The sequence below is a fragment of the Dermacentor andersoni genome, chromosome 10, assembly GCF_023375885.2.
Source record: "Dermacentor andersoni chromosome 10, qqDerAnde1_hic_scaffold, whole genome shotgun sequence".
NCBI lineage: Eukaryota > Metazoa > Arthropoda > Arachnida > Ixodida > Ixodidae > Dermacentor > Dermacentor andersoni.
This window is the reverse complement of record NC_092823.1, coordinates 47444491-47516579: the sequence shown is the minus strand read 5'-3', so window position 1 is coordinate 47516579 and position 72089 is coordinate 47444491. Positions and strand designations below refer to the sequence as shown.

At 44.9% G+C, this 72089-nt stretch overlaps 1 protein-coding gene and 1 long non-coding RNA gene across 2 annotated transcripts; both read left to right on the top strand.

Annotated features, from left to right (window-relative positions):
- Positions 1–17824: 17824 nt before the first annotated feature.
- On the top strand, positions 17825–41815 carry LOC129388008 (A disintegrin and metalloproteinase with thrombospondin motifs 1-like). The gene is made up of 7 exons (XM_072284674.1): positions 17825–17917; positions 20821–21061; positions 26661–26769; positions 31085–31222; positions 32996–33110; positions 39365–39466; positions 41515–41815. The coding sequence occupies exons 1-7, from the start codon at positions 17825–17827 to the stop codon at positions 41539–41541; spliced, it is 825 nt and encodes a 274-aa protein (XP_072140775.1). The 3' UTR covers positions 41542–41815.
- A 1591-nt stretch (positions 41816–43406) lies between these two features.
- LOC126543154 (uncharacterized) lies at positions 43407–45359 on the top strand. The gene is made up of 2 exons (XR_011890762.1): positions 43407–44365; positions 44745–45359. It is a non-coding gene; the product is annotated as an uncharacterized lncRNA (long non-coding RNA).
- The last annotated feature ends 26730 nt before the right edge of the window (positions 45360–72089 follow it).

The following is a 72089-nucleotide window of genomic DNA, read 5'->3' as shown; positions in this document are numbered from 1 at the left end:
GGCACGTAATCAGCAAGAGAAAGCTGTATCGGTAGTTCCCATTGTTGCTCTACAATTTTCTCATTGACCCTTTTCATATAGCAATAATACTTGATGAGCTAATTCTTTAATTAGGAAAACTGCAAAAAACTATCTGAGTATCTACACGCAAGGGAAACAACATTGCCTTTGTTTGGTCCAGCTGCGCATAATTTGTATATATTTAAACTTCTGCTCAATGAAGTGTAAGATCATGTATATTGCAGTCACAGAAATAAAGTAGCAAGAGGTTGGGGCAAAGAAACGAAAACTAAAAAAGAAGCTGACATTGGCCTACAGTTCGGCAGAAGGAAGCGCAGATGCAGCAGAGCAAATAAAAATCAAATGAAGAAAAGCGAGCGTTGGTTCGCGTATAGTTCTGATACCTCGCCACCACATACAATGTTTCGCCCATCCTGTAAAACAGTGATATTTTTGATAGGATAATCATGATATTATGCTTTTAAACTTATGATTCTTGTCCTTTATTTGTCTTAAATAGTTTTGCCGTTCACTTATTCTTCCTGCACTTGCTTGCAATGCGTTTTAGCCAGTTCAACTCGTACTGTACGCCATTCTGGCCTAACCTATATGGGGTATAAAGAACTAGGACATCTACTTAGCACTCGGTATATTAGCTTAAAAAAACCAAGGCTTTTTTTACAGAGAAAATGTTGTCTAAGCAGCTCAGGTTATTAGAAATAGAAGAGAAGAATAGTGGACTAGCGAAAGATACGAACATTTAGGTCAAGGCACAAAATGTAATAATATAGTTGTCAAAATTGAGGTTTCAACGCAGTATCCTCAGAAGAGCATTTATCTTATGGACAGCTGTTGAAAACAAGAGATTTACTTCGTACATGCAATGACGCAGTTTTCCCTATTAGGCGGCGATGCGTGTGTGACGAAAGAAGACAAAGCAATAACTGCAGCATCTCACACAGGAATAACAGTAAAGATTAGTGTGGCCAAAATGATCTTGTGTAGTCACGTGTATTTCTCTTTGTGAGAGCGCAACGTGGTGTACGTGGTCGAAGAGACTTCAAGACTGCAAGGCGTCGCCGACATGGAAAGCATTAGCCACATCTGATGTACTAGTCCGTGGAAGCGTGTTTATTTCTAGAATTTCTTGTAAGTAGGTGCCATCGTGCTCACTTTCGGTTCTTTCCTGCTCCGAGACCGTGCTGCCGCTGACATTGCCAGTGCCTGTTCACCCTCGATAAAAAGCACAATATATTGTGTGCAGCAAAGGCTGATGCACTGAAAAGTTTTCTTTGTGATATTTATTAGGGGAGGTGTACCCGCTCATATCACCGCCGCTTTCAATAAAAATTTTCCCTCGGCAACGTCAACCTGAACTTTATTTAAACGCTCAATGACCTCCGCAGTACCGCGGCATTTCACTAAGCGGACTATGCGGACCCGCGACGTGCACTCTGTCCATGAAAGTCACTTGCTGGTGAGCATGTGTGGCTAGAAGTTTGAAGGAAGCGCTAAACTAAGTGCAGCCCGATAACGTTTCGCTAACCGTGTCAATTATTTATGGCTGAAATATCGTATTAAGCTTTTCTCTTTCGATTATGTGCCTTCATTCGAAATGAGATATTTTACGAGCACTTTTCAAATGTAAATATTTTTTCATTCACTTCGATAGGCTAATGAATGGATTTGAACGCATGCTGAAAATTGTTATTAAAAGCGGCAACCTCACTACCGGCGACAGCTGCTCCAGTGAATATCATGTAGAATTATTTTGTACATACATTTATTGTGTGCATCATGCTTTGCCATGCAAAACCAATTATGTTTTTTTTACCTATAATATACACTTGCGTGTAATGCGAGTTGCAACAGGTTGTTCATGACCGAAGGAAAGACCAGACCACTCGGTGCCGAGGACATGCGAATAATTTAGCAACTAAAGATAGGTCTTATTACTCGTAGTTAGTAATTAATGATTTTTCCTTTGTTGGCCCTGCTATAGAGTCAAATGTCCCTAGACCGAAGGAATCGTGTTTGAGCTCAGATCGCACGAGACTGTCCTAATACGAACGCATCGTATGCCCCATTACGCGAAAATCCGTGCTGGTCGGCGACTTGGCCGAATGATGTCACCAGCACCGGCCGACGGCGTAAGTAGTAAAAAACATGTCGGAAATGCTCGGATTGACATCACATTTCTCAGGTTCCTCGAAGCAAAGTAAAGTACTAGATTTGAAAAAAAATTGGCACATTTCGGTCGGGGTGGGAATTGAACCCGGGCCTACGGGGTGAGAGAGAAGCCAGCGCCTCCTAGATAGGGCGCCTATGCATTCTCCTTGATAACATCATGCTGGTCTCCATTGCTAAGCCTGGCGTGATGAAAACGGTGGCTTACTCAGGTGCGCCTTACTCGGGTGCATCCCCACTAGATTTATTGGTAGGTGGGCAACGCAGCATAACGTCACGTGTTGAACTGCATTGGCGTTGTCCTATCTAGGAAGGCGTTGGATGAGCACACTTCCGCAATGCCGTGGCAGCTCTACGGTTCTGGTTGACTAAGGGTATGCCTTGGGCGTGCGTCAATGCACTCGTCACACCGCAGCCACAAGCGTACAAAATAAAAAGCATTATAGTCAAATTGAAAGCCACTTAACATTTCTTCTAGGTATGAACTCCTCGCCGGCAAGGGACTGCGTTGAGACGCATTGAGCGTTCTGATATGACCTTACGGAAGCGCACATAGAACGCAGACCTACACTAACATTTAGTTATCTCTGAATTACACACCGCATTCATTTCGTTTTCTTCACGCACGCATGCCAACTAAAAGTCAGAACGACGTCATCGTTGAGACGAAGCACATCTCTTGTGTTCAAGAAGCTCCGAAGATGATAAATGCGCTTCTGAGGATACTTCGCTGGTACATCATTATTGGTGAATATGTTAGCCCCTATTTTGTGGCTTCACTCAGCAATTTGCAGCTTTTCTCTATATGGTTTTGCTTTTATCCTGTATTCCTAATTAGCTGGACTTCATAAACAACGCTTTCTGTGGAAAGGTGTTTTATTTGCTAATTGGTATACCGAGTACAAATTAGACAACCTAAGACTACTTTCTTACGCAAGTTTTATGCCAGCACACCGGCAGTACAGTTATACTGGTGAACTAGCATCGAAAACAGGTGCAGGACGAATGAATAAAGCGAAATTATTAAAAATTCAAATTAGTACCGAGAACGAGTGGACAAAAATCTATATATGGCAAATATTCTATACCAAGGATCGCAGTTTTCCACGATGTGGGATACATTTAGTGTGATTACAAAGTATTTGAACAATAAAGAAAGCTGCCCTAGTGCTTCATCGTTTTTTGGAGTCACTGCAGCAGCATCTGGGGACTACGTGCGTGCGCTAGAAGCCCCCAAACTGCGGAACCATGTCAGCTTTTCTTTTTGTTTTCTGTTTCCTTTGACCTCGCCGTACCGGATTGTTGGGACTGCAACACATAACAATGGTGCACAAAGCAAGGCATGTTTAATGACGATTCCCATTTCTTTGAGAGCTTTGCCGCTTGGTTGAATGTTTGCGTCTAACATCATTGATGCCTCAAATTGGAACACTTTGTAAGTCGAAGGTATGTGTGACTGCGCATGTGCCCATTTTTTTCAACCCCATGGTGATTTGGTGTTCGCTCTTCAAAAAAATATTTTCTCGCTCTTTCGGAGCAATTGGTCATAGCACGAAAGTGAGATGTGTGTACTAAGAAGCAGACGCAGCGTCGTTGACTAATCACATATGCAAGTTCATAAATGTACAGGGTCCATTGTTGACCACAGTTTTGCTCAAAGGGCGAAACAATGGTAATGATAGCAAGTGCGCGAGGGCAGTGCTCCTACGCTTTTACATAGTTTTCCGGAGGCTACTAAGCACTAGAGGTATATCAGACTCGACAGAAAGTTTCTATGTAGCCAAACGGCGTCTTTGTCGAGTTGTGGTTTTAGCACGCGAAGTTGTGACGGCCAAAAAGCACCCGCATAACCGCGTGCGCGAGCGAACTAGGACGAAGGAAGCAAAATCGACGGGGAACTTGCCGCCTTTGATATACAAACGGGATGCTCGATCACCTTTATCGCTGCTCACGTTTTTAATGCGAAAGCATTATATGCCCCAGTACGCGAAAATCCGGCGTTGTCATCCGCAGCGAGAACGGAAAGTGCTACCAAAAATGGCCGACGGCACGAAGAGTAAATACACGTCAAAAGGCTCGAATAGACGTCGAATTCGTCAGGCTGATTTCTGTATACAGAGTAAATAATTGCCTTCGAAAAGAACCTTAACCAAATTACGATCTGAGTTGGAATCGATCCCGGGCCTCCAGAATGCCAGACGAGCACGCTTCGCCGACGCCAGGGTGCTAAGTGCACGTAAACTCACGGCCAGACAGGCCGGACTGCGGCCGCGATACGGCCACCTGTGGTTACCTGTGGTTACCTCGCCTGTGGTTAGCTCGCCTGTGGTTACCGGAATACGAGACAGATTCGGCGCGGCGACAAGATGCTCGCAACGCACGCTGCTTCGATAGCTCTCACTTGGGGTCGAAGGCCAAGCGGTTAGCGGAGAGTTTGGATAGGTTTCACGTGCTCGCTCCTCGAGAACCGGAAGTCGACGACACGACATGCCATCATGACGCTGAGCCAGTGAAGGTGGAGCTTAGCCCCGATCACTCGGCGAACGAGGTGAGGAGAAAAGGCATGGCTATGGAGGAGGGTAACTTGTAATCGTCTGTAGCTCTCTTAATATGAGACGGTTTACACAAATAGTGGTGCGAATGATTAACTTTAGCTGTGCCCTACGCGTCTACAAAATTTGTCCGAACCGTTTCATGGGCCCTTTAAAGGCAGGAAGAGACACGCATTTATTTTGTCGAACTGCTCTATTTTTAGAATGTTTTCGCGGCCCCTAGGGAGTAGTGAAAATCGTACGTTCACTGTACAACTCACCAAGAGGATGGTTCAAATGGTTCGTGAAGCGAACGTGCGCCGGAAGGCGGAAGAGAATAGAAAGGACGGACGCACTGAGGAATTAACAGGAAAGACGGCGTAGCCGCCGCATCTTTTAAGAAGCATGACATCAAAAAACAAAGTATATTGGCTGTCGCCAAGATCCAGATGTCCCTCAATCAAATTAAAAAAGAACTGTTTCAAGCAACGAAACGCAAGACTGAGGCGGCGTGCGCGGGCTGAGAGTATGTCTGGACAGCTCAATGTGCCTTAACAGCTGCTGAGAGAGAATCTCACTTGTGAGAAAGTTCGAACATCATACCATTGAGCTGGTAATCAATACATATAAATAGCTCATATTCGAAAATGTTTGCTTCTATATGCATCTTCTTTTTATTCGTATTTCATAACGGTCGACTCGATTTGCTATTGGTTTTACCATTTATTTTTCGAAGGTATTTTATTTGATTAGCATTTCACTGGCCACCCCCCTTTCCGTTTTTTTATTGAATAATATAAGCGCTACTGCGTATTAAAAAGCTGGAAGTCGCTTTCTTATTTTTGAACATGCTCACTAGAGAGTGACAGCATCGGGCTCATGGTGTCCAGCCCGCCTTTACATAAAACAAAATTCTTTGTCACTCAGGCAATATTACAAAGCCACTCAGGGAAAACCTGAAAAACTGAGGGAATTTGGAAATGTCAACTTGGTAGGCACCCTGGTGTTTTGTTAAAAAAGTACGTGGAACAACAGTGCATTTTAAGGGCAGTTTGATGGTATGTGTCTTGTCATTGGGGTCATTCTGGAAATTCATTCTAAGTGCATGCATATTATTAACTTACCAGCTACAATTCGTAATAAATTATTTATGCTGTCAGTTTTTTGCTAATTAGCTATATATGTGTCTTGATTTCTCGTGAAAGTAAGGCCTGGCACTCCGTATCTAGAATTATGTTAGTTGCAACAGCCAGTCTCTAATAAATTTTATAGAAGGTAAACATAACTACCTGGCATATCAGCGTCTCAGTTACTGTTGTGGGCTCAAGCGAATCGTGCGATCGTTATAGTACCACTGGCTACCTAACAAAGAAAGCAAGTACCTTTTTTGAGTGTTCTTATTTATTGTCATATCAATCTGCTTGTGCATTTACATATATCGGTACTCATTTTTTCAGATTTATTTATTTCCAAAAATGTGTTTACTTGAGGGCCGTACAAACTACATCTGTCAGTGTTCAATCTCCTTAGGGTGTCAAGCTGCAGGAAGTTTGTACTTTGCAATAGTTTTTAAGTTTCTGATTTTCCCAAACTACACATGGTTGTACATTCACACTGATGTTTGGTTACAAATAAGCGCTAAACCCTAGAAGAATGGTTATTCTCTGCATCAGTTCTGCACTCTTGATTTAGCGAAGGACCATTTATTGTGAAAATTGAAACATTTTCATTTGCAATTGACAATTTAAAAAGTGGCATAACAGTACTGCTAGCAGCTTCACCATATGGTTTATTACAGGCAATCTAGAAGCATGCTTTTGAGCCCAAGGTGACGGAGACCTGCAATATAGAAATGTCTGTATTTATATTTGCCCCTGTCCACTCACAGCAAACGTATCAAGGTGATATCAAAGATAATTATGTGCAACATAGCTCAGAAGTGCTTTAAGAAAAGTGGAGTTTTAAACACTGCTAATTACGCGCTGGAGGCACAAAGGGCTTTTAACCTAATTTGAGTTCTGACGTTCAACACAGCTGCAACAATATTTCAATGAACTTTCAGTATTGAGGCTCAACAGATGAGCAACAATGCTTCGTTAGGTTTTCAATGTTGACTCAACCCATCTGAAACAGTGCTTCAATCGGCTTTCAATATTCACAAACAAGATATTTCAATAATACTTCAATGGTCCTTCAATTTTGAGACTCAACACATGTTCAACAATGGTTCAGTGGGATTTCAACATAGAAACACATCTTAGTTTCAACAATGTACCATCGTTTTTTTTCACAATGAAAGGCAATGATGATGATGATGTTTTTCACAATGATGTTTCGACTAAGTCAACAGTGGTGAACAATCAATAATCAACAGTTGTGAACAACTTCCTCAATGATGTTTCAACAATTCACGAATGCGGTTTCAATGTCATTTGTTGACGTTGAACAATGACACTTCAATAACCTTTCAACATTTTTTTGTAAGGGCCACTACTAAAACACACTAGGAAGACGCCAATACCGAGAAATGCGAATGCCTGCCTAGGCGCAACATGGCGGTAATGAGAGATCAGCAGTTGCACAGTTTTCAATATTTGACATATTCGCATCGCTACCGCTCTGCCGCCAGCTGCATGAGTCGTCTGTATAGGCGCTGTTTCATAGCCATTTATAAAAAAAACATTGAAAACGACCAGCCCTGCGGCTTGGCCAATATTACTTTGAAGGTATGCCCTAGGCATCAATGGCCAATTTAGTGCAAGTGAAATTTTGTTGCAGTCGTTTTTAAAATAGCAGCAGCGTCCTTACCTGCAACCTATCTCTTCGTTATATAGAATAGCATTCGAAAATTCACAAACAGTATAAACAGCCATCCAACGCTGAAACCTACAAAATATTGTACTTGTCAACAGCATACCTGTAGGTGATCTTGACGTGCTTTTTTCATAATGGTTAGGCGTACAGCGTCTCCGCTGTGTTTTTTAGCAAAGAGTGGTTCTTTCTGGGTACATACTGAGCGATTCTAGCTGATACCAGGGCGGTTGACTTTATTGTGTATATCTATAACTTCAAATAAACTAGAATATTTGCGTCGTCAGGAGCGCGTACAAATGTTGAACAACGCCTGCACCCCGAACCCATGGGAATGGGTGGTAGAATTTACCGGTGTTTCCATATGTTACAAACTATAGAAAGAAGCATATCTGTAATTATGGTTAACGTATTAGGTTATTTAAGCTAACGTGTTTCTGTGACAAGTGAGTGCTACCCGTTGAATGGACATGTAAACTACCTATTGTACAGGGAGGTGGGAGGAGTGTTTCGTACTTGATATCCTCAGCAATAGGAAATGCACGAGGACTGTCAAGAGCAGGGATTACAATACGTATATTATCTTGGAAATATCTAAAATGTGACGTCACACATACTTCAAGCAATGGTGACTGTATGTACCAAAAGACGGTGAGATTAGAGGCCGTAATGTGAAAATTTGCTTTACTGGGATCTGCGAACTCTTGTCCGATAAAATATTTTATTAATTGACCACATTAACATCATACTGAGATTCACATCGAGTAAAACCTTTAAAAGGTGCCTTCGAAACGACACCTTTAGAGACAATGGCGCCATAAAAAAGGACCGACATATGCAAACCCATGTTCAGGTAATCGGTTTTATGGCAGAATTATCAACATCCTCAGGACTAGTAAGCCATTATACGACAAAAAAGTGCATCGTAGACAGTAACCAGTTGTGAAATCAACAGGATAGTTTAAGCTTCTATTTTATCGAAATCTCTGTAGTGAGATCCTTATAATGTCTTAACTGGTCACCTAGAGAATACCTTTAGATTTGGAAGAATCCCTGAATTGAATTTTTCAACTCTTTTTTTTCTAGTCAGGTTCATTTTCTTCACAAGATATAAATTTTATTAAAGCTTCAATAGGCACCACTCTTCTGTGACCTCACTATTGTATATCAGTGTCTTTGATAAAGGCAACCTATGTTTGTTTTGCTGGATTATCACACTTCTTGGAAACGTTCCCTTAAAGCTACGAGTGTTCTTGTATAGCTTTTCGGTCACTCTCACTGTCTTGGGACAGCAGTCACTTGTAGCGTTATTGGATCACTGCCAAATTGATGAGCGACTCATCGCTGGTGGCGCTTTGCGTGTATTCGCAGGGCTTATCGCACGCTTAGAAAAACACTTTTATGTATCACGTAGTAAAACACGTTGTGGGGCTAGTTGGTGCATAGCTTTCAAAAGGTGAAGCGCCAATATAGTGACGGCACACAAGAAGAAATACAGACAGGACAAGGCGCCTTGTCCTGTCTGTATTTCTTCTTGTGTGCCGTCGCTATCGGCGCTTCAGCTTTTGAAATGTATCACGTATTGAGCACCAGCAAGTCACTTCGTGGATGTTTCATGTTGCTGTACAATTTTCTCATTCACCCTTTAATCCTGATAATATTTGGGAAAGTAAATAATTATTCAATATTTCCCAATTGAAAAACACAACAGGAAATTTCAGCCGGTCGTATATTTTGGGACATTCTCTTGTCGGAGGATCTGTTGTCGGCAGTCTGACGTTCGGTACTTCTTGATCAGTATGGAATTATTATTCACAGCGACATCTTTAGGACTATGTAAATTTGTTAGTGCAAAAAACTAAGTGAAAAATAAAAAAAAAAGTATATAGCCGGGGATGGAATCTAGCGACCTGATTATTCTAAACCCAGTATCTCTGAACTCCATCACGGCGAATTTATTCTTGGTTAGGGCGATTACTACAACAACCATTTACAAAGGGGTGACATAATGAGCAATTCTTTTTTTATTTTGTGACAGTTCATTAGATAGATTTACCCAGTGAGAAGGTTCAGCTTGTACATTTTGGTCATGTCAGCAGTAAGCATCTCTGTCTGCTCTGATGTTTACATTTGCATGTTGAAGGCCAAGGTACGCTCCTATAGGTGGTCTGTGATGAGCTTGCACTCTGCCACGTCAAATGGCACCTCTCTAGAATAATAAAACTGATGTTTCTATCGACAAGTACTCCGTGAAATGCTAGAACATCGATTTTGCTTGATGATATCTATATCAATTCAGAAATTCAGAAATAGACAATGGTGATTGCAGACACTATTCGGGTTGTTACTGCTAATTTGGAGAGCTTTCTATCGCTTTTTACACTATTGAACGTGCACATAATTCGTACGTTGAGTGTAAGATAGCTACATAAACATTCGTGTAGAAGTGCTAATTTAGACAGCGTGCCAGTTTCTTACGGCAGGGCTTGTGTCCGAACACTGATATCCAAGCGAGATAGATTTTCATCCAACTTTGAGGAACATCCCCAAACTACTTTTCCGCTTGGCAAAAGACTCTGCAATATTTATGCGTAATAAAGTGCACACGGCTGGTGCCACACCTTACAAAATAAAACAAAATTGATTCGCAGCCATTCCCACAGATAATATGATTTCGATCAGTGGCCGATTTCGTGGAGGCCAGTAGGGCAATTGCCTCGGTCCTGTCATCACGGCAGTGTTACGAGAATTGGCCACATCGACTTTCAAATCGATGTCGCTGCTATCAGCATAGCCGGGTTCAGAGAACACACCATTAAATACCACGCAAGAGAAAAGTATGGTGTGCAACATCGATTTAAAAGTGATTTACAATTTTAAAGCTTCATGACGGAACGCGTTTATGTCGCATCATCAGAACTTAAGTCATTCCAATAGAAAGTGGCGCATATCTAACACGACAACAGAAAGTGCCTGTCGTCACGAAAGAGAGTTGCGGTTACGACGTCAGAATCACTGTCGCGAAAGAAGGTTGTTGTTGACACTCCAGAATTCTTGCTGTCGCGACAGAAAATTTCCGTTGCGACTTCAGAAATAATTCTTGGTTGTTCCGACAGATTTTTTGTGTTGCGATGCCGTAATTTCTATCTTAACGTCAGAATCGCTGCTTTGGTACAAAGTTATTCACATTTCAGAACTCTTCTTGGCGCGACAGAACGTTTTTGTTGCGACTTCCGAACTCTCAGTCGTCCCAACAGAATGTTTCTGTTGTAATGTCAGAATCGCTGTCGCAATAGAAAGTTGTTGTTGCGACTTCAGAACTCTTCTTGTCGCGACAGAACGTTTCTCTTGCGACTTCAGAACTCTTGGTCATCGCGACAGAATGCTTCTGCTGCGACGTCAGAATTTCTGTCCTCACATGAGAAATCTTTGTCGCAACTACAGCAACGTAAGGAACTTATGCCATACAACAAAAATTTCTGTAGTCGCTACAGAAATTTCTGTTTTATTCAAATGTGTTATGATTTAATTAGATGGAATTCCAAATAATTATTCTCAGCATCTTGCAGTGACCGCAAATAACTATACCTTGGTTCTGCCCAGCAACGTAGAATTTGAATATATTTAAATATTGTCTCAAATTAAGTGGAACGCCCTCAGTATATACTGGCGTTAGATTGGCTCAATACAAAGGACGTAGGTTGCATTTCGTTCAAGACCGGAGAAATATTACACGATTTTTTTTTCTCTTTGAAGAGCGGAACAAACGTGGGGCCCATGTTCAGTGACCTCACATTGCCGTCAGAGAGGATCATTGATGTGAGGCAGATAACCAGTGAACCAAGCCGGCGGGAAGAGGTCTACCGAAGGGCTCCACATGTCCATAGATCTAGGTTTCAGTGAAATATGTTCACGGAAGAGCGCCAAATGCCCAATGTCACATAACCGGTGACCAAACATGCTCGGAAGGTTGGTTTAGAACCCGTTTTTCCAAAGCACATCAGCGCCATGCTGTACCCATAATGCCATGGACTACCCAGTGAAACAAGCTGGTAAGGGACAAAGAGAGGCTGGCAGACAGACCGATAGACACCGGAATAAAATTCTTATTCAAATTTACGATGGCGGTCATAGCCACATTGGTGTAAGGGTGTCGTTGACACACGGAATGTAATGTCGTTGAAGCCAAAAACTCAAGCGGCTGCTGGTGACAAAATTTATTAAAAGCGCAATCACTTGCGAATGTAATTGGCATGTACCACTCGGCTGGCGTTAATAAAAAGGATTTTATGAGTAGTTGTTGATAGGATAACTGTAGTATTTAGGCCAACACAGCGTATGGTAAATACCTCTGCAGCTACAAAATTCTACAAATTTTCCAGGTGTTTGGTCAGCTTTTGCACAAATGGGAGTTGAAGACGATGGTGAGTACGGTATTACATGTTGCGATACATTTAGTAGACGACACTGCACCCAAGAGTACTAGTGCTAGAAATATATTACGAAGCTTTAAAAAGAATATGGCACACCTTAGAAGAATACCTTACAGTGCACCCTACAGGTGCACTTATAGGTATTGTTTTTCTTTTTAAAGACAGTGTGTCATTCATAGTTCACTCGTGCTGATCAAACTATTTTTGAAGGGATAAATTGCATTTATAGCGCAGCTCTTAGACGCCCATTCCGGTGGCGAGCATCGGCGTCGTCCGTAGGCGTCTTTGTAACCCAGGGAACGAGCACAGCGAAAGATCAGAGTGCGAAAGCGCAGCAAGGATTAAAGACGGTGATAGTGAGGAGAGCGCGAGGAGGAAAGCGCTGGACGAGGGTGCAGAGTAAAGTTGGTGCGGAAAGCTGAAGACGAGGGTATGGGGAAAATAAAAGCGTAGTGCCGTGCAAGACGGACTTTGCAGTGATGATTACTACGTGATGGTGCCAGATTAGCAGGCGTCGTCTGTTTACCGACGACGGCACCGATACTGTATATAGAAATAAAGCACTGCATGAGCGGAAGTCTGTCTGCGGCTGCTGCTGTAAATCGCGCTGCTGCATCACAAACATGCTATCTACGGCGATCTGCCAATTATCGAGGTAGTGGCGCCCCAATTCGCTCTATTTGCAACACGCCGCACAACTAAGATATCTGCGCCTTGCGCAGATATCTTAGTTGTGCGGTAAAAGTGCTGTTTTATCTTAGGTATCTTATCTTAGGTAAACGTGGTGTTTTCCACACCAGAAACATTGCTGAGCATGCGTGCAAAAGTAAATCCAGCTGCCACGCAGAAACCAGGCTGTGAAACACAACAAAGAAAAAAGTTTGTGGACTGCACTGAGGGAGCGGTATATTCCATTTCACTTCAGTGCGGCAGAAAGTACATCGGACAGACTGGACAATGTTTAAACGAAAGATTAAAAGAGCATGATTATAACGTTTCAAAAGCAGTCGCGGACACCTTGGGATACATTATAGAGATTGCGGATGTCGGCCATTCTTTAAGAATTGCAAGTTTGTGAGCAAAGATGGCAGCCAAATAACACGAGAGATAATCGAAGCCGCTGAGATTGCGCGCTTGGGAAGTATGTGCGTGAGCACGCCCTCAGTCTCCCTCAGTGCAAAAGAATTAGATTTTTCAGGCGCTAATCTGAAATTTCGTATCCTGTTCCTTTTCTTTGCGATGTCTAGTTCAGCAAAAAACGATCACATGACAAAGCCGACTTGGCATTGGTAGATGGCCATGTTTTTCGTAACATTTTTTTTTTGTCGCCACCGCCCCCCCCCCCCGTAGTATCTTCCTGTATTTATTCCACTGACAAGGGAATAAAAGGATAGTTGCAAGTAGCGCTCTGTGGTGTGTGTTTCTCTTCTGTGTGTCTCGTCAAAATGTTGCGCGATCCAACATCTAATAAATGTGTATTTTGTTAGGCACGTTGGGAGAAGCTTGGCTCACTAATGAGCCTAACATCGCGACCAGGGGCAATTCGCGCCTCCGCGCCTGCACGGTGGAAGCCGATCCACTGGCATGCCCGACTACAAGTAACAGTGTTCATCCCTCTCATTTTAAAGGAAAACCCGCCGCCAGCAACAAATGTTCCCTACTGCCCGTTGTGGTCAGACAAGGTAATAAGTGTGGCGTTGGCTTCTTGATCTGCTCCACGCTGGTCCAATAACTTACTGGACCGACCAGTAGTGTGAATCGCGTGCCGGTGTTACTTATGCACAATATATTGCAGTGTTTACCCGCTGCAGCAAAACGATTATGCAAGGGTCATTCCTATGTAAAATGTTACTCCAGCTGAATGTTTAATGAACAGTTGGCTTACCGCGCGCATATTTTCTTTTGTGTACAGAAATTCGATGCGGTGGGCCAATGCACTGAGACAAAAACAAAGAGCAAGTAAACGCAGGTCTGAAGTTTGGCAAACCAAAAGCAAAGATATATATCACTGCTCTTTTGCAGGAGGCTTACGTCTATGCCATACCACGGTCGGCCGATGCTTTTTCATTCACCATCACAGTTTGCATATGGAATAGGCTGTCCTCAGTCCACCAAATAATAGCACATACGTATGAATCGCAAAAAAAAACTAATCTGCTTGTGCTCATCTGCAATGCCGTGTAGTGACTCGTTAAAGTACTCACGCCGTGTGGTTGTTGGCTTTTGTTTGGAAATTCTTGCCTCTAGTTTCCATCCACATGTATGACGCAAACCAGATGAGCTCTGTAAAGTTCGTTCTAGCGGGGCAATATTTTTTTGCACACCAGATTTTCCACTCAATCTGACCGACAATATAGCTCTTCAGATAATTAATTTTCATGACACTTAACTGAATCTGAAAAAGATGAAGTTATAGAAACTGATAAGGTCTGCTTTCTTCTTTTATTCATGGAAATAAAATGTTTTGCTTGAACAGATACCCTTGACCTGAATATGAGCTATGTGGGTAAATGTATGCGACTTTGTTTTTATTGGCTGCGTTCTTCTTAACCTCGTCAACAGACGACGACTCGTTACAAGAATTCAATATAGAAGTATTCGCTATTGCTGATAAAGCCCTGACAAAGCGCTTCGGCAACGACCCCGTAAAAATCAAGCAACATGTCCAACAACTTATCATTTTGGCAAGTACAAAATGTACCATAATTCATATTACTTCTCTCTCTATAAATAGTTTTTTAAAGTCGCCGAAGACAAACATCTGTTTTTTCACTGTAAATGTAGACGCAGCAATCGTATGCTCCTTAAATGCAGCTCTCAAATTTTACCGGCAGAGTAAGTAGTTCATGCCGCCGGTGCAAATATGAAAAGAAATAATGCTCCAACTCTTTTTGTATAGCCTTCTGATATTACGCGGAAATTCGCTGAGCCCCTATAGACTTTCTAATGTGCATATCTTCTCGAAGACCAGAAAACTTTTTTCAGATATTGTATGTTGTACTTTGACAACAAAAAGGCTTTTTTTTTTACTATATTCTAAGCTATTGCTGCGTTCTTATATAAAAGTTGTACACAATTATAGAAAGAAAACTTGTGTAAAAACTAAGTACCTTTTTTTGAGAGAGACGAGAAGACTTTTGACAAAAGAAATGTCTAAGAATGGGACAGCACATGTGAACGCAGTTAGAAAGTGAGGAGACGCTAACTACAAACTAATTATGTTGATGAAAAAAAAAAGATTGTATAATAATAATTCAAGAAACTGAGCTTACTTACTTAAAATACACATTTCTAGGCTCTAAGGCTGTATAGAGAAAAATGTTTCCTCAAGGTGTACATTCATAAGTTGCGCAAAGAAGTGCGCAAGATATGATCTACAAGAAGGAAAACCTGAGGCCGACACAATGGACACAGAAACGTGCAATGCCGTGGTTGCTCAGTGGCTATGGTGTTGGGCTGCTGAGCACGAGATCGCGGGATCGAATCCCGGCAACGGCGGCCGCATTTCGATGGGGGCGAAATGCGAAAACACCCGTGTACTTTGATTTAGGTGCACGTTAAAGAACCCCAGGTGGTCGAAATTTGCGGAGCCCTCCACTACGGTGTGCCTCATAATCAGGAAGTGGTTTTAGCACGTAAAACCCCATAATTTAATTTTAATTTAATATTCAACAGAAACACGGTACCAATATTATCGAGCCAACAGCGCTTAGAAAAGCGTTCTCTGAGGTACCAAGACAGAGATAGGAATACAAACGTCCGTGATATAGATAAATGTTAGCCTGGCTGATCGCCTGGCATGCTGCTCCTGGTGCTTGGTGATATTCATGACATGTACAGTGGTGATATTAACACAGACATAGCACATCGGTCACTACAAACCGCAATAGATGCTTTTGATACGTACTAGAGCACGCAAAACTAAACCGTCGTATCGTCACAACAACACCCATTTCTTACCCCACGTGTACGAGATGAAAGCACACTCCATGCATAGAACTGCAACTGCGCATGCGGTGGTTGCATGTGGTCGAATGGCTGTATCTCGAGAGCGATAGACGTTGGGGGAGAACTTAGCTGCGCGGACAGTTTGTAGGTTTGTTGGTGCTGTGCGTCCTCGGTTCTCAGTTGGCGTTGAGGCGATACACACCCGGAAGGTTACTGCGCTCGCTATTGCTGCCACACTTCCTCAAGCCAGCGTTTTGAAAGCGAGCGTCCGCGGCCATTGAGTGTAATATGTTCAAGTTTGCTGTGGGCGCTGATATCACGCTTGTTAATTTAGTTGGTAAGCGAATGTTTATAAGTTTATATGGCAATAAAAGCACTGCCCTTGCTTCAAATGGTTGGGTGATAATTTGTGGTCGCAATCAATGTGTCGTCTTTTGGGCAAAACCGTCACTTTTTTTTTCAATTAACATTTTTCACGCCGACATGCGTTATAGGTGCGGCACTGGATGGATGCCAAAGTTCAGTGTAAGCCTTTGACGCCGACTGACCGCACTGAGTATGTTCCCCTGGAAACATGACGCTCTACAATGAATAAAAAAGAACCAGGAAAGCGGTTTGCAAAGGTACCTTAGAAGTTGGGTAATATTAAAAAATATTTATTTATTGGCGAAACAATTATGACTAATTAACTAGAAAACTATAACAAAAACGATTCCGCACTTCACACATAAACTATTGCTAGCGAAACTCCGTTATCTCATGGCCGTGTCTCGTAGCCTCATTTCTACATAGTTTGGCCATGGGTAGCTCGGACACCCTGCCACTACGAACCTACCCCGAGTGGTTGCTTAGCTTCTTCACTTATCAAAGTGCAATGACTGCGGTCAAATATTTAGACAGAGTGAATATATGACATATTGTTCTAAATAATTCCATGTATATTTTAAGGTATTTGTCATGGGACTACTTGCTTGTAGGCAAACAAGTTGATGAGTACCCTCCAACCCCCTGGCTCTATTACTTTAACAGGACTTCAGTGTTATTATAAGGTGAGTAAAATAGACGTTGATATAGTTTTATATAACGAAAGAAACATTACAGGGAAAGGAAGGCTATTTAGTACTGCTCCCAAATGGCGATGTTAACTCCGGAGAAACGATGCAGAAACTAGTTGAGTATGCGGAACAATACCCGCAAATGTGGGGATCGGATTTGCTGCTCCTGCTTACAGGGTGAGCAATTGTCTCATATTTTTCTATTTCTGTAAACAATATTGTATCTATGGAAACAACTGTTTGAGTGTGCGTGCTTTTCATAGGATAGCCGAGACTGAAATATAGTAAAATATAGCCATCTGAAATATAGCCATTTTGTCACACAAAAAGAACAGATGAGATGGCGTCACACCTGCTCCATCCTACAAATACTACGATACTTTACCAGACAGAGTGTAGCCACAGACAAAGATGACATATATTGCCTAAGTACAGAGCCAATATCACCCAGATTCTAGCACCTTAGTGCAATTACTGCGAACTTTTGGGTAGTCAGTGACTTCTCGATACGCTCGGTAACACGTAAGTTATCTTCACACATATTTATAGACGTTTCCGAAAACTGGCCACGCCATAAAAGCGTCTGGACGTTTGTCGCATTCCGAAGAAGCATGATTGAATGAATTAATAAATGAAACCACGTTTATTCCTCATTAGAATGCGCCGAGAGCGCGGCGCTGGAAAGGGAGGGGGTATTATTGCAAGAGGGGAAGTGTGAGGCTGCCTCCATTTTGCTAACGAACGTCATTGCGGCAGCTAATTGGGGGCCGCATGACTCTTGTGGCTGTCGCGGAGCCGATCGCCGACCGGTGGTTCCGCCGAGTCCTGGAGGAACAACAGTAGTTCTCGCCAGAGCTATATGGCATGGTCCGGAGGCGTGGGATCCGGGCAGGCCCAAGTCCGGAGAGAAAAAGGCCAGGGTCGCCGCTTTATGGTGGTCAGGGCACGAAGGGTAGGTGGCATGTAGAGGGGCCACTCCCAGCCCCGGTTATTGAGATCAGCACGACATTTGCCCGTGGATCAGAACCCACTTACGTGCAGTGATGTGCCACCCCTATGGAAACTGTTCAGCAAGTGAAGAGTAAGGAGGGCGCCTGTTTTTCGTCTAGCCGCACGCGTCGCACCTTCCTTCAGGTGGGCTGCCGTGAAGCATGGACGTGGGCCTGAGCACCTGGCGCACGCCTGTGCAATATTTAAGGCATCACTTGCGTTAACCAACATGGTTTGAGGAATCGCAAGTGTACTCGTCTCAAAACCCTTGCAGCAAGCCCGAGCGGGGTCTGCCTTTTTCACATATTCTTTAAGTCCCGTAATATAAGCCGCGGCGTAGCTCCAATAAACCGTGCTCAATAAACCGAGGTTTCCGGCAAATATTCTACCGGCTTTTCACTTTGCTAAGTTGTGGCTACCTAGCGTATTGTGCGACGCCTCTAATTGGCTGTTCTCTCAACGAATACAAAAGAAAGTGATCCATGAACGTATCAATTACGTCAAGCAACGCACTCGCATGGAAGCTGTTTGTAGACAATTCTTCAGTACTGATTTGAGAGGCGGTAACACGAGACCAGCAATGACACCTTATCAGAACTGCGAAAACGCATAAAACCAAAAGATAACGACAGCGCTATTCAGCAAATATCAGGCATAAGTGTCGGGCAACAAAAAGCGCGCCTCAAAAGTTTCACATTTTCACGGTTCCGACACAGTTGTTTAACCTGCGCAATTTTAATGCGAACGCATTATATGCCCCATCAAGCGGGAATTCCGCCGCCCGGCATTAACATCTGATGGTACCAAAGCTCACGTAACAAACTGATATCGTCACGCTTCCGGTGCTCGACTTGCTGCGGCTTGAACGGCTTGAACGGCTTGAAATGCGAAATTTCACCGTGAACATCCAAAGCGATGGCCGCCGTGGCCCACCTCCAAAAATTTTACTTTGCCCAATTCGAAAATTGCATTGACCCATGCTCAAATTCTACCTGGCGCACTCCCAAAATTGATTTGGCCCTGCCCGAAAATTGGGTGACCCACCGTCAAAATTGTCTTTGCCCATTTAAAGCACATGACCAAGTTAAAGGTATCGCTTGGAATAGACATGGTGCTTTCGCATTCAATGACCGTAAGGAGACTGAAGTGCCTCTGTAACTGTTGGTTTTGCTACGCTTCAAGACGCCACCTTCGCACATCGCAAATGGCGAGATGAAACCACCTGAGCAGGCGCAACCAAACGACAGGACCAGAAGTTAACTCGTACCGATCGCCTTACGAGGCCCCACATGTAATTTATATTATTTGCTAACTAGGCTTTCAGGTTGTCACGTGACGCTTCATCCTATGTTTTAAAGTGATTAGCTTCTTTGGCCTCTTTGTCCGTTTTCGTGATTTGGCGGTGTTTTTGATGTCCGGCAGTCAGACTCAAATATAAGGAAAACGTTGGTTGAGGAGTTCGTACGCTGCCTGCCTCTTTATGTTTGGTTATTCCTCCCTTGGTACGTTTGTTCTGGCTATTCGCTTATGTAAGAATTCGTTGTCGAAGATGTCTACACAATCTCTTTTACTCCATGGATACGTCCGCTACGGTTCCGTGACGCAACCTATATTGGTGGCTGCTGGACGAGTAAAATTTGCATTTCACCGAGACGCCCCGAAGCGCCACTGGCCGTTACCACCACCGCTACCGAATCATTGAAGCAATACCCTTAACTGCGTCACTGCAAAAAGTCGCCATGCATGTCGTCCTGTAATTACAGTGAACATTACACCATCTGCACTTCCTCATTGGTAGTCGTCATTGTTACCAATGTCCTTATGCCATAGTATTCGTGTTTACAGTACCCACATAATGTGGCAGTCGTTATCCTTGTCATTTCCTGATAACGTTCGAATTTTAATAAACTGAAATAGGGCAGGACCTACGAAAGGTTGTTTTCCCCTATTACGATGACAACAATGGACTTTACTTGGTCGGACAGGGATGCGTTCCGTAAGCGCCGCGTAACAGCAACAGCGGGCACTCCCATTGCCGACATAGAATCATGGTCATGCGATCTACAGTCTGATACTAAATCGGGCACACGCACTATCACTACAGATGCCCCGACTGAGCGCATGGACAGCAGACTCGCCCATCTCATTGAGGCCAAAACATCCATCCTCTCTAGATGGAAGGGATAACGGCTCAATAGAAGATTCAGACGCGAGGTCGCACTTCTCAACAGGCAAATTGAAGCACGCTGCCGCCTTCTAAGTCAACAGCAATGGACAGAGCTCTGTAACTCTCTAGACGGTAAACTCCACCACCACCCGCTCATATCAACAAGATCGCCTCACCAAGCTTTCATTCACAGAAAGCAAGACGCATGGCCAGGACCATGTTAAGAGTTCCTTATGTCAAAAGTACATCCCGTCTGGGCCCACTCAACGTCACGGGCCATAGACAGGGACCAGCAACCCTGTCCTTGATGAAGATTTCAGCGCCACAGAAATTCATGCTGCCCTGCACAAGCTGAACAGCCGTTCAGCGCCAGGCCCAGAATGTGTTACGAATAAAACACTAAGAAATCTAGATGACCGCTTGGTGCTACAACTCACGGAATACATAAACTGCTGGCGCCAAGGATCCACTCCTCCGACATGGAAAACGGCCAAAGTAATTATCCTCCCCAAACTAGTTAGCCATCTAGCCTCACCAATCTGTGGCCCATCTCGCTAACTTCATGTATAGCTAAGGTCATGGAGCACGCACTCCTAACCAGTGTAAACACTAACCTCGAAAACACATCTGTTTACGCCCACTCGATAATTGGCTTTACACAGCATATTTCCACCCAATACGCTATGCTCCACATTCAGCATCAAATCCTGGCTGGCAAATCCCGTCACACGAAGGCGATCTTGGACCTGGACCTCGAGTGCGCCTTCGATATCATCAGTCATTCCACCATCCTCGAACGCATCTACCTGCTCCCCCCCATCCTCAGAGAACGTACTTACAACTACCTAAGAGACTTTCTATCCAATCGGAAGGCCTTCCTCTCGGTCAGAGACATTTCATCGGAGCAGCTGTCCCTCGGCCGCACGGGCACACCGCAAGGTTCTGTCATTTCCCCAATACTGTTTAATATTGTTATGCTCGGATTAGCACAAGAACTGCAAAAACTCGATGGCATTGAACATCGCATATGCCCCGACGACATTACAATCTGGGCTGCAAAGAGCAGCGATGGCCAAATCAAAACGGCCCTACAAGACGCCATTGACGTCGTGGAAAATTATCTTCAAGGCACGGGACACCGCTGTTTCCCTGAAAAGTCGGCGCTTCTCCCATACCGCCCCACACTCCGTGGGCGCCCCTCACGGGGCTCCACTAATAAAAGCCAGTACGAGGAAATCGAACTCAACCTGAGGGATAGCAGACCCATACACGTGGTCCCTAGCATCCGCGCTCGTGGTATGACCATAGAAGCCAATGGAGCTAACTCTACGGCTATCTCCAAGATCCTTCGACAGACCGCTAATACATCCAGACTTATGAAACGAGTGACCATCCGACGAGGGGGTATGAAGGAAGAAAGCCTCATCCGCCTTGCCCAATCTTTTATTATCAGCCATATTACTTACGTTGCGCCCTTTCTCAACTGGTACAAAGCTCAAAAGACTAAACTGGACATCACCATCAGAAGAGCCTATAAGCAGGCCTTAGGACTACCCAACCACACTAGCATGCAACTTTTACTAGAATTAGGTATTCACAACACGCTAGACGGGTTAATCGAAGCGCAACGTCGATCCAAACTGGAGCGGATTACCCTCACGGAAACGGGCCGCAGCATTCCAACCGAGCTGCATATCACCAACCACCGCCAACATGGAAACAAACGCCCAATACCACGCGACATTCAGCAATGGATACACGCTGACCCTATTACGAAAAACATGCACCCAGACCACAACAAAGAACTCAGGAAGGCACGAGCTACATCCCTTATAAAGCTTATGCCAACACCGCGGGCGTCACCTTCGTCGACGCAGCTGAATACCAAGAGGGACGGCGCTTTGCGGTGGTTACCACAGCAGGCGGCTTGCCCCGAAATGCTGCAAGCATCGCTACCCAAAATGCCGAGACGGCCGAGCAAGTGGCCATCGCCCTGGCCACTCTTAACCCTGCTTGCCACACAGATACTGTGCGATCCTCGCGCAGCAATCGACAACTACATGAAGGGTCGTATTTCTCAATAATCACTCCTTGTCTTACAAGCTTAGCATTCGTGTGAAAACGAAATCACCCTTGTCTGGATCCCAGCACACGCCGGTGTTTTCCGCCCTCACCTCGGCAACCTCAACAAGCTTACACACTCCGTAGGACAAGGACTAGTCAACCGTGCCGGAGACGGTGCAGGCTCACCTCGTCGAGATGGCACGCCGCGCTGCGCAGCTCCCATCTCGACGACCAACTCTGGACTACCCAGCAAGCCTACGAAGCGGCGAAGAGGCAAGACCTCGACGTCCCATAATGAGAGGCCTAGGCCCAGCCGACTAAACTGCTGGTTCTCATTAAAGTTCACTCTCTTTCTCTCTATCTCTCTCGTAGTTACAAGATATTTCCAGGGAACGAAATGCAGTACAAACGCGCAATACAGTAGCTACGCAATTCATAAACAAAAAAACTCACATTGAAGCCTAGAGAAAAAGACAGGTGCCCTTTATAGCGGTAAGAGTGCAGTATTTCTCGCTATAGAGTTAGCATATCCACGACGTGTAATGCTTTGCACCCAGGGGTATTAAAAGGCGTTTGAGACAGATTTGCAGAACCTATGTTGTCGGTCCTTTCACGTATAACCTTATTTTTGGTATGGGTTGGTTCCCTGTTACATTGCAGGAAACCACTGAGTGAAACCACGCAGAATGGAAAAACATCTCGTATACATGGTATGTTTTCTTTCTTAAATGAATACGAATTACGCACTAGCCCCTGTGTGCTTGTATAGGCGCTTGAGGCAGCATTGACCGCTAATATATGCTTCCCGGAATTTCACTTTCATTTGTCCGGAACAATGGGCGGAATAACACTGCGATTTCAAGTTTGTGGCGCACCTACAAGCGCAATAATCTGTCTGAAGAGAGTTTGTGTTTTATTGCGATCAGAATTAGAATAACAGTCAAGATGCTTTAGCGTTTCAAGGCTAGAGGTAACGATGCACATTCGCTGCGCGTGCGCGGATGGTGAGAAGATGGAGAAACTTGAGCGGACCGTTTAGCTTGAGAAGCAGTGAAGCCAAGTGGACGCACGATCGCGACTCCACTCAGTCGGCTCTGCAGCATCCCGGTACTCGTTCCGGCATCCGCTTGTGGCGTGGGAGTTGTGTTCACAGGTATTAGCTGGCCTGCCGAGCATTTGCGTGCATATCATCTTTTCTAAGCCGAAGCGCTTTTAATGGCTAAGATAAAATTATCCAATTGTTCTAACGGGCGTTGAGAAATACCGAGGGTATTTATTTAGGAAACTGTATTACGTCGGAACTATAAAAGGGACAACAGAAGAGGGTTGCCTAGAAATTTGTAAGTCCCCTGTGCGGCCTGTCCTTGAATATGCGTTCATTCTTTGGCCGCGTCATTGTACATCCGACATACAACGGCTCAAATATGTCCAAAAGAAAACAGTGCGGTTCATTTTTATTCGATACGATCGTAACTTCTCACCTTCATCACACGTCACTACCTTGAACTGCTGGCTCGAAGACAGAGTTATAGAAAAGCGGTCACGCTGCTTAAAACTGTGCACCTTTCAACTAGCATTGACATTCCTTTTGCATTTTTCAGCCTATCCATACGTGCTTTCTCGGGCATCTTATTGTACGATGCATTTCTGTATTATTTCGTATTTCTGAACTGCACTTCCTCATTGTCTCAAGTCTGAGGCGGCAATATTTCTAAATAAAAAATAGAAAGGAAGTTTTGTCGTCGTCTCTGGTCGTGCATTATAGAGGTTCGGGGCTGCTATCCCCACATCCGGGATGTCTCATCGCGCCAACGCTGTAACATTCCTATTCCCTACTACGTAGTAGTAGTAGGCTCGCATGTTGCGTCTCATTCCGTTGCCTCTGCAAATTGTTGGAACACTTCGCCCACCGCCACGCTGTCTCTCGAGCACTGTTAGAGCACGTGCTATGAGAGCCTTTCGGTACGTTGATATTCTGTCATGCAGTCGCTGACGTTTCCAACACAACTGCGGTCCGCAGACTTGCACTCGTGTTCTTGCGTGTGCACCACGCACAGTATTTTTTTTTCTTCAAGTTAGGGGCATCATTGTTAGCAATAACCTGCACTTTCGGGCACTACATTCTTATTAAGGGAGTTGGCTGTGCGATGCTGGCGGAGCTACCTTGTTTCCCGAGCTTTTACGAGTTTTCTCTCGAGTTGAAACGAGAGATTAGTAATGGAGAGGTAAGTCTTGGTATTCTCTTTCTTAGTATAAGAATTTCTCGCGCAGAAACGTTCCACCGAAGGTGCTGTTGCGGCTCCTCAGTTCGTATCGCCCTCTCAAAAATGGACGAGGTAACGTATTCCTCACGAAACCTCTGTCTTTGCCGCACCCTGTCAATCAGACAGTGCTGACGTCAGATGAGAGGAACGTTCGTCTTAAATAGGTCAATATCCTATGATTGTGACTTTTTCTCTTTTCTTGTTTTCAAAACTTTATTCACTAAATATGTGAAATTATTTAATACGAACTCCTTAAAATTCAATCTAGGTTCAATCTTTGGGGATCTTCTGCCTGAACCTTCAGTAAAGAAGCGAAATAACTATTTTACTATTAGAATTTCAAGTTTGATTTCAGCGCCGAGTATCCGCGGTTGGGCCAATTTGAAAAAGAATTAGACTTTTGTAGTGGTAAACAAGTTTGCACATATCATTGTAGCAACAAGATGTTTAGGTTGTTGACACTCATTCTATCTGCAGCAGACAAAAATTCTGCCAGATGTTCAGGTGGCATGGGAAACATGTCCCTTCCTTTGTTATGCTGTCGGGTCATAAAATAAAATTTGGTTTTATACGATTCGGCTCTTGACTTTTGTGCATAGTGTTTACGTCTCAGTAGTGTAGATCTGTATGGCAGATAAAGCAACCCAATATAAACGACAGAGAGCGCTCATGATTCGTGTTGCTGGCGTTTAATCTTTCACTTCGCAACGTCAATTAACTGTGGTGACAAATCTGATTAGCCAACAATAAGCAAAACACTGACATATTCCTGAGATATGTTGCCCCATGTCTTGATTTCAAATCTTTCGAAATATTTCAATTTCGAGTAAGCTTGCTTCGAAATTCAGGTAATAATGGAAATGGACATCTACTCTTTGACCAATTTCTCTAACTTTGGAAGCTGTTCTGAGTCTCATATATTTTTTGGAAAGCTATTAGATTTTTAACGAGGGGCAGCACATCTACATTGCAGGAAATAAATCATGGAATATTTTACCTGTCTCCTTTCTAGCATGAAGGTCAGAAACTCGCTGAAGTCACCTGTCCGAAATGGCGACCGAATGGCGATATAAGTTTGCACATTAACTCTTGAGCAGCATCAGAAATGCTCCGACTTTCAATTTCGCACCTGTTTCTCAAAGAACTGTGGTTTTGCGCAGAAGCATTTTATGTGCACGAACAGTTCATGAATGTGGTGGGGCGGTCCTTAAAGCTTCAGATTTTTGCGGCTGTTGGTCGCTTTGCACGCTGCTGCTGATGTGGCTGCGCGGCTGTATGCTTAGATAGCCGGCGAGCACTCTAGAACTGTAGTAATTTAAACAACAACGCTATAAACATCATTCACATTGAAATGCCAAAGGGAAAGAAGGATCACCTGAGCCCGAAATGACTAGGCGAGCTCGAGATGGGGTGCAAAAATGACTTAGACCAGAGTTAAGCTGACGCCTAAATATTTGGGCGGCGTATACTCGCAACCGTCGTCCAATTTTTAAAAGAAAACTGAAAAAAACACCACCTTTACAGCTAGCCAGAATTTGTTCATAATCTAGAATGCATGGCATCATAGCAGGGCTTCCGATACCATTCGGCGGGCGCAGCTGCCCGCGGTGTGCTGAAAAATCTTGCAGGTGACGTGTTGGTAGGGCTTACGTTATAGCAGCTAACTACCAGGTACACGTGTTGTCTGCATAAGTTGTATTTCAGTTGTATATAGTCCTAACTTAGAGGCAATTTTGGGAATATGAAATTTTGTTGCGGTTGGCCTTTAAGAAGACGCCATCACATAACTGTACATCATATATTACATAATTTCTCTCGGAGCTCAATGACAGCTTATTTTCGCTTGCATTATGGCGTCGATTTCTTTTGGAACAAGTTGTAAAACATTTGCAGTGAAGCGTTTCTAGAAGAGTGAAAGGGTGTGAACCCATTTGTGTTTCCTGCAATTATCTTAGTGGCTAAAGTTACCGCTATCTTTCGCTCGCTAACTGCTGAAATGGTTGTGGACTGCGAAGAAGGAATTGTCAAAGTTCGCTTGGTTGCTTTCTCTTGAATTTTCTTCCGCCTCGCAATTTTTTCGTGCACATAAGAGGAGCACTGTCGCACAAATTTGGGAGACGCATGCTTATATGCGGCGAATCTCTAGAGTTTCGATGTATATATTATGCGTTGTTCGGAAATATATTTTTCCATCTGTGTCTTTCAAACAGGCATCGCAAATTCTGAAGGAGCTTGTGGCCCTAACAATGTGCTGACTGTGTCTGACCAAGGCAAGGATGACCTTACTTCTTTCGGCCTCGCCCACGAAATATCACATGCGTAAGTACCATAGCAAAAGCCTATGCGTGTGAATTGCGGTGTTTGCATCCTAAGAGCGCAGCTCTTAGGCGCCCGTTTTCGTTTTGAACACCACCGTGCGTAGGCGGCGTATCCGAGCGAACAATTGCAGCGAAATATCAAGGAGCGAATGCTGAGCGCAGCGGAGGCAGAAACACTGCGAGATCCAAGAGAAGGCGAGAAGGAAAGCGGAGGAAGGCACCTTGAAACAACACCAGATGGCGCTCACGTCCGCGCATAGGCGGCGGCGGTGGTGCGAGGGAAAGAAAGAAAGAATAAAGCTGGCCTTAGCGCGGAACGTTCACGCCAAGCGTTTTCATATTAGAGGTAACGGTTGCATAAGTTTCAGTTGCCGGGAAAGGGCAACTGTGCTGCCGGTCTATAAATGGCGCCGCGCGTCGTGGATCTGCCAATCGAGGCAGTGATCGGTCCAATTCCTCAATATATCGTGAATTTACAATAGGCATACAGCTGGATCGCATTAGGGTATATCGTAGTCGTAGACTTTTTAGCACTCCGGAGATCGTTCAGCACAAAATCGACATTTAAGACTCTTTAGACAGACCATCTGGTGTGCATCGTTATCGCGAAGGTTAGCTCCTAGATCACCTATGTAATGAGAGGGGTCTACTTCGTGAGCCCCATCAGCTCGTGCCTGCTCAAGAAAAAGCCCTCAGATACCGCCCCGGCCACTGGCAGCTCAGCAAACGTGAAAGCCTCAAGCCCCGGGTTGTGAGATTAGTCGGTGTCGGATTCTGCCCATATATATGTACAGACCCATAAATCTAAAGCTGCATTTTTCTCTGCACTTCTCTGCGGAAGTATACAAATTAGGCGTATCAACTCATAGCCTTTAGTGGCGGCACATTAACCAGACACAGGTTTTGTGGCCACGCGCAATATGTTACAGCTAATTTATTTGGGAGGCAGCGATTTAAAATCACCGGAGGAAAGAGAATTTTCACGAAAGAGCCCCAGCATGCCAAATCAGCTGTACCGTTCCCTCAGGCAAAAAAATGGAGAATAAAAGCGCGTGAGAAGTGGCGCGCGATGTTTCAAGCGAAAAAGCCTATTGAAAGGATTGAAATTTGGTGGTGGCATTGCATAGCCTCCAACATTTTGTGATGTGCGTATGGTCTGGATATAAATATTGCGGTGCTTTTAGAAACTTCAGATTTCCCATGTAGCTCAAACTGGGACACCGTACTTCCCTTTGTTACGTTCGCATACAACACCGCGACGCAAGCGACCACCCACTTTTGCCCCTTTTTCCTAGTGTATGGCCGTGATCCTCCATGCCCATCGGACACCATACTGCCGTACCAACCTGATGCTACAGAGTATACTCCGCTTTCTGAAGTCGCCAAATATGCTGAAGATTCCCGTCAGCTGGCACGTGCCCTGACTAGTGAGACTCAAGAACGTCAAAAGACAAGACATGACCGTACTCATAAACCACCGCACGGCTTTGCTCGTGGTTCAATTGTGTGGCTCTGCATACCAGCCTACACTCCTGGCCTTTCTTCCAAATTCCTGTTGCGTTATCACGGTCCATACCGTGTCATCGAGGCCACTTCACCGGTCAACTACATCGTCGAGCCGCTCACTGTGTCACAGCGTCACAGTGTCGTCATTTGTGACAGACAGTACATGTCAACCGCCTGAAACTGTATTACGACGCGCTCATCTTATCCGCGCCCTGAGTAACCAGGATGGCTACGTCTCGCTCCCGTGGCATTGTAATGAAGCAGACGGGCCCCTGCGTATGTGTCGACTGAAATGGAAGAAGGACGGTGCCGTGATCACGAGCGAGCCCCGTGCTACGGGGACAGCCCTTGCAGTACCTAGATATACCTAGCTTATAATAAACCTCGTCGTATGATATATATATATATATATATGTGTGTATGTGTGTGTGTGTGTTTGTGTGTGTGGGGGGAGGGTGGGGGGGGGGGGGTGTGGCGTGTGTGTGTGTGTGAGCAAGAAGAAGACAAACAGGGGATAGGGGCACAATTTTTGTTAGTCATGGGCATATAGAGCCGGCAGACAATGAAGCCAAGGAAATCGTAGGGATGTTTATCTGTGGTTCAATTTGAAACGCAGCAAATAATCAAGCACAGAGTGACTAAAAGTAGACAATCAGATAACCTTTCGCCGGTCGAAACCAATCCCACAACATCCGCGTTACGCATTTCGACTTTTCTTCAGTATTTTCTACGCTAAGTCACATCTTCTGGGAGGAGGACCCCCTCCCTTCGCTCTCCTGGCCTCTCCATCACCATCGTGGGAGCAAGTGCTGCTCAGTTCCAGCCTGGACGTGCAACTCGGAGCCGTGGAGCAAGCCGAAAAAGTCGCCGTCATGCATCGCCTGGCGGCCATCTAGCCTTCCTAACGAGCCCATGAATTAGCTCCCCACTTTGACGAGTAAAGTTTTCTCTCTCTCTCTCTCTCTCTCTCTCTTTCTTCAGTATCTTCTACATTTCTAAATGCAGTGCGCGTGAAAACCCTCATTTTCTTGGCTTCATCCCCAGTCATCTAAAAAAGTGTATGCGCAGCCACTTTCTTAATTGAATTCACAATTGATTGACCGAACCCATCGCTCGATGGATGTTCACGTTAATGTGATTAGCGACAAACTACCACAGCCACAAAGCATTATGGGCCTGCATGCAGGCGGGCTCCTCTTTCGCACTTCCCACTGGACATATTGCGTCATCTAGTGGCACAGCCGAGAAGTTCGCACATGGTGCGTGTCTGAACATATGTGACGCGCCCGCGTTTGTTTCCGGCCAGCACCGGATATATTTAAAGAAGAAAACAAACCTTAATGAAAAGAATGGGCACTTTTGGTTGTGCTGGACTCAGGTGGCGGCTCGAAGTGCTTTAACTCAGGCGGCATCTTCGGCTTTAGGGAAGACCTTTAGCTGGTCTTCTAGCGCCACACTTTTCAGGACCACCCCCCTGCAGCGTCGATGCTGACTGAGAAAGTATCCGGCGGTCCCTGCAGCTGGAGCGGCGTCGGGAAGGAGGGAGCTCGAGGCTTCCTGTATTCCGTTAGCGTCCGCCCTTATGGATGCGTCGTGAACGGCGGCGGTTTCGGTGCCGTTGTTGCCGACACAAAGATGGAGTGTGTGTCGCAGCGTTATTCTGTGTCCGCACACTTTACGCTTATCTGTAGGGTACAAGTCTGGGTAAAAGTGGGGTAAGACGGACGGGCTAGAGCAAGTTTGCAGTAGACGCACGGTTACGGTTTCCTTCCTGTTTAATTTATCGTGTGGTGGCTAGAATTTGATCTCTTAATAAATGTAGGCACTTATAATATTTATATCTCGCTCTGCGTAAAAATACTGTGAATGTATCCGATAGCCATGATAGCAAGAGAGCCCACTAATGCATATTCATCAGTGCTAATCGAAGCAATAATGACAGAGCTGAAGCGACATAATAAAAATATTAATCTTATAAAGCACGGAATAACTTATCTTGCCAGATGTTTTGCTGAAAAAACACTTTGTTCAAGGAAACTTTTCTGACAGCCTCCGATGCGTGGAACAGGTTTTAGCTGCTTCAATATTTCGCAGACATATGACCGAAATTAACGCATCATACATTTTTTATGCATTTACATAAATACGCTACATCTACTTCTTAATAACGAGAACAAAGGGCGTTACCCGAGGTGTCCGACTTTGTTAATCATGTGATAAGAAGCCATCCAAAAAACACCAAGGACAACACATAAGAAATTGCTTCTATTTACTGATTGAAATATAGATATGAAAAATAAAAGAAATGAAAGTGGATGAAAAACCAATTTGCCGCAGGTGATGAACGATTCCACGTGTTCGCATTACGCATGTGATGCTTTTTTCAATTAAGCTACCTTGGAGCCGTCTTCCCATCCACTTTGTGGGGTATTTATGTGTCACTTCTAGAAAAAACCCTGCAACTGTTTGCAAGTGCAACCACTCAGACAGCATGGTGGTTGATCGGGAACATCCTTCCGGTCGTAGGCGTCATGAGTACATGATCTGTTTGGGTGAAGGCAATATATCAATAAACTCATACATGTTACCTGGAGGCGCCAATGTTTCCGGATTCGGGACCCTCGTTATCTTATCAATGAGAAGAAAGGGGTTTAACTGAGGCGGCCCACTGTTTATTAATGACATCATAAGAAGCCAACACACGGAGAGACCAAGGACAACATTGGGGAAATTACTTCTACTTACTGATTGAAATAAAGGAATGATAAATGAATGGAAACGAAATGATGGAAATGAAACTTTTTTTTCAGGATTGGAGCTGTGCACGATGGCGAAGGTACCGCGGACAGTTGCTTCGACGTTGGATACGTAATGAGCCCATACATGATACCATCTGCCAATCCGTCTTACTCGCCTTGCAGCATTGCCGATATTCAGAAGTTTTTGGGGTAAGGTTTTTTTATTGATGCTATTAGCACAATATAAATTAGCAAATTTGTAAAGGTAAGCTGGCGCTACTAGTTTAACCTGACACAGACAGATTAATCAATGTGCATGCGACGGCTAAAGCTTATTTTGTATGAAGCGTAACAGAGCTAAGGTGTTCATCGGTCTTAAAGTCCTCGAAATCACTACATGCGCTCTTTCTGGTCTCCACGAGAATGTAAGTGAATTCACAGAGTTTAAATTTCAGTGGGATGAGAGACTTGTTAGAGACAATTTACGAGTGAAGACGTGTATGCCCAAGTTTATTGAAGGTTGAACGAAAATTTCTAGTACTAGTTATCTGACTTCTTTAAGAACTTGAACAAATCGCGTAGTTGTTTCACTGTGCCCTGGCTAAATTAAATACTGTAGCGACTGTTATTTAGAAATAATTATTTTTCTATATCATTACTTATGGTATATGCGTCAGGATCTAGAAAGGAGTGGGCTTCAATTTAACTCCATACACTGACTACATAGAACTGAGTTCATTAAAACACGTACAAGAACTGCAATCGTGAGCGATAAACTTGGGGAAAAGGTTCTATAGCGGAAGTGTGGCTTTTCAATCTGCACACGCAATAAGCATAAGGCACGCACACATCATATAGCCTAATTTGATGCGAAAGAAACCGTTGCAATTAGACGCACGCAATCGTTTCGCATGGTGCCTAGATTAACAGGCAGAATGCGATAACCGCGTGATTTTGAGTTACTTTCAAATTACTCATATGCTGTAATTTCGCCTGTACTTTACCCCTCTGATTTTGCAGGCTATGTCTCTGTATAAGTTTGTTTAATGACTTGTTTCCTTTTTTGGAGGGCACTGTTAATATCCGTAAACAAGGTTGTCAAGCTTTTCTATTCGCTCCAGCATCTTCGATGTTAAAAAACTGGGTTCCCAAGTTGGGACGAAGGTACTACACACGTCAAGAAGTTGCTATGACTATTAAGAAAAAACAGCAGGTGCGTAGCTTGTGCGTTTGTGTTACTGCGCCAGCTGCTCGGCGTTGCTACACAGCGATGCTGAATTTTTGGTGCATACACTGAACCAGGGTAGCTTCTACGTTCGCATACCCATGAATATTCATATGGAAAGACCGATCGCAACAGCACAATTTCTGGAACGGAAACGTAATGAGTAGACTTTGTGTGTGCTTTCTTTAATTCAGCATTAGGTTGTCATTTCTACGCTTGACTAAAACTTCGAATATTTTTTAATCGTATACATTTCTCGACTTTATTTATTATTTGCTGTCTTGATATGAATGTGACAGAAACACAACGCACACGGACTTAATATTTCATCTCATGGTTTCTGCACTTCAGTTATAGACACGCATTTGCACCTTGATTGGATGCTGCGTGCCCTTAAAAGTGTGATCTTTCATTAGTTCGCGATAAAAATACATCTTAACCTATCATGATTGAAGTAACCTCACGTTGCTTTGCAGAAACGACACCCCTAAACATATAATCAACACATTGTTTTGATAGATAACGATAAATGTCTGGACAAATGCTTTATTTCTAGTAGAGGCTGATGAAGGTTCTCCGCGCGCTCATAACGCCTAAAAATAAGAAAGGTAAAGTCCAAAGTTAACATGGTGTTTCATTAGGTAGAATTGATAAAGGGCAAACAAGAACAATACAAGGTACAGCACTCAAGCATCTTCTTTTGCATGAAAACGCAGTATCTGAAGTCGTTACACATCTTTCCCATTATATTTACGCAGCAAAGAAGATTCTGATTGCTTATTTGAACACACGGGTGATCCACAGCTCGACGCCAACAGGGCGGCACACTGCAGCCGCTTCTTGGCAAGGGGCCAGAAACTGCTTCGTACTGAGGTTTGAAAATGTGTTGCTTTTCTCTGAGAGTGATCTGTCCGATATATAGTGTGCCTATTCATTCATAAAGCCTTTATACGGTGAGCTTTTAACCTACGAGCCTTCTAAAACGAGAAATTGTATTCTTCTGGGACTAGCTCCTATATTTTATTAATTGCATGCATTTTCAATGGTGCTTTTCTGAGAGATTGCACATTTCTGGATATTTCGAAGGCATTTCACAAGTTTAATCATGTTTTCCTCCTGCACAAATCAGGCGCAGTAAACATTGGTCCTGGAGTACTTAATTGCATTCAAGCGTTATTTTCGTTTTCACGTTGTTGCAACCAATCATTCCACATCTCACACGTCTCGAATCGAATCCTCTGGTTTCGATTTCGATCCCTTGGTTTCGAAGCCCCTGGTTTCGATCGAATCGAATCGTATCCAGGGGCCTTTTCTTGGCCCCCTCTTCATTTTATTACATTTTAACGACGTACCCTATCTTAACTTCTCACAGATTTATTTATTTGCTGACGATTGTTATATATATTCTAAAATGAATAATTATTCTGATGTAATGTCTCTTTAATCTGATTTGAACAACATCCATGAATGATGCCTTACATGCTGCATGGAGCTAGACATTAGTAAATGTCGTTATAACACTGTCTTGCCTACGCTGTCTATGAATCCCTCATCAATCCGCAAACACCTGCTGCTAATGTGGCGTTCGCATAAGCGGCAATCAGCAATAATCGGCAATAAGCGGCAAAACACCATCTAGGATATATAGTATCCAAAGGAAGCTGCTGTTTAGGTTACTTGTATAAATATTTTTCTTGCAGAGGTTAAATTGAAGTTGCTATTGTGCAACCATATCTAATGCCACTCAGCTCCTTCTCTGTTATGATATTCTTAATCTCTCTGCCATCCACATCCGGTCACAACAACAAAAAAAGTCGAAGCAGCACAATACAGCTTTGTTTTTGTTCTAACGAGCTGCCATTGTACTACCAGGCTTGCATTCCATTTTAATGTTTGCGTAGGAAGAAATCCCGCATTTTTCTTTTTCATAAATATATTATCACAGCGCATCGCTCTGCTCCCTCAGGATCCACCCGGCGCTTAAAGTAGGTTAATGTATGTTAATGTAGGTTTATTCAGGGGTTAAGAGGTAATGTAGCGCGCCATAAATCTATCACACGCTCACAATGATATATATTCCTGGTACTTAAATTGATGGGTATAATCTACCTAGATCAATAGCAAGCATTAGTGACCCCAATCCTGTTAAGAATGCTTTAACTAAGATGAACTGAAATGGTATGAAGCAAAGTGCAACACAATTAACAAGCAAGAAGATTGCCTGTTTGTTATAGTGTAGTATTGCCTATTTATTTACCCCGGGTTGTGTGACTCACTTTGCGCATTGTTTTTGAACTTTTACTGGTTTCTCTTTCTACTTTATTTTTTCTTCTGTGCATTCCAGCTTCCTACACAATGCTTAAATTTTTCATAACATTTTTCACACCTACGCCAGCAATGTATTAAATATCTTGAGGATTGTATAAAAAACAAAAAGCAAATATTAATAAAAATAAACAGACGTGCGACACTTTTGATCACGTAACACAAGACGCAGCATTTATAATTTGTGCGTTGATGGTGGATCTGCTCGTTTGTTCGCCAATTGAATTGAATGTATTACGCTTTCCGGTACCTTTCAACACTACAGCACTATTGTTATCGCGATATACAAAACTACCGCTATATAGAGTCATAATTGGCTTTGTGCCTGTCTGCACATTCTACAATATCGTGTTTTAAGTTACCGTAAGTGCAAGACCATGGGTAGGACTCATGATATCTGCAACAAATTTCTGTTACCGCCGGAGAAGTATCAGCCCTCACCCCTATTCAAGGAAAATATTGGCAAGACGAAGAAAGTGCTGAAGTTTCTTTCTCACGAAATTGAAATTGTTGGCCCAGGGACATGTGCTGTGATGGTGACGCGCGATAGAACATCGAAATGGCGACTGTCGCCTTGCACCAAAACTGAGCTGTCCGCTGGGGCGTGTGCAGCACGGAAGACATAACAATGTCGTTTCTGCTCTCGCGTGTGCCGTTTTCCGTGTGACATTTATCTATCTCATTCAGGTGCATTTTCTCCATTTATGCATATATGGCGTGTCGTCTTGCAATAGTAATCACACCCTTTTGCGGACGCAGAAGGAAGTCCTGGGTGCCCTCCTCTACCTGCACCTTCTTCCAACATGCCGGCACTTCGGCATGGAGAGAAGTAAGCGCCTGTTTGGCCTACCCACACGGCTATTAGACATGGGGATGGCGGGTGGAGGAGGGCCTAATGTAGCAGTGAGGTTTGCGCATCCCACAAGCTATAGCACTGGACCAGCAATATCAAAAGCGCATGGTTTGCTTACATCCGTGAAGTGCTTAGCACGCTAGCGTTACATCAAACTTTTTTTCGCATGTTAAATTAAATTATGGGGTTTACGTGCCAAAACCACTTTCTGATTATTAGGCACGCCGTAGTGGAGGGCTCCGGAAATTTTGACCACCTGGGGTTCTTTAACGTGCACCTAAATCTAAGTACACGGGTGTTTTCGCATTTCGCCCCCATCGAAATGCGGCCGCCGTGGCCAGGATTCGAACCCGCGATCTCGTGCTCAGCAGCCTAACACCATAGCCACTGAGCAACCAAGGCGGGTTTTTTTTTTTTTTTTTCGCGCGTTCTCACCCAATATATTTTACGGGCGCACCTAAAGGGCTCGGTGTCTCTGATTTGTGAGCCTTTACGGGGATCATTCGCCGATACCGACAAATGCAAGAGTAGCGTTTGCAAGTGCAAGAATAACCTTGGGTATGGCGCGGAAGGTCCTCGTAGGTTCGTGGTGTCGGCACTGCTCCCTGGGTGAGTTATTTTACTGCTTGACGTTGTATTGGGTACTTGGGTACCTGAAAAAGTATCTTATGTGCTCATGTAATCATGTTACCAAACCTAAGGTGCCTTGATGAACAGGTGACTCATAGTATCAATCATTGCAGCGAGAGTTCAAGAGCCTTTCGCGCTAGGCGGCCATGACTTTCAAGCCCCCCGGTCTTATTGAGGGGAAGTATTGCCAGTGAAACATACCCGAAACCAAAGAATTGCGTTGCCTTTCTGTGTACGAACATAGTGAGAAAAACAAAACCGTAGGCCGCTGCTACAGCATTCCCGGAGCAGGATCGCCCCCACAGCTGCCATGACTCTTTCAGGCCCACTCAACATGCGTATTCTGGACAGCGCTGCCGTCTGCTCCTTCGTGTTCTACAACGACGCTTCGCATTTGCGGACGTTGATATTAATTTCTTTTCAAGTGGTGGTCCTAAATCACGTTGAAATTTTTTATACGTCCTGATTGAATTAGCGAGGCAATTTCATTTTGATTAACGTTCTAACAATTCACTTATCGCATTTCCTAGATTAGATGATGGTGACATTGTTCTGATTGTTTGTATATTCTTATACACTTTTCGAGGACACCGTGACGCCTAATAAAGGGACTGCGCAAGCATATATTTGTGAAGTGGCTGCTGTTGTAGCTAACAAATGTAGGGATAGATATTAATGGTTCTACGGTTGGGGAATTGCCAATGCATGGACAGTTACCTCGTCAAACTTATTCATGAAGTCGATTACAGCGGCTACTCTGTACATATTTTTTATTCAAAATAATATTTTAATGTACTGATGGAATAAATACATGATATTTTTTCTATTTATTGATCATTACGTTTTTGGCGAGCATAAAATAACACATGTCACATCAGAAAACACGCAGTGGTACATTCAGTTCACCAACATATGTATTCAACGGCTACGCAATACTTCCCGCCTTAAAAGATAGCGAGATGAACCAACGGCCAAACGAAAACTCACACTGGCTACCTGCTTTCACGCTTCGAAATTAGCCTCAGCCAGAAGAGAATATTACAAAAATTTAAAGCAACGACGTAAGGATACCTGAACTGTGCGACAGCCACCCGATGTTTGTATACAGAAGCATGAAGCAGATTCTGCCTCTCGGCTCTTCTATAATGCTGACACTGCAGTGCAAAAATGATTGGCAACATGTCGTTCTAGCGCGACTAGCGCGGTAGGAATTTAACCTGAAGATGCTATTTTTATTTCCCTGGGGAAGATTTTCAATGCCACTTTGGCTCTCTTCAACATACCCACATGTATTAACCCGATTTTCAGGCAGGCAAGGCGCAACTGTACGTGATACTTTAAAAAAAGAAAAATAACTGCCTCCATTCCACTCTGCGAAAGTGGGCGTAAGGCAAAGCTGGTGCGTACGTTATACAAGTACCACCAACCAAACAGACCTTCGACGATGTTACACTTGCACCACCACCACAAACTTGTACGCCACGTGGAACCACACGTGTGCGAAAGTGAAGCCTACAACCTTACTGTTCTGGGTGGTCCACTAAGCAAGGGTGTCTTATGGAATTAAGTTTATCTTTATATATAAATTGCGTCGAAAAACGCATAAGTACGATTTACACTCAAGCTGCAGACATGATAGCTTCGAATTGTTAATCGAACATACGGGAAAACCTAAAACTGTTACGTTGTAACTGAAAGACAATCCCATTTTCAAGCGGCCGTTCGAGGTCTATAGGAGTTGGTGGGGCCGCTAGGTGGTGGTACAGTTTGCACAGCATAGATTATCTTGCTTGTCAGCCCGGGGCCTAGCGCAATTGCGTCATTGAACTAACTGAATTCTTCAAAGTAAAATGTGCCAGAAAATTCGTAAAGTATGAGTTGCACACATCCTACGCCCATGATAGCATCAGACTGTAATTCGAATATACGGGAAGACATAATTGTCTTACGCGCAAACTCAAACTCAAGGACATTTTCCAGTGGCCGTTTTCTGGGCGCGCACGCCACGAAAAGACCCAACCAACTAGATGCTAACAGCTTCGCTGTAAATCTCATCCGTGAGCCTGTGATGACATCATCAAGTCTATGAGCATCTTCGGCGTCATGACTTGCCTTTTTGCGAATGGAGCAACATCACTGTTGCAGACACCGCTGTAGCCAAAACAATCACCGCAAACCAACACCAATCTGAGAGACATTCATATTCAGGAATGGCGACATCCGTTGATTCTGGTCTGACCAATGTAACAAAGCACAAGCTCGCAGAGCAGTTCACAGCGGCCAAGAAAACGTTAGCACAGAGTACGAATACAGCTGCCTTCGCCGATCGCCGGATCCGTGCTTACCCGTAATCAAAGCACCGACGTGACCACCCTCTTTTTATTAGGTGCGTTTCTTAAAATTCTACGAGAAAAGAGGGCAGGGGTTTTCTGCAAAAGGACTAAGCTTTGAAGGAGGAATACAATCACGACATGTAAGATTTCTGGTCATGCAGGAAGTGAGATGTGTAAAATCATAAATTATCACTATTTGACTCCGGATATGCGCAAATTTTAAAAGATGTGGATTCATTACGGCAAATGACCTGATAAAACACCTGAACGTGGTTACATTTTATTGCTTTGTACGCCCGCAAAAAGTGCCTTTCTGCAAGGCAACTCTGTTACAAAGTTCGTGCACTTGATAGGGAAGACAATAATACATAGGCCAACCTGGGGTGGATGCCACAAAGCGTACTATTCGAATGACGCCGCTCATACGGCGATGCAGTGTGGTGAAGCTTTTGCTCCGGACGGCTCCTCTGAGCATATTTTATGAGGCCACACGGAAATACAAGTTTGTTTCTGTCTGGCCATGGCCGTGTTCACTGTAGTGCCGCCAGAGCCGACAGCCTTTGTCTTAGCTACAATTCTAATTTGGCTCCAATGTGTGGAAATGTTGACCGGCACTCTATAACAATAGTGATAGCAGGGCGATATTAACGCCGACAGGTCTTCAGTATTCTGACCTTTCTCTGTTCACGCCTTCTCCAAACCTTCTTACCTGTCAACACAACGCACCCAGCTCACTCCATTATTTCCACACGAAAGCTGATCCCACCATAGGGGTGGTTGTTCTTCAGGATGCTACGGCATTGAAATCATATTTTGTAGCAATATGATGTTTCTTTTACTATTGCCTGCCTTGATAGAAGGGATAAACCAGCCTGCTGCTACAAGACACCAGAACTAACACCCCCATGCTCATCTCGCGGTGCTACATTTTGCTCAGATGTAATCGTTACTCATTTTGATTTGTTTTTTAACACTTTATCAAACAGACAGACGGACCATGCTCGTTCCTTTGCTACACTGGCCGCAAGTCTTCTTTTCGCCTGCCAGAACGAGATGGTAAACCCTGCAACAAGTTTGATGCATCTCAGGTAATTTTTCATTTCTGACCTCCCCTCTTTCATTCCCAACATTTACAGCCGGAAATCAAGGTCACTGAGTTGGCAATCGTTGCAATATTTCCCTAGATATTGCGAGTTAATGCAATACAGTGTCTCAATTGCAGCTACTCGCAAGCCTTGTGCTTGGGCTTTTTAAATGGCATGCCATGAATATGACATGGCCGTTGATTAATTAGAGATAGCTGAAGTTATAAAAAATTTTCAATAGTCACGCAGCCCAAAGAGCTTACGAGAATCTCTAAACAAATGGCTAAAGACTCCACAGCTACCCGAATTCTTCACAACACAGGCCGGTAAATAAATACTAGGAAGATGGTCAGACAACCAGGAACAATCTTTCTAATGAAGCTGACTCCATCTGTAAAAGTGTAGAAGCTCTTAGGTAAGAACTGACTAGCCCTGATAATCATTTAGGAACGCTACAACCTGTGGCTTCCAGGTGACATTATACTGGTGAGAAATGATAGAGATAACTTACAACTGATTTAGTACCTTGGCCGAAACATGCATCAGTAGGTCTGAAGGACAATATCGAGAGCTATCATGTAAAATTCAACGCCCTAGGAAGATTACGAGAAATGACAATTCGAACTCAGCCTCGAGAACCCTTCAACATAGAAGTTCAGATATTCGAAGAGTTCAGATACGTAGGCTAATTTTTTACAGGAAATCCTATCCTTGAGGATAAGATTTTCCGAAACACAAAATAGATTTACGCGGATACAGCTGGCATGTTCAGACTAATGAGTGGCTCCTTACCTGTATCATAAAAATTTTACAATCTTCTACTACTAGCATAAGTGGCAGAAATGTTAAAGCCAACGAAGATCCTTAAGATTAACCTAAGAAACTGTCGTGCAATTGCAGTGAAACTTTGTCTTAACAAAAAGAGATAGAAAGATTGGTGTGGGGAGTACACGACATGTGCGTGGTGAATGGCCTAGTTGAAAGTATGATGAAGGAAGGGAAGTGACCAGTAGATGTGAGGCGTGGGACCAGTAATTGTTGCTGATATTAAAGTGGGTATCGGTCACAGGGAAGTGTTGCTAAGGAGGCCTACGCACTACGGGGTGCGATAAAAGAAGGAAATTTGCAGTCAAAAGATAGTTTCACTTGGTGGAAGACATGTATCAGGAGGTCAATGGACTTTCTTCATGCTAAGTACCCCTTGCTTCATGCTTCATGCTAAGTACACAATATCTAAATTATATTCTCATGCTGTTGATACCGAGGATACTGATATGGTTTTGATGGTGATGATAATAACAATGGCGATGGCAAATCCACAACAGTTAGCTCAATCATATATAAACGTATAAATGTGCAAAGTTTTCCCTATTCATGCAAATAAAGTCCACATTCCGATTAACAGAATCGTAAGTGTATGGCTAAAGGTAAACATGCGCAGGTAAATGAGAGATTCTCTGTTGCAAGCTGACCAATTAAAGTGCTATTAACATAAAGCATATGCTTGTATCTTTCACATTAATGGCATAGCCGACGTGTCAAGTGTACCACTGTACTAATATTGAAATTTAAAAGTACTAGATATAAATAAAGCTTTCGCTAATGCTGAAATTTCGGGCATCAAAATAAACAGTAGAGGAGGCACCCTGAAGTTTGACAAGTTTGACCAGTCAGGCTCTCTTGATTGTCCAGCTAGCCGACACAATACCGCCAAATCTCTAGGAGGAAAGTAAGGATCACTTCAGGAGTAGTAAATCGACCATTCGACGTTCTCGGTAAGTACTCGTTAGACTAAACCGAACGAATGTCCGCAACTATTGCTTAAATTTCTGAAAAGAACAATTTGGCTAAGGGCTAGAAAACTATGCTGCTAATACTTTTGGGCAAGTATTCATACTCTCGCCACAAGTAATGGCATGACGCGTTTATATAGGAATGCATCTGTCATAAGTTACTGATCGCAAGTTTTCTGGATATTTAGTTAAAGTAGTTGGTCAAATTTAAAACGACCGTCATTATTCAGTTACATTCCACATTTCTTTTCCTTTCAGATGTGCAACGAAGGAAATTGCATATAAATTAATAAATAACTGCTGTGTCTACGGTGGAGGCATTTTCACCGTAGTATCTTCTTGAATTTGTTAAGAAAGAATATATTTCGAAAATGAAGGCGAAGGAGATGCTTTATGCCACACACAAACACTCTTTTGAAGACCTCAAGGACACATGCATAAACCAATACTTGACTACGGAACCGCCATTAGATACAAAGGCAATAATTAGCCTCCTGTCTACATAAATAAATGAGCAAAGTGCATATATAACCATTCTTTGGTGTGGAGTGTCAGAGAACTTTGATGGCTAGAGCGGTTCAGGCGTCAAATGGGCTGCGGGTGAGGCATTCAGCAAAAGACGGGCGCCCAGAAAACATGGCGAGACAGAGCACGAACATTTGCTTGGGAGCTGTAGAGCCCCTGTGTTCAGTGCTCCGCTGGACGATCACAGGACTTCACGGCGACCTCATTTCCACTAGAGTCGAGCGATCTCATTATGGGCATTAGACCATCTGCTGGAATTAGCACCGTGACTCAGCTTGTGCGGCTATGGTAATAATTGACGATGAGGCTGCCTGCCAGATGCATGCTTATTTCGCAAAAGCGCATTTCCAGACATGGCAATCAGTAAATACTGTGACTGAGTGACTGTAGCGTTACTGCTGCCGCGCAGTAGCTGTTACACTGAAGAACAATGCAGGAAGAACAATGCCACAGCAACAGTTTCGTTTGTTGTGATACATTTCATTGCAGTAACATATAGAGTCAGAACTGCTGTTTAAACCGACACGTTTTATACACAGTTCCCTATCTTATTACCGCAAATGACTCTACCTTGTCAGTCGATAAATTTTCTTTCTCTTGTTTTCTCAGCAACGCGCTCTGAAACAGTTTGAACCAGCCTTTATGAATTTTCGCTTAAGTAGGTGGGCCGCTTTATCATGATAAATTCCGTTTAGGTCCTGTCAATTCCTGTGCGTGGCACTTTTCTAACCAAACAGAATCATCCACGTGCACCTTAAGAGACGAGTGCATTTTCATGGTTAAGCAAAATGGGGCGCACTGTCGACGAGATGATCCATAGGCTACTCTCAACGAACGCCACTGCCTTTTCAGATACCTAAACACCAAAACAAAACGGGAAATAAGTGACAGCGTAACCTAATGAGGAGAGCTGTGACTTGTGTAGTACCGATACAATTTTGTCGCTCGCCAACGAGTCGTCGCACAGTGTTTTGAAAATTCCAGCGTTTCAGACCCATGACCCTCATGACAATGCACTATACATCAACAACGGCGGTTACCATGCCGGGGGAGAGCGCGCTACTCGGCCTAGTCTGGCGTGTTAGTCTAGAGTTTGCTATCAATTCGCCGGGTCCTCCGAACTTCAGCACGGTTTGTCGGACAAACATCGCCCGCACTCCATGGCCTATGTTGCATTCGGTAGCGCACAACGCCCTACGTGAGAGTCGAGCACGTTTCGAGGGCGATAACTACACACAAAACTAAAAACAAAGCACAAAACGAACAAGACCCATGGTACTCTACGGGACGGCGTATTTTCCATACTAACCAGCCAACTTCGTTCACCGCCTCGAGGTCGCGCCGTGGTGCATTAAAAACTCCAGCGCATTAGCCCCATAGGCAGTGTGCTGGCGAGTCACCCACGCATGGGATCTCAAGTTCTAACTTCGAGTCGAAGTGAAAAGGTAGACGAAACCTGCGGCACTTCGAAGCACGCGGTACGAGGTACGCGGTACGCCCATAGCATTAGCATTCGAATATATCATCGAATCTTCTTATCATTCGCGTCAAGCGTTGCTTGTTTCACAACTCGCGCGCGGCCCGCATTTTTGCCTCTTTGATTCGGTGGCCGCCTGATTCTGATAACGTAGTGCTGTAAGCACGACCACCCTTGCCGAACTCGTTCTTGAATTTCGTGCTCTAATGACGTTTCTGGCCAGAGCGATCAGATCGTGCGCTTGCTGCAAAGACTAGGGTGTCGCCACCGTCGCTTGATAGAAACAGAATCGGGTACGTACTCGCAGTTTTTTCGAGGCCTGTCATTACCTTTACGTCGCACCCGACAGTATCCATAGCACTCTGCCGAGTGACGCACACTGCTGTATCCCTCAGTTCATCTGCAGGATGGCGGACAACGTCGTCGCCGTGCTATTTAGCTACCTCGATCGAGTGTCACAACAGGATCTTTTGTCGCTGGACGCCGAGAACATAGAAGGGCTACCGCGGCTCGGCAGCCTGCTGCCAGAAACAGCCGTCCGAGAATTCCAGCGCATGCTCGCAGATAGTGGCAGCACGAGTCATTTCTTGCAGCGTGTCGCCTGGCTCATGTGTTGGCTGATGGAGCGGAACAAGATTCGCCCATGGCTGCTCTACCGTTTCGGTGCCTCATTCTTGCAGGCCAACCACGCCTCGCTTCTGGAGGTCGTGGCGAGTATACTCAAGCCTCCCGGTTGCCGTATGACAATTAAAGTGAGGCACCGAGGAGGAGCCTACTACGCCTGCATGATAAACGGTTGCACGTCTCCAGTCTGCGTGGGCAACGTAGTTATGTGCTTGGTCTTCTGGCACGGCCAGTCGTTCGCGGCCGCGTATGTTGGCCGAGTCGCCCACCAGCGCCAACTCGCGGACGCCCTGCATTACGCCCTCAACGGCGAAACCGTGGAACTCTTAGAAGGCCTTCACACAGACCTCGGAGCCGCGTTTCGTATGGGATGCCGAAATTTGATCAATTCAGTCACCTATCGCAGAGCTGCTGGCCTGACTGTCGGTGAAGAGTATTTCGTGCCACAACAGCAGCATTCCAATGTACCCGGCAGGCACCCAGGTAAGAGAAAAAAAGGCTTTTATACTGATAATCAGCAGCCTGCCTAGGCCAAGCGCCTGCTTCAGCTAAACCCATCCCACATTGAAAGAGATTAGCCTAATTCATGGCCATCTAGACTTTCGCCACCGTTAACAACATTCTTTTATGTTGATACTTCTGCAAGAGACGTCTATTTAACGAAATACTACAAATCTTTCTTGCGCTGGCTATATTTAACTAATTGCGAGTTTGGCGTAAGACTGGTGGCGTGTTTTCCTGCCAGACCTTTTATTGTGAAACATGATTATGCTGCTTCTCGCTTCGGTACTTGAGTTCACGCTGTATTCATTTTTTCATTGCCCCGTGGCGTTCACTGTGCACTTTTTTTCTCTCTATCTAGGCGGATTTCTATGACGAACGGAAAAAAAGGGCGCATGGCGGCGATTGTTCGAGCACCGTATCTGCAAGCAGGAACTTGAAATGGTACAGGCCGTGCCTCACGGCTGATTTCCAGAAGGCAGCCTGCAGTGGTTCCAGGGCAAGACTTGTCAAGCGCCGGGCGCCGGATAACTCATTTTCGCCACGGGTGCAAGGATAGCTCTTGACAAGCAAATTGCACTGGCGGACCGCTACCGGAAAGACAGCAGATTTCACACGGCGCGGCTGGTGTACGTTCTTTGTCAACAGCTTCGATACGGCGTGGAATTGTGACCGCAATTGCTTTGACGCGGCCTATTGCAGAATACCGTGGAAGGTGAACTGCACTATCCAAGCCAGACACTAGCCTTAACAGGCCGGTTCCCTTCTGCGCCCTTCGAACAGCAAGACGCGATTCAAGAGCGCTCCTGATAAATGTGTGGGGTCCGCGCGCGAGGTGGGTATTTGTGACGTCGCCGCGAAGATAAGCGGCAAAAAAAATTGTGAATGTGACATGAATGACGCCAGCATTCGTATGCTTACTAGCTGTTTTCATCATTGACAAAAAAATAAAAACAATTTTATTACAACCATGAAACTGTCGCACACATTGTGTGGCGAATGCTCAAATTTGCGAGATTTATTGTTGCAAAGCGACAACTAATCTTCCGGAAAGGTATTACTGCATTGCAAGGCAAGTCCCTATCACTGACGTTATCGCGCAGGCGTATTTTTTTTTACAGCGAAGCTCTATATGCATAGTTGGATAGCTCTGATAAACAATGTGTCCGCGGGAAAGAACCGTGTAGAACGGAACCAAATGTATAGTCGTCCAACCATAGATAAAAATTCAGCAAGAGGGGAGACTCGGCAAAAATTGGCAACAGGAAACGCGTCACGCCTAGCGTTAATCCCTTACATTAGCTGACGCGAGCATGGGGACAAATGTGAAATAAATTTGGTCAGCATTTTATTGCCTTTTATTTCCCGCTAGAACTAAAATAGTTGGGACTATATATGAACTTGCAATTTGCGGCTTAGTTTTCTTGCGTTCCCTAGCAACAAGCTATCGGCACGACAGGCTCGCCAGAGACGCCACCGAAGCGAACGAAGACGGCGGCGCATGTAAGGTTCACGTGTTCGGCGACCCGTCTCTTTTGGATGTGGCCTGCTTGTGGGGCTTCCTGCGTGTTCTTGCGTTCCTTGTGGCCTTTGACATGCAGCCAATGCACTATTGAACTAGGCCAACTGAGAAATTTCGCTTGACAGTCTGTGACCCATTTCAAGCAATTTACGATTTTACGGCACGCGTAGCGAGACTTGTGACGCAGCTATCGAAAATTAGCTTGGCCGTCCTGGCGTAGTTCGAGTTAACGACTCGTACTGGGAGAGAGAGAGAGAAGAATACAGGAAGGCAGGGATGTTAACCAGTCAATAGTCTGGTTGGCTACCCTACACTGGGGGAAGGGAGAAGGGGAAGAGAAAGAAGGGAGAGAGAAGGTGTAGGTACGTGTACGGACAGCACTTCAGTTAAAGTCGCTCGAGCAAACCAGAAGTTCTGAGAAAACACAAAAGTGCCTTCACTGCCTTCTGAGCCGGGAAATGTTCACAACGAGTACCGGTAGTATTACGGCACGCTCGCCGCACCCGGCTCTGTGACGCAATTAGTTTCGCGTGTACTGAATCTTACAGGGACAACTATTGGCACTTTCTGTGATTCCTAACATATTAACATTGCTTAAAATAACTTTCGTTACTTTTTCGGATACTTTTGAGACACGCTCACCGCACCTGGCGTTGTGACCCAGTTAGGAAATAGTAGCTTGGTCTTGTTGAGAAAGTAAGTTTCGCGTGTACTGAATCTTGCTGGGACAAGTTCGTGACGCATTCTGTGACCCCTAGCATTTTTGTAACTTCATTACTTTTAGGGTACGCTCTCCGTGCCTCGCGTTGCGACGCATTTAGCGAAAAGCAGCGTGCTCGTGGTGAGAAAGTTTGCGGCGTACGCAATCTCAGTGGGACAAGCTTGTGACGCTTTTTGAGGCCCCGCAAGAACATATACCTTTCTTCGATACTCACCCTTGCGGAAACTTCACGAGTTATTGACAGAAGTGAGAGCACTGAAGAGTGTGTTCCTTGCGCCGGCATAACGCGCAGAAGATAATGCCGAGAAGCTCAAAAACTAACAACTTTGAAAATTCTGTCTTCTGAACGACTAAAAACAGGCTTTGCACCCACGCATTTGTCTTGAGCGCGAGCACAAGCAATTCTGCCAGCGTCCGGCTGGGAACCTGTCTATGTAGCTTACCATCGCATCGGCTGTGGTGACGTTGTTTTGTAAACCCAAAGTCGCCCTTGTATTTCTCCTTTTAAGTGCAGGGAATACTGACCGCGAAAGAGGAGTGCTTGTACATGAGATGTTCTTATATTTTATGGTATCGTCAGGGATGTGTCACGTATTTCCTACGCCGTGTGTACATAGAAGCGAATTGTTTTAGTTTGTAATGTCACCCACTGACGACTTTCGCACGCTCCGCCTCTACACGTAGTATCCCTAAAATGTCTAAACACCAAAATGACACATGCTTGCAATTTTTTCAGCTGATGCCGTCGGTTAGAGCTTCGTACGACAACTACTGCTGCTTACCTTGTGCCACAACTGTGGATCAAACCGTAAAAAGCCCGGGACGAGCATATATATAGAGCGAGATAAACATTTCCTCTTAAACAAGGAATCTTCCGTCTGCTTTATGAAATTGCACGCGCCACAAATTCCATGGAGGTATGTAAAGATCGTTCGCAACCATTTTTTACGAGATAATGAAACGATCCTGCACCAAGACCGCGCGTGGTTTAGGAGCACAAGCAAAAAAAATTCATAATCCATTCTATTCTGTGAAGGTGGATGACCATGGATGGTGATGCGATCGACGTTGAGTGTCGGAAGATGCGCCGGCCCATGCGCGTACGCGTAACCTTGCGTCACCAAGAAACGTGTAACCGCACCTTTTAGCAGAACCTGTGTCCACGCGTTGTAGTGAACCGAGGCACGTTATCCTTTATCAGCGCCTCAAACTCAGCCCCTAACACGTGCCTCAGACTCGGAATTCCCCAACGTTTTCATGTGGAAAGCATCGCGTCAGCATATGCACCGCAGTCTTCCGTCGCTCTTCCGACCGTATGCTGTTGATTACCAAGAGGTGGTAATCGAAGCATAGGCGATTACATACTCGGCAGCTTGGTCCGAAGTTGAGATCGGGAAAGTCTCTTCGGAACCCGGCACTGTGCCCTCGTGGCGTCGCCATTCTCGGCGTCGTAATATGGTTCATCGGCTCTTGTTCGTGGTCTACGTGCCACATCACGGGCTCGCTCTTCTTCTCGGTCCGTTGGGTCGGCCCGACGTCGACGGTCTCTCTGCCGCCGCTGCTCCCGCTCTCGCTCCTCTTAGATACGCTGCCCTTTGGGCGTAGGGATCCCGGTTGGCCTTTACATAGCAATAGTGGAGCGAAATGGTGCCAAAAATTCTCCTTGGTCACCTTATGAGCCGCCCAGTGCGTCACGCATTGCGTCATACATTTATATTTATACAGCTGCGACGGAACGCCGTTTTAGACGCAGGCGGCCGTTAAACCGAGCTCCGACATGAATGGCGAAATGCGTTTGTTTTTGTTGTTGGCTGTTTTCCTCTGACTCTTTAGGGGAGAGTTTGCAGGGGAGCACCTTTCCGCGAGGACGCCACAAAATCCGGGATGCTCGCGATATACAGCTTCACTGTAAAAAAATGCCGCGCCGTTGTGCGCAGCGGCTTAACGCGTGCCAGCTGCGTTAGTGTGATTCCGGTGTTAATCGCTAGCACTTGGTGCGCTGCAGGCAATTCGGCCGCTCGGCTCCACGGGAGCGTCCGCTCTTATTGAATGTTTTTCCCTACGCGCCAACTGCAAAGGGGGCTTCGCTGAAGACAGCGGATTCACTCGCCTTTGTCGTCTCGTGCGCTTCGGCCAGAATATCTGCATTTCCATTACCTTGTTTGCTTTGTTATTGCATGGTCGCGCCAGTACTGTGCTCTCTAAATACTACTAGCTTTCCTTATAGTGTTGATTTTATAGATGCCATCACTACGACCGCTACAAAGCTTATATATTTATTGTATCTTCTATCTAGCCCCCAAATGTGGTGGTCCGCTGGCTGATGCGTTGCGCTGCTAAGCTCGAGGTCACGAGTTCGATCATAGCCCTGGCCCCGCATTTCAATGGGGATGACATGCAAAAAGGAACTTGTAGATTGGTTTAAGTGCTCGTTATATAACCTCAGGTTGGCAATTATAAACCGCTGTCTACTACTACGGCGTGCCGGGTAATAATACCGCGGTTTGGGCACAAAAAACTCAGAATTATCCCCCCTTATATTTTTGTGAATAACTACAGCTGTCGCACCTAGGAACACCATATCGTTAGTCAGTCATGAAACATCATGCAGAGTAAGTAAAGAAGAGTCCGTCGATCTTGGGAAACCAAGCGCAATCGATGGGTTCATAGGCAGATATTTGCGTGAATTAAGCTGCATTGTAGCAGTTGTAGCAATTAAGCTGCATTGTAGCAATGTACAATTTAAGCTTTGCTCATACTTACAGTCAATTCGTGATGCACATACAAGACTCTTGACCCGAACAAATTTTCATATCTTCACTTAAGAACGGTTTTTGTCGTGCATTACTTGCACAAGGCTCTGTTATGTTTCCATGTTGCCAAGTACGGCACCCACCATTTTCATGCAGCCAAATCTTAATAACGCATTCCGAAGCATACATTTTGCTTCTCTTATTTTTTTTAGCTGAGCATGATACTCTTTCAGTTCAGCGCACTTTCAGACTACCGGAAACCGCTTGGAAAGCCTCACTTCATCAGCCTAAGAACAAAAATAACATTATTAAAAAGCGAAACAAAACCTGCCACATTTTATGGCACTGTTTCACCTGCCTTTTCGGTTTTTTGTTTGTTTAGCGTTCCAACTACCTATACGGTGAATCTTCAGCAAACACAAGCTTCTCAATATTCTTTTTTAGTTTATTAAACATGTGACGCCCGTAGAGAACACAATGCCTTAAAAGTGGTGATCGAAGCAAAATTTGTCGTTTTGGCGAAGGTCCCCCATCAACTAGTACTGCTACCTAGGGAAGGAGAAAAAATATATAAGAGTTGAGTTAGGCTGAGCAGATTAAGATGTCCGGGCGATTTGTGTCATGGTAGTAGTAACCAGTTTTAATTGGCTTGAGAAGGGCAGCACGGTGGCTTTGCACTGCGTAATTCTGTCTACGTTGGCCACTAATTTCGTCTGCTCTTGTGCAAGACGTCCCAAATATTTCACAACAGTTGTAAACCTGTGCTAGAGTGGGTCACGGTACAGACTGAAATATAGGCGATGGCACATTGATGCCAGTTTGGTCAACTTCTTGGTAATAAAACGAACGACGTTCAATGATTCGAGGCATATTCTCCTCGTGCACAACTCTTGCCGTGGCGAAAACTAGAAATTTACTGTAGTAATTCAAATAAGGACAAATTGTCATGGAAACCAAGGATCTCACATTCAGCGACAGAATTTCTGTTTGCACATCTAGGATTCATAGTATCCAAAGGAAGCTGCTCTTAGGTTACATGCAGAAAATATTTTCGTTGCATCAGTTCAATTAATGTTGCTGTTGTGCTTCACTAATAATGCCCCCTCCCACTACCCCTTCTCTATTATTATATTCTTAATCTCTCTGCGATGCACATCAGGTCACAATAATAGATAAACAAGAAGCAGTACAATGCAGCTTTCTTCATTTCGTTCAAAGGATCTACCATTGACCGCCAGCCTTATATTCCATTACTCTCTTTCCGCAAGAAGAAATCACGCATTTTTCTTTTTCACAAATATATATCACAGCGCATCTCTCCGCTCCTTGAGCATCCACCCGGCGCTTTATCGTTAACGTAGCTAATGCAGGTTTACGCAGGGGAGAAGAGGTAATGTAACGCACCATAAACCCATCACGTGCTTACAATTCCTGCTAGCTAAATTGATTGTAATATCATCATCAGCCTGGTTACGCCCACTCCAGGTCAAAGGCCTCTCCCATTCTTCTCCAAGTACCCCGGTCATGTGCTAATTGTAGCCATGTTGTCCTTGCAAACTTCATAATCTCATCCGCCCACCTAACTTTCAGCCGCCCCCTGCTACGCTTCGCTTCCCTTGGAATCCAGTCCGTAACCCTTAATGACCATCGGTTATCTTCCCCCTTCATTACATGTCCTGCCCATGCCCATCTTTCTTTTTTGATTTCAACTAAGATGTCATTACCTCGCGTTCGTTCCCTCACGCAATCTGCTCTTTTCTTATCCCTTAACGCTACACCCACCATTCTTCTTTCATAGCTCGTTGCGTCGTCCTCAATTAAATAGAACCCTTTTCCTAAGCCTCCAGGTTTCTGTCTCGTACGTGAGTACTGGTAAGACACAGCTGTTATACACTTTTCTTTTGAGGGAAAATGGCAACCTGCTGTTCATGATCTGAGAATGCCTGCCAAACCCATCCCAGCCCATTGTTATTATTCTGATTATTTCAGTCTCATGATACCGATCTGGGATCAGTGCATGCCCTCAGTAGGTGTATTCCCTTACCACTTCCAGTGCCGCGCTGCCTATCCTTAACTGCTGTTCTCTTCACGAGACTGGTAAACATTACTTTAATTTCCTGCAGATTAACTTTTTGACCCGCCCTTTTGCTTTGCCTCTCCAGGTCAGTGATCATGCATTGCAATCGGTCCCCTGAGTTACTAAGCAAGGCAATATCATCAGCGAATCGCAGGTTACTAAGGTATTCTCCATGAACTCTTAAGCCCAGTTCTTCCCAATCCAAGTCTGAATACCTCCTGTAAACACGCTGTGAATAGTATTGGAGGGATCGTATCTGCCTGCCTGATTTTTCGTTGCATTTCGCTGTGAGCCCTGTGTTTGCTTTTTTTTCATAGCGAAATTCTGGTATGATGTTACCGAAAGAAAGGTAAAAGAGTAACCAAAACCTACAGAGGCCAAAAGAAGCAACACAGGGCTTCCATCCTGATAATATGAGAGTAGTCTCATATTTCATGCAATGTTCTGCGCTGGCTGCCGGATGGCTCCAATTAGGACACGGTTACCGTGATGTCGGTGCTCGCGCACACGTGAATAATCGAGATGTTTCCGCTGCTGAAGAAAATGCGTTATCGCATTTCACCACAATAACAAAACATACGTCATAACGCATTTAAAAAGGCAAACCGGAAATAGAGAAAACGCAGAAAGAGTGCATCTTATCTGAGATTATCTGCTGCTGCGAGGAACAGACAAGGAGATAGAGGAAGCCCAGTCAATATATTTCCAGTCTCGTCGACTCACCGCTGAAACCGCCGTGCCACGGCCTACTTACTGGAGCAATTGACACTGGCAGTTTAACCAAGTGTTTGAGGTTTATTTGATTCAATACACACTGTAGAATGATACGTGTTGTGAGTGTATACAGGAAGACGTCCGAAAGTGAAATCATTGTAAGGGGACCTTTCATGTGAAGTAAATGTAGAAAAAAATTCGGTAGGGCTTACTTATATACTCAAGTAGAAATGAATGCAAATATTAGAAAAAATAAAACGGCAAGAAACAAAAGCCGTGAATAGCAGCACGGCACATAAGGCGCAACAGCAAAAAAGTAATAAAAATTATATAAAAGGCTTAATGAAAATACCAAAACATCACTAGAGAGTGTATAAGAATGCCAAATGGACCATAATACATATATGCATACTACAGACTCGACGTGATGCAGGGCAGTTACGAATTGTCAGATGCACAGGAACAGATGGAGGACCTTAGAGTTCACATGAATGAAAACAGTTATGGCTTGCTTTTTATTTGGTAAGGTAAAACATTCCGCAGCCTAATAATATAAAATCTAGTTGTTTGAATGCCACAATTGTTACGGAGTCTTGGCAGAATAATTTTCTTTGTAAATAGAATCTGGTGACATTGTGGTTGCTGATGTCAGTTCTGTGCATCAATTGAAGAAGGTTGTGGTTATTGACTAAGTGATAGGCAAATATTCCGACATTACAGTTAACTAAGTCATCAACCCGCAGTATGTTGAGATGGCAAAAGAGCGAAGAGACATGACAATCCCGAGTACTCCATGTAATCGCATGGATGGCTTGATTTTGAGTTGGTAGCAATGGTGTTATGTGTGTTCGTAGGTTAGTCCCCAAGGTGTATTGGGGTAGTTTGAGTGAGTGTGTATGAAGGCATAATAAAGTGTGGTTAGGGTAGGTTGTTGGAACTAATGTCGAGCTTTAAAAAGGATTGTTATTCCATCAAATACCGTATTTCGCACGTGTATAACGTGAAACTTAAATTTTTAGAATCGTCAGTTTCAACATCTAGATAGTTAGTGTTCACGTGTCAGTGTAGCATGCGAATTAATAAATACTGGGGGTACATTTCAGAGATAATTAGACCTTGACCAAAAAAATCATAAACTAAATCATTGAGGGGTTAATAAGTAACTTGTTTCTGTGACACCACGGGGATAAATTCATCGTTAGAGTCTAGTTGGGTTGGTAAAATGGCCAAGTGGGGCTTAGAGCCAGTCAGTATTGTATCCTCAGCATATGCGAAACCTTCAGAATATGAAGAAAGACAATCAGGGAGATCATTAATATATAGTAAAAATAAAAGGGGACCTAGTATGTAGCCTTGAGGGACCCCAATATTGGTGGTTATTGTGGGAGATTGACCAGCCCATATACTGACAGTTTCTTTCCTGGTGACTAACTGAACAATTTTAGGCGGCTAAGAATAATTCCGTACGCAGCCATTTTAGTATCTATTGTGTTATGAACAATGGCGTCGAAAGCTTTGCTGAAATCAACAAATATGGAGCAGACAAAGTTCCCTTTGTCAATTTCCAAATTGCATCTATCAGTGAAAGTTAATAAAGCAAGGTAAGTGGTGTATCCTGGTCTAAAGCCTAATTGCCTTGTATGTGGTATATAAAATTTTCTGACTATAACTGGATAGTCTAACCTTAGTTAGTTTTTTGATTACCTTGCCGAAGAAAGGAAGGAAAGAGATATTCCTATAGTTTTTCAGTGAAGAGTTATCGCCTTTCCCGTATATTGGATTTCTTTGGAATGTTTTAGTGCTTCGTGAAGTACTGCGGATTCAAAAATGAGATTGATAGAAATGAGATGATAAATGAGATTGGCTGGATATGGCTGAATTATTTACATTCATACTAAGAACAGGAATTTGTACTTCATGTGGTGATGTGAGAAAAAGAAAACAGATGAATGTGTTGAATGACGTGAGATCACAAGTGCATCAGGTGGCCAATCGGGCGGAGAATTAGAAAAAAAGTGCTAAATGCGTTGACAGTTTCGGCTCGACCAGAGAAAGTGACATCGTCATGCACAATATTTGTTATTTCAGAGAAGACGTGTTTGGCAAAAAATTAATTCATTAATCACCATTGCTTGTTATTGTTAATTCCGGAACGATTGATTTCGTTCGCATAATAGATTTTTCTTTAGCTTTTTATTAGATTATTATGAATTTTGGAGTATTTATTGCAACGCTGCTGTTACCGTACGTTTCATAGCTGCTGCTTTGTTTTGTTCTTTGTACAATTTTGTTTCCTAATGAGTTCAGTAAGCCTTGAGTCAACCGAAAGCTTTGAGGAGTGGATGATTTTTTTGAACAAGATACTATTCTTGGATACAAGCAGTAATGCATGAAGTAATAATCGCATGAAATTCACTGTATGCTGATTGAGCGCTGTTTAACAATGTAACTCGTGCCGCCACTGTTGGAGATGCGAAGAAACTGCTCCTTGTCGAAAATGGGTTTCGTGTAACAAGAAACATGTTTAAGAGGCTCTTGCTTGAAACGTAAGATGATCGGATAATGATCCGTTATAGCAGTTTGTAAAATAGCAGCACCAGGAGCCGCAAGCCCGTTAATGATTGTATGATTGATTATAGGACCCGGACTTTTAGTACCACGACGAGTTGGTATGTTAATTGGGGACTCGAATCCATAACTATGTAGACAACTTAACCAAAGAGACTACGGTGTTGAGTGGACATTACTTAAGTGAATGTTCATATCCCCCATTATAATGACAAATTTGTATTCTAATGAAAGGGGGGAAAGAACCACGTCAAGCACAGCACATAAAACTTAAACAGGGGAGCAGGGGGATATGTATATGCTATCTATAACGATATTCTTAACGTCGATACCCAAGGATGAGTGGTCAATTTTGATCCATACTGATTCGTAATCTGGGACGTCAAGGTTAAGGTCGGATCTACGTTTATACGTTATAAAGGGAAGGGTGGAAATGGCTGCACCGCCATGGTTGGATGATTTTCGATTACAATGTTCACCTTGTAGCATAGAAAAAAAGTAAAGATTCCAATCGCAGTCACTAAGCCAAGTTTCTGATATACATGCAACCGAAAAGGGGAGAAGTACTTCCGATAGAAGTAACTCGAATTGATGAAAGTGTTCACGCAAGCTGCGAGTGTTGAAGTAAATAACACTGTACTTGGCTCAAAGAAAGGCATCTAGATTGTTTGTAGAAATGTATGGCATGAAGAAATGAAAAACAGGGCGCATGCAGAGCCAACTGCTTAAGAGACGTTGGCTATATAAACAAACATACCCGACAGCTTCCTCACACAGGTTCCTGAGACATACTTCCGGAAGGCACTCAAATCCAACAAGACGACGAGTAAACAACTCGCAGTGGTGTTCTGCGCTCGCGTTCGCTGCCCTACGCTCTGATTGGTGTGTGCACAGCGCAAGCGTTTTCTTTGCAAAGTGGCCCTCTCATTCAAGCGCCAAAGTCCCTGCTTTGTTTAGCGGGTACAACGGGGCAGTGAATATCGAAATGCATAAGTGCAGAGCTCCGCCAATATAATAATAGACGCTGTTAAAAATAAGGGAAAGAAAAAGATGCATGCAGCGTACACCTCAAGGGAAGATGCATTCACTGCTCGTTAGGTTGAATTCATAAATAGTGCTCCTTAAAAAAATGTTTTCTCGCCAGCTGTTTGTTGGTACGATGAAGAAGCGCTCTTTTTCCTATTAGTGAGTGTTACTGCGCAATCTTGATTAGCAACACAAGTGACAACTATTTGATGGTATTTACCATGTAGACCTAATTGCTGGACATTTGTAAGCATCAAACATCGTCTGGGCGCTTTGTTATGGGCCTGACGGGCTGCCCAGGCAGCGCTGCGGAAATGCCGGTCAAAAGAGCTCTCTATGGCGCGCTTTTAGGTTTCGGGTAGTAAAAAACGCGATGCTGTGCTGGTGAACGCATGGCTCCGCGGTATATCTGCTCGTCTCAGCTGCATCGCGGTAGACATTTCGGAGAATTTTGTGCATGGGAGGCATTGTAGCATGCCTTCTATCGCCAAGGAAGCAAAGCGCCGTGCCGTATAGGTGCGCTGCGCACGAGAAATCGCAGACGCAGTTTAGGCGCGCTGCCGTTTTCATGCGCGTGCTGCTGAAGTCGCGCGATGCCAAGCTGCAACGGCAGACTGCTGCAATATGTGTCTACATTCGCTTAAGCACGTGCACTAACTCAGAACCGTTGCCCAACAAGAATGAATTAGTTAACTAATGAAACTAGTATAAAAATTGGAGGACACTAAAGCTTCGCTTTTAAGAGTGCAACGCGATAACATTCTAATATCCCCGACTGCTTCTCACGCTTATGTAACCGCAATGTTTACCTGGAAACGCTTGCCGCGAACGCTATGCACGAACGCGAGCTTTGTGCTGGAACCATGGCCTCTTGCGCGGGCCGCGATGCGGCGGAGGCGAGCGCCAGCTGGATTTGATGCAAGGAACCGGGCGCGTCGCTCCGTGATCCCCAAGACACCCATCGCGCCGGCGCGCACAAGACGGCGGACGCCGTGGCGGCTCGGTGAACGCCGCAGCAGTTTTTGCGTGTTTGAAGGGGGATTCTTTGAGTTTTCGCATCACAGGATTCTGTCTTCTCGTATAGCCAAATTACAAATCCAAGAGCGATCCTGTCTGTAGGTTGTGTGCAAGCCGTAGTTTACGATTTCTCTACGTATTTTAGCTTAAGAAATTCAATAAGTTCCGTGCATTTCTTGCATCATGTGGAAGGCCTGGGTATACGTGCTACGAAAATTTCTGGCGCCGGATTTTCTGCGACATGGGCTCCTTAACGCTATCGCGTTAATAATCTGCTGGTGTTAGCACCGTAGCTCAGCTTGAGCGGCTCTGGTGTGTGTTTACGCTGAAACTTCGTGTCAGATGCATGCTTATTTCGCAAAAGGCCGCTTCCAGACGTGGCAAGCAGTAAATACGGTGACTGAATGTTTGGAGCCTCAGCCTCCGTAACGCTGACGCGCAGTAACTCTTCTTTTTTCATAGGAAGAACAATGCCACAGCAACAGTTTGGTTTGTTCTCATTCATTTCATTACAGTAACATATATATATATTGACAACGGCTCTTTAAACAACACTTTAATATACCGTTCATTATCTCATTGCCACAACTGGCTGTGCCACGTCAGTGGATAAATTTTCTTTCGCTTCTTCTCTCAGCAACGCATTCTTAAACAGTGTCAACCACTCTGTATCAATTTCTGCTTAAGTAGCTGGGCTGCTTCACCATAATAAATTGCTTTTAGGTCCGGTCCATTCCTGTGAGTGGTCGTTTTCTAATAAAAAAGTCATGTGCACACACCTTTAGAGACGACTGCATTTTTCATGGTTAAGCTAAATGAGGCGCACTCTCAACGAGGTGATTCACAGGCAACACTCAGCGAATGCAAGAGCCTTTTCCGATAGCTAAACATCAAAATATAACCGGAAATGAGCCCTGAACACGCACACAAAGTGACAGCGCAACTTAATGCAGAGGGCGGCGACTTGTATACTACCGAGCCAATTTTGTCGCTCGCCACTAAGTCGTCGCACAGTGTGTTGAAAATTTAAGCGTTTCAGGCCAGTGACTCTCATGACAATGCACTATAAATTGATAACGGCGGTGACGATGCTTGGGGGCAGCGCGTTGCTCGGCGTACTCTGGTGTGCTAGTCTTCAATTTGCTACTAACTCGCCGGGTTCTCCCAACTTCAGCACGGTTTGTCGAACGAAAAGCACCCGCACTTCAAGGCCTGTGCTGCATTCGGTAGCGCACAACGCCCTACGTACGAGTCGAGCACTTTCCAGTGCAAGAACTACAGACAAAACTTAAAACAAAGCACACAATAAACTAGACCCATGGTACTCTACGGGACGGCGTATTTTCCATACTACCCAGCAAATTTCGTTCACCACCGCGAGGTCTGGCCGTGGTGCGTTCAAACCTCCACTGCATCAGCCCAATAGGCAGTGTGCTGGCGCGTCACCCACGCGTAGGATCTACAGTTCTAACATGGAGGCGAAGTGAAAAGACAGACAAAACCCGGGGCGCCTCGAAGTACGCGGTACGCCCATAGCATTAGCATTCCAATATATCCTCGAATCTTCTTATCATTCGAGTCAACCGTTGCTTGTTTCGCACCTCGCGCGCGGCTCGCTTTTTTGCCTGTTTGATTCAGTGGCTGCCTGATTATGATAACGTACTGCTGTAACCACGAACACCCTTGCCTAACTCCTGCTTGAATTTCGTAATCTAATGACGTTTCAGGCCAGAGTGACTTTTGAACACAACAATCAGATCGTGCGCTTGCTGCCAAGGTTAGGGCGTCGCCACCGTCGCTTGATAGAAACAGCACCGATGACGTACTCGCAGCTTTTTTCGAGGCCTGTTATTACCTTTACGTCACACCCGACCGTATCCATAGCCCTCTGCCGAGTCCGCCCACTGCTGTATCCCTCAGATCTTCTGCAGGATGGTGGACAACGTCGTCGACAGGCTATTTAGCTACCTCGATCGAGTGTCACAACAAGATCTTTTGTCCCTGGACGCCGAGAACATAGAATGGCTACCGAGGCTCGGCACCCTGCTGCCAGAAACAGCCGTCCGAGAACTCCAGCGCGTGATTGCAGATAGCGGCAGCACGAGTCATTTCTTGCCGCGTATCGCCTGGCTCATGTGTTGGCTGATGGAGCGGAACAAGATTCGCCCATGGCTGCTCTACCGTTTCGGTGCCTCATTCTTGCAGGCCGACCACGCCTCGCTTCTGGAGGTCGTGGCAAGTATACTCCAGCGTCCCGGTTACCGTATGACGATTCAAGTGAGGCACCGAGAAGGAACCTACTACGCCTGCATGATAAACGGTTACGCGTCTCCAGTCAACGAGGGCAACCTTATTATGTGCTTGGTCTTCTGGCACGGCCTGTCGTTCGCGGCCGCGTACGTTGGCCGAGCCGACCACCAGCGCCAACTCGCGGACGCCCTGCATTACGCCCTAAACGGCGAAACCGTGGAACTCTTAGAAGGCCTTCACGCAGACCTCCGTGCCGCGTTTCGTATTGGGTGCCGTAACTTGATCAGTTCATTCAGCTATCGTATAGCTGTTGGCCCACCTCTCGGTGCAGTGTGTTTCGTGCCACAGCAGCAGCATTCCAATGTACCATGGAGGCACCCCGGTAAGTAAAATAAAGGCTTTTATACTGATAATCAACAGCCTGCCTAGGCCAAATGCCTGACACACTACCGAATTGATCTGACTTGCTTCAGGCAAACCCATCCCATATTTAAACAGATTACGTTAACTTATCGGCATCTAGCCTTTCGCCACATTTAGCAACTTTTTATCTTGATACTTGTGCAAGCGACGTCTGTTTAACCAAATACTACGCACCATTCGGGCCCTGGCTGTGTTTAACTAATTGCGAATTTGGAGTGAAACTGTTGCCATGTTTTCCTGTCAGACTTTTTGATGTGAAACATCATTTTGAGGCTTCTCGCTTTGGTACTTTAGTTCACGCTATATGCCTTTATTCATTGCCCAGTGGCGTTCACTGTTCACTTTTTTTTCTGTCCATCTAGACGGATTCCAATGACAAACGGAAAAAAAGTGCGGATGGCGGCAATCATTCGAGTACCATATCTGCAAGCAGGGATTTGACATGGCACACGCCGTGCCTCGCGACTGATTTGTAGACTGCAGCCTGCAGCGATTCCAGGGCGAGACTTGTCAAGTGCCGCGTCAGCATTCGAGGCACGCCGGGTCACTGAGTTGCACCACGGGGGCACGGATAACCCTTGACAAGCAAATTGCACTGGCGGACCGCTACCGGAAGCACACCAGCTTTCACACGACACGAGTGGTGTACGTTCTTTGTCAAGAGCTTCGATACGGCGTGGCATTCTGACCGCAACTGCTGTGACGCGGCCTAGTGCAGAATACCGTGGAAGGTGAACTGCACTATCCAAGCCAGACACTAGCCTTAACAGGCCGGTTTCCTTCTGCGCCCTTCGAACAGCAAGACGCGATTCAAGAGCGCTCCTGATAAATGTGTGGGGTTTGCGCGCGAGGTGCGTATTTGTGACGTCGCCGCGAAGATTAAGCGGCTGAAAAATTTGTTAATGTGACATGAGTGACGCCAGCATGAGTATGCTTACTAGCAGTTTTCATCATTGACAAAAAAATAAAAATTTTATTACAACCTTGACACTGTCGCGCACATTCTGCGGCGAATGCTCACGTTTGCGAGATTTATTGTTGCAAAGTGACAACTGATCTCCCGGAAAGCTATTACTGCATTGCAAGGCAAGTCCCTATCACTGACGTTATTATGAAGGCGTATTTATTTTTATAGCGAAGCTCTATATGGATAGGTTCTGATGAACAATGTTTCCGCGGGCAAGAGCCATGTAGAACGGAACGAATATGGTCGTCCAGCCATAGAGAAAGGAATCAAAAAGAGGGGAGATTCGGCGAAAATTGGCAAAAGGAAACGCGTCACGCCTAGCGTTAATTCCATACGTCAGCTGACGCGAGCATAGGGGGGAAAATGTGAAATAACTTTGCTTTCTGTTTTATTACTTTTTCTTCCCCGCTAGAGTTAAAATAGTTTGGACTATATATGAACGTATACTTTGCGGCTTTGCGGTGTTGGGCTGCTGAGCACGAGGTCGCGGGATCGAATCCCCGCCATGGCGGGCGCATTTCGGCGGGGGCGAAATGAGAAAAGACCCATGGTACTTACATTTAGGTGCACGTAAAAGAACCCCAGGTGATCAAAATTTCCGGAGTCCTCCACTGCGGCGTGCCTCATAATCAGAAAGTGGTTTTGGCACGGTAAACCCCACATTTAAACAAATCTGTTTTCTTGCGTTACCTAGCAACAAGCTATCGGCATGACAGGCTCGTCAGAGATCCCTCCAAAGCGAGCGAGGATGGTGGTGCAAGTGAGAAATTGCAGTGCATTTGAAGCAATTTAGGGTTTTACGGCGCGCGAAGCGAGACTTGTAACGCAGTTGTCGAAAAGCAGCTCGGCTGTCCTGGCGTAGTATATTTGAGTTAATGACTCGTACTGGGAAATGTTCAGAACGCTTTCCGGTAGTTCTCCGGTACGCCCGCCCCACCCGGCTTTGTGACGCAGTTAGTTTCGGGTGTACTGAATCTTACAGGGACAAGATTTGGCGCTTTATCTGATCCCTAACATTATTGTAATTCATTTCGTTACTTTTTCGGATACTTTTGAGGCACACTCACCACGCCTGGCGTTGTGACGCAGTTAGGAAAAAGTAGCTTGGTCGTGTTGAGAAAGTAAGTTTCGCGTTTACCGAATCTTGCCGGGAGAAGTTCTTGACGCATTCTGTGACCCCCAACATTATGGTACTTTTGCTGCTTTTGAGGTACGATCTCCGCGCCTGGCGTTGCGACACAGTTAGCGAAAAGCAACTTGCACGTGGTGAGAAAGTAGTTTGCGGAGTACTCTATCTCAGTGGGACAAGTTTGTGACGCTTTTTGAGGTCCCGCAAGAACATATACCTTCCTTCGATACTCCTGCTTGCAAAAACTTCGCGAGTGATTGCCAGACGAGGGTGTGAAGAGTGGGTTGCTTGCGCTGGCAGAACGAGCAAAAGATAATGCCGAGAAGCTCAAAAACTAACAACTTTGAAAATTCTGTCTTCTGAACGACTAAAAACAGGCTTTGCCCCCACGCATTTGTCTTGAATGCGAGTACAAGGAATTCTGCCAGCGTCTGGCTGGGAACCTGTCTATGTAGCTTACCATCGCATCGGCTGCGGCGAAGTTGTTTTGTAAATCCGCAGTCGCCCGTGTATTTGTCCTTTTAAGTGCAGGAAATAATGACCGCGAAAGAGGAGTGCTTGTACATGCGATTTTTTTATATTTTATGGTATCGTTTCGGATGTGTCACGTATTTCCTACGCCACGTGTATGTAGAAGCGAATTGTTTTAGTTTGTAATGTCACCCACTGACGACTTTCGCACGATCCGCCTCTGCACGTAGTATCCCTAAAATGTCTAAACACCAAAATTACACATGCTCGTAATTTTTTCAGCTGATGCCGTCGGGTAGAGCTTCATACGAGAACTACTGCTACTTACCTGGTGACGCAACGGTGGATGAACGCACAAAACCCATGGCACAAGCATTTATGTAGAGCGAAATAAACGTTTCCTCATATGCGACAAGTCTTGCGTCTGCTTTATGAAATTGCACGTGTCACAGATTCGCAATCATTTTTACTATACGATGAAACGATCCTGCACTAAGACCGCACGTGGTTTGGGAGCACAAGCAAAAAAAAATTCATGATCCATTCCATTGTGTGATGGTGCATGACCATGGACGGTGATGCGATCGACGTTGAGCGTGGGAAGATGCGCCGGCCCATACGGATAAACGTAACCTTTCGTCGCCGAGAAACGTGCAACTGCACCTTATAGCAGAACTTGTCTACACGCGTTGCAGTGAAGCGACGCACATTATCTTTTTATCAGCGCCTTCCTACACGTGCCTTAGGCTCGAAATTCCCCAACGTTCTCGCGTGGAAAGCATCGCGTCAACACAACCACCGCCTTCTCCCGTCGCACTTCCGACCGTATGCCATCGATTTCCAAGAGGTGGTTATTGAACCATACGCGATCATATACCCGGCAGCTTGATCCGAAGTTTCGATCGGGAAAGTCTCTTCGGAACCTTGCGCAGGCGCCGTCGAAACCCGGCACCGTGCCTTCGTCGCGTCGGCATCCTCGGCGTCGCGATATGGTTCGTCGGCTCTTGCTCGTGGCTTACGTACCATATCGCGGGCTAGCTCTTCTCGGCCCGTCGGGTTGGCCCGACGTCCACGGTCTCTCTCCCGCCGCGGATCCCACTGTCGCTCCTCGTAGATACGCTGCACTTCAGGCGTATGGATCCCGATTGGCCTTCTCATAACAATAGTGGAGCGAAATGGTGCCAAAAATTTCATTTGGTCACCTTATCAGGAGCACAGTGTGTCACGCATTGCGTCATACATCTACAGTTACACAGCTGCGATGGGGTGCCGTTTTAGAGACAGGTGGCCGTTAAACCGAGCTTTGGCGCGAGTGGCGAAATGGGTTTGCTCTCCTTGTTGATTCTTTCCGTCTCATTCTTTAGGGGAGAGTTTCTAGGGGACAAAATTTACGCGTGGATGCCATGAAATCCCGCATCCTAGCCATAGACAGTTTTGCTGTAAAAAAAAAAAAGTCGCACTGTTCTGCGCAGCCGGCGTAACCCGTGATAACTAGCGTTCTAAACGCGTGCGCCCAAATCGGGACCGTAAGTGTGATTCAGTCTATGGGGGTGTCCGCTCTTATTGAATGTCTTTCTCTACGCGCCAACGGCGAACGGGACTTCGCTGAAGTCAGCGGATTCATTTGCCTTTGTTGTCTCTAGCGTTACGGCCAGAATAGCGGCATTTTAATTACCTCATTTGCGTTCTTATTGCGTGCTAGCGCCAGTACTGTGCTCTCTAAATACTGCTAGCTTTCTTTATACTGTTGCTTTCATAGATGCCATCACTACAACCCCTACAAACCTTATATATTTATTATATCTTCTATATACCCACTCAATGTGGTAGCCCTTTGGGTGTTGCGTTGCGCTTCTAAGCTCGAGGTAACGGTTTCGATCATGGCCCCGGCAGCCACATTTCTGTCAAGACGACATGCAAAAAGGAGCGTCTGGATTGGTTTAAGTGCTCGTCAGATAACCTCAGTTTGTCAAGAATAAACTGCGCTCTACTACTACGGCCTGCCTGATAGTAATACTGCGGTTTTGGCATGTAAAACCTCAGAATTATTGCCTATTATTTTGTATATGTAACTACAGCTGTCGCCGCTAAGAACACCATCTCGTTACTCAGTCACGAAATACCATGCCGAGCAAGTAAACAAGAGTCCGTGCAGTTTAGGAAACAAAGCATAATCGAAGGGATTATACGCAGAACTTCGCGTCAATTAAGCTGCATTGTAGCGGAATGCACTATTTACATTTTGCGCATACTTACCGTCAATTAGTGATGCAGGTACAAAACTCTTGATCCAAAGAAATTTTGATATTTTCGCTAAGGAGCGGTTTATCTCGAACATTACTTGCAATATGCTGTGTTATGTTTCCGAATTGCCAAGCACGGTACCCACCATTTTCATGCAACCAAATCTTAATAACACTCGCATAACACGACAGCAAACACAAGCTTCTCAACTTACTCTTGTTAGTTTATTAAACATGTCACGCCCGTTACTGTACACCAAACATTTAAGACGATGATCTAAGCAAAGGTTGTCGGTAAGTTTTGTTGCGTGCTCGCACAATTTCACATTGCTTGACAAACCTCGCCTGTAAACTAGTGCTGCTACCCAGGGCAGGAGAAAAAAGAAAGAGCCGAGTTAGGCCCAACAGATTAAGATGCACGGGCGAGTTGTGTCACGTTGGTAGTAACCGCTTTTAATTGTCTTGCGAAGGGCAGCACGGTGGCTTTGTACTGCGTAAGTTTGTTGCACTGCGTAAGCGTTGGCTACTACTTTTGTCCACTCTTGTGCCCGACATTCGAAACATTTCACAACAGCTGTAAACCTGTGCTTGAGTGGACCGCGGTAGCAACTGAAATATAGGCGATGGCACATTGATGCCAGTTTGGTCAATTTCGTGGTATTAAAACAAACGATGTTCAGTAATTCGAGACATATTCTTCTCGCGCACCACTCTTTCCTTGGAGAAAACGGTAGAAATTTACTGTAGTAATTGCATGATGAACGAAATGTCAGGGAAACCAGGGACCTCACATTCAGCGACAGAATTTATGTTTCCACATTTATTTATACTATCTAAGCAGGTGATGGCTCGCGCCGTGCCAGGTCATTAAAGGTTGTTGATCCCTTACCTTTTATCCTAAAGGTAGATCTTACAATCGTGTACCATTGCGTTGAAATATGAAATTTCGCCGTAATGCCGCTGGGGCACTGCACGTACTAACGAACCGTAGCCACCACTTAATGCCTTCAGAAGTACATTAGACGTCTTTCATGGTGTGGCTTAAGAGGCGGGCAGCAATAAAATGGAAATGTATGCGGCCAACAAGCCGACGTCCGAGCACTCACTGCGCGCTGGACACAAACACCGTAGCCGCTTTTACACGAATGTCACAAGTGCTGCCACCCATTGCATTCCTTAAGCATCGCATCTTAGTATGCGACGATATTGCGCTGGCAGCGCAAAGTCGCAATGATGCGTCAGGGGAGGTTAGATCAAGCTGAATAATCCGTCTCAAGTGGAACGTGTCAAGGCAGGTGCACCGAACAGAGGAACAAAGGAAAAGTGAAACGGCTGTCCTGTGTGTGCTCTCCACTACTCAGTGTTGGAACGCTAATCGCGGCAAGGCTTGCATCGGACAAAGGGGATTGCGCTACATGTGAACGCTGTCGCGTGCCCGCTATGCGTTAAAAAATGTGATGTGCTAGCATGCGCATTCGTGTAAACGCAGCTTGTATTAGAGTCCTGGCACTGTAGCCGAAGTCCAAAGGCTGCAGTTCTATGCCGAGAAATGTCCGACGACTAATTGTGACTACGCGGCTAGAACGGAGCAGTAATGGCGAGAAACCAACGCCGTACACGCACTTGCATAAGATGACGGCTCGAGCACTACAGGCGGTGTGACGACGCTATGTGTGGTGACGACGCTATTGTCAAATGCACAGAGGATATCTCGGAACATTCCGTACGTACTGTTCTACAAACTTGCAGGCTCAAATTTTAAGACGTCGACCGGGCGGGTCCTTTGGAAACGTCGGGTAGCATGATGCTACTCGACCCGGCAGCGCGCGCGGCGCTGCAGCGGAGTGATACACGAGAGGGCGCCACTTAGATCCAGGGGCTAATATCAGCTTTCACGCATGCGATATCTGCAATTCACAAGAAGAGGAATTAGCACTGTCGGTGTCATGGAAGTAGGCTGGGCAGCACACAGACGCTGTGGTTGCGCCCCGCAACAACATTGTGAAGCATGTGGTGGTGCTGCCACCAGAGTCGGTGCGGGCCAAGTGTGCCTGAACGAAATCTTCTGGTACATGTATTCCAGTCGGCAATAATAGTTCTCGAGAGTTACTTTGCACATATTGTTAGTTTGACGCAGTTAACCGTTTGCTTACAAGCACGCTCCTCGTTTCTAAACCTACTTTTCCTGGACGCCGCCGTAGCGCTTATGCAGTGGCGCTATATGCGCTTTCGCTATGCTGGCTTGGGAAGAATGATCCGAGTTCTATGCCAGGTATACACTAGCCGGCACTTGCTGGTAGTTGTTATCTGGCTCATTGTGCCTACTTAAAATGAAGTGGCGCCCTTCACGTTGGATACGTGTCCATGGGATGCACTCAGGTGGTTCAAGTCTGCCTGGCAGGAGTTTATGCTGGCGTTGAAACGCACCGAGTGTTCAAAGCGATGTGTGCTCGTATGTTCGAGCCTATAATCACTCTCGGAAATTTGTCGCGTATTTCTAAACATTCGTTTCACGAGTGTGACGTTGCTGCAACAACCTCACAGTTATTCTAAGCTGTCGTTCAGCAGCAATGAGTAGTTAAGAAACATGGGCAACAATCATAACGGCTAAATTAGATCCGAAGTGAAAGCGCTAAAATGACGGAGGACAAAGAAGAAACACACACACACACAGGGTGTGTGTGTGTTTCGTCTTTGTCCTCCGTCATTTTAGCGCCTTCACTTCAGATCATGCTTAACCAACACGCCCAACTATCCATCCTAACGGCTAAACTAGAGTACCGTACGCGTAATGAAAAGACGTAGGATCGTTCCCCACCTGCGGCAACTTGTTTTTCATCCTCTTTTATTCCCATTATTATTTCATTTCTTTAATTCAATCGGTACGTACAAGCAATTTCTCCTATGTTCTCCTTGGTGTCTTTGTTTGTTAGCTTCTCCTCACATTATTATTAAAATTTGGGCCCCTCCGTTCACTCCCTTTCTTCTCGTTCTTAGATAACGAGGGTCTCAAATACGGCAACATTGATGCCTTCAGGCAGCATGCGCGGGTTTATGGACCAGCTGCCTTCACCTACAAAGACGACGTACTGTAACGCCTGCGGCAGAAAGGATGTTCCACATCCACCGCTATGGTTTGTTACTGCTGGCGCTGGCTAACACTCCCAAGGTGAGTTCTATTAGTAACACATAAATACCACAAAAGTGGATGAGGAAACGGCACCGCGGTAGCTCAATTGGTTAGAGCATCGCTCGGGTAATGCGAAGACGTGCAATCGTTGCCGCCCTGCGGCCAGTTGCCTTTACATCCACTTTCATTAGCATTAATATATCATTTCTTAAATTCAATTAGTAAGTAGTAGCAATTTCCCCTACGTTCTCCTTGGTGTCCGCATTTGTTCGCTTTTCATGATATAGGACAACTTAAATTATATAACCAATTTGTTCCAGTGTTAGTCATCGCTTCATTAGTAGCCCCAGCGACGCTCAGAATAAGTTTTCACGCCGTTTGCGAGATCACAGAGTGGTTTTGTTCAGAAATTTGTGGCAGAAACTTATTGTCAAAGCCAGTGATGGTTTTCTCGTTTAGTTTGTTTCATATCTTCATGCCATCTATGAATCGCGAAACCTTCTGGGCTTGATAGCCGACACATAAAGTAGTAATCTTCGTGCCAACCAAAATTGCCAATGATATAAAGAGACAGCACATGTTGTAGCCGGTGCACCCCAGTTGAACCTATTAGTAGCGACTCCCACAATCCATAGCATCGGGGCTGCAACTTCGTTGCAATGGCTATTCATGAAGTGGCCGTATATTGCACGCAGATGTATGTTGCGGTTGGGTTGCTCGCTTTATTGTATTTTTGGCTACATTTCTTTTGCGTCTCCATGGTACGTTAATTCTAGAGAACTGGCCGAGCATGGCCCTATATTAATATGGCACACGCATTGCGAAAGTTGTCTTTTTCGGGCAAACCCAAACGACCGCCGTTGTCTTGTTTACTAAGACAAACAACAATCTGTTTATGCGTGCACATACCCGCGACCTATGTTGACCGTTGGGCAACACAACATACAACACACACACCCAATGACCAAAGCTACTAGCTATGTTTCGTGAACAGGTAGGTGGGACATTTTTTTTTGTTCTAAAAGGTTGTACAATGGGGGGGGGGATCCAAAGCAAACGAAGTCCCTAAAGAAAGCTATCTTTTTGAAACAAATGGAATTGAGTAAAAAAGGGATCGTTTTATGATACCGTTACTAAATATTGCACTCTGCAACCGGCATATTCCTGCATTTTGTGCTCTCAAACATCACGACTGATGCAGATCTAACACAGATTGTTGAACATACGCATGTGCAGCAAAATTTGGCAGAACTAGCTGCTTAATAATTGCTAGAAAAGTGTTCCTATTCTCCAACATATGTCACAGCCAAGTGGCTACCGATTTCGCTGCCCGGCAAGACGCGGAAACCACGACCACCTGGCCATTGTAATCAATGTGACCACGGACAACAGTTGTCACGAAATTTTGCCTGCGATTCATCACGCCATATTCGAAGTTATCCCTTCTATTAGACAGCGCATGTTTCAGGATTGGCTGACGTTAGCCATCAAGAGGGCGACCGAGCAGAACTCGGGAAAAGGCGTAAAAAGTACTCCTTCATTAAATAACGTGTGCACTCCAAGGCATCAATGTGTTGCAGTTAGGTTGGTGTTTAGGCGCCTTGTTGTTTCAATGCGCTATTATTTAGTAGAAAACAGAGCTGGCAACCAGCACATTCGTTGTGGTAGTACACACGGGCTCAGACGCTAGACGCTGGTTCAACATATGGGTGCCGGCCCTTGTGCAAGCTATTCAGCAAGACGACAGCAGCAGTGGTCATTACATTACAAGATGATTCTTGTGCTCGCAGAAAGCTTCACATTCAAACGGGTGGCCGCGCTATTTCTACATTGAACTAGCCACGGCACTTCAGTGATCTTGCCATTCACTGCGATCTTGGAGGCCACTCAGTGACTTCTCACGAATATTCCTGAGCAAAAATATTGCTACCATGCACTTTCAGCATGTCGTCAAATGCGCATGTTTAAATATATCCGTGGTGGCATATACTGCTAATGCGGCACATGGCCAAGGAAGTGTAATCAAGCACAATGTTCCTTTCCAGCCTATGGACGGCGCTATGCCCCACTCTTCTGGGAATGCTTTGATAACACGTCGCAGTATTGATCGAGTGGAAATTTGTATCTTGTACCTTCTATAGAGTTTCTGACACTGTTACCTCAGCTGAAGAATGGTGATACGCCGTTGTTGTGCAAACGGGCATTGTGAAATGTGGTGGCTTCGAATTTGCGTAGATCTCGGACAGCCAGGAAACCTTGAAGGCGCTTCTGCCTAGTTCCACTCCCTCCATCACTATATTCGTTCATTTTCTGTAAAACCAGCACATGAAAGTTTTTCTTTCTTTGTTAATACACAATATCAGTTTTGCCTCAGTCATGAGAACTTATGCTTGAATGTACAAGCACATGAAATGCGAGAGGTACGGGGGGGGGGGGGGGGGCGGCAAAGTAGGACGAAAGACAATTAGATCTGCGAACGCTTTGCGGTGGTTTGTCTTGTGTTATTCTTTGGCATCAGTTGCATTACGCATGGATGATGAGTATACCTTGTGAAGATGTATGGGTGACTGCGAAGGATTTATCATTCTTTCATTATAAGAAAGAATTACCTGTACAGCCGTGAGCAAGCATGAGCAAGCCTAGCACAAACACGTCCCTGCATTCCTAAAGCACCACAGCGTCCGTTCAGAAACTCTCGGAGACAGTGTCGACAAGTTTTCTCCTAAACTATGTTGTGGAAAACCGTATGATAGGTATTGTGTCCTGGGAATTGGAATCAAAGAGAAGAGACGGCAGGTGAATAGATCCATTGTAGAGAAAATTGAAATATTGCTGGCGTTGCTCTCATATAATCAAGTGAGCGAAACAACTGGCTGAAATCAATCTGTATTCCGTTTTAAATACGCGACATTTTCCACAGTGAAGATCTATGAGTTAATTCGTCGACACAATGTTTGTGTAAGAACTGTTCGCATGCTCTAGTAGGTAAGGTCAAATAGAAAGCTTCCAGCTGCCACAGTGAGGTTTAAAGATAGGCTCAGCAATAAAAGAAATCATTGCAGTAGCAGTAAAAGCAGAGCTTTGCTCAGCCTCTGGCATTGGAGATTACGCCGCAGCTTTGCGGCATATATATGAAGAAATTAATTAATCCACCTTCTGCTGACCGAAACGAAGAGGAGAAATATTCCTTTTTGCGGCGACCTTGTAGACCCACCCCACTGTTAATCGCACTTTTCCAGTGCCTTCATGGCCTTCCTATCAAAATGAACAAGCCCATCCTAACTGTTGCGCTATTCATTATATTTATAGACTTAAAAGAAAACGAAGAATCACTGATAAAAAGAAATTTGCCCACAAACAAATGTAACTTGTTATTGTCACATGTTCTATTATGTGACACTTCCTATATGTAGCATATATATTACATACATGGGAAATATATGCCCACGCTGGCTCATGCCAGCTGCATGGCCTACGACAGATATGGGATGCCACTGTGGAAAGAAACTGACGCATAACCTGCTTACCACAACCGCTTGCTTGCCACATACACCACACACACGCACGCAGCACGCACACACGCACGCACACGCACACGTACGCACGCACGCACGCACGCAGAGCAGCTAGCGTACTGAGTGTGGTTTGGGACCCCTTGTAAATAGTAACTGGAACACCAGACGCATATACTACTAATACGAGCGGTAAACTAACTCGGCTTCGGATTGGCTGTGGTACCTTATACATTTTACTAGTGACTGCCGATGCCCTCGTGCACTTGAACACTCACGCCAGGAGCACGTTCTCGCGGGATATTGTTGCTCGCGGCTTTTACGAACTGATGACAATAAAAATAAATATCCCTAACGATTTCTGAAAACAGTCCTGTATCAGCAGCGGAAGCTTGATGTGGGCGAGTTGGTTTTGCATACTTGAAGAAAAGAGCGCTACGAAGACGCGGAATAAAGAGGAACATGTACGACGGACAACGCGCTACTTCCAACTAAATGTTTTCAGCAGAAATTACTATGTCGTTGCCCAATGAGTTAACGCACGCGTCATCTGCCTTCAAGAAACAAGGGGTGAACGGAAGGCAACATATCGTTCTATTGTTGAAACAGAGACTATGCTGTGGCGAGGAACCGTCATATAGTGCAGAGAAATTCAAAACCTTTGTGCAAATTGTACGACAGGGACAGGCGATTTACCATAAAACAAGGTAAGCCGTAGCTGCAGAAAAACACATCAATAAAGCTGGCATCAAGCATCTGATTAGATTTTTCGCCACGACTGCTGGGCCACTTGCGCTGTGAGTACGATATAAAAAATTGAAAACTCCCGTCGAACTAAAGCCGTATCGACGCTAAAAACAATCAATTTGTTGGTAGTGTTGCATGACTCTCCATGGAGAATAGCAGTGACGTATGTATTCGATGTTGATGTCCCTTAGATGCATACGCTTGATCTATAAATCACTCCTGCAACTTTCACCGTATCTCGAGAGAACGCTGCCCAGCCAAAGTACAATCACGCTACAGTAAACTACAATTGACCAACTGCAGACACGGTCACGCAATTTTCTCATTGCCAGAAACATCAATGACGGCGCTACCTGCCCATCATAGGCCAAGTGTCATTGATCGCGGAACGAGTGCAAAAACAGCGTCTCTCTTCCATAACTCAAGTAGTTGAATA

Bases quoted from the DNA above. Each gene is read 5' to 3' on its own strand.
- LOC129388008 (XM_072284674.1), top strand. From the start codon at position 17,825: ATGGCATGGTCCGGAGGCGTGGGATCCGGGCAGGCCCAAGTCCGGAGA. The intron at 17,918-20,820 runs GTAGGTGGCATG...CTCCACATTCAG, and splicing joins TGGTGGTCAGGGCACGAAGG to CATCAAATCCTGGCTGGCAA. The intron at 26,770-31,084 runs GTAAGTACCATA...CTTTTTTTTCAG, and splicing joins GCCCACGAAATATCACATGC to GATTGGAGCTGTGCACGATG.